Source organism: Camellia sinensis, chromosome 6, assembly GCF_055761805.1.
Source record: "Camellia sinensis isolate YWXY chromosome 6, ASM5576180v1, whole genome shotgun sequence".
NCBI lineage: Eukaryota > Viridiplantae > Streptophyta > Magnoliopsida > Ericales > Theaceae > Camellia > Camellia sinensis.
This window is the reverse complement of record NC_138966.1, coordinates 16,788,223-16,860,311: the sequence shown is the minus strand read 5'-3', so window position 1 is coordinate 16,860,311 and position 72,089 is coordinate 16,788,223.

The following is a 72,089-nucleotide window of genomic DNA, read 5'->3' as shown; positions in this document are numbered from 1 at the left end:
CGATTAGATTAGCGAATCTGTCCTTGCCCCAGCCAATGCTTGAACTAGGAGGCCGAATACAATTAGTTCATGGAGTGGCTGTGGTACATAAGTAGATCGCTCTAGGCTTAGATATTGGGCTGATTAGATTAGCGAATCTGCCCTTGCCCCAACCAATGCTTGAACTGGGAGGCCGAATACAATTAGTTCATGGAGTGGCTATGGCACATAAGTAGATCGGCTCCAGGCTTAGATATTGGGCCGATTAGATTAGCGAATTTGCCCTTGCCCCAGCCAATGCTTGAACGGCCGATTGGATCTCTGAGGCTTTTGAAGTCTAGCAGTAATGAGGTTGCCTCGAGGGTGCTGCACCCGTAAGGAATAAATGGGGTGAGTGTCTCGTTCGCTTAGGTTCCATCAGTATGCTTAAACTCAGTAACTCGAACTAGTTTGTTGAGGAAGGTTGGACAAGTGCGAATGTCAAGTAGACTATTCTTTAACATTAGAGGAGAATGAAGGACATTGGCTGAGCTGGATACTGAGATGAATCGAAGTGGCGAGCCCATGTGCACGGGAAGTAGGACCTCGAAAGAGTGGGAAAAATATCAGTCTCCACATCGTCGCAGTAGGTCTCCCCGAAGAGAAAAATAGCAACGAGGCAACTCCCCTCGACCACGATTGAGAGGTGAATCCGGTGAGACACTGCGCCCATTGAGTTTTGCGGTGTTTGTGGGGAATAAACCGATGACTGAGGCAGATTCAATTGTTCCCGACCCAAACGTGGCAGTCAACTTCGCTCAACAGATTTTTCCACCAAAAGTCTAGCAGTCGATGGTCGGTCGGCAGGACTTCGAAGTGTTTCGGGACGGCATCCACGAAGCAGTGAAAAGGGTGTATACCGCCTATGAAATTGGCATGCGTCTATGTGCCACACAGCGGGAGATAGAGCAGAAGAACGAACGAATTTGAAACTTAGAGGCTCGCGTAGAGAAAGCCGAGCGTGAGGTAAGGAAGGCCAAAACTGCCTAGCCGCGTGCTACCAGCCAATCTAACCCAGTCGTGAAGGAAACGGTGACCCAACGGCTGATAAGTCATGCGATTGCCGATCGAGATATGGCAAGCATGTTTGCAATAGAGACCGCGAGGTCTAGAGGTTATGAGATAGGCTTCCACGACGGCCGGAAGGTGGGGATAGATAAGACCAAGGAGAAACTCATCGTGGAAGTATGCTGATGCGAGAACCGGGGATTCAGGCACGGGTGGATTAAGGCTCTACAAGCCGTAGAGTCTCTCCGTGAAACAGGCGTTGAATCAGCATCGCCGTTATACCAACGTCAGCACTTTCCCTTTAGCGCTTTCGAAATCGAGAAAAGTGACGATGAGGGTGATGTCGAATAAAATTGAACATTTTGTAAACGCTCAAACACAGATTAGATGCAAATTATGTACTTATTGGTCAATTTAATAAAACATCCTATTTTAAATGTTTGTATGTTTATACATTCTGAGCCAATCGGTCAATGTAATGAAACATTTCATTTTAGCTTCATTTTTAATGCTTGCATGTTTCATCTTTTGTCAACAACGCGCGCTCTTTAATTGTAATATTCATGAGAAGTACGCCGAATTCAGATTACTATTCGGCCCAAGGGCTTCATGCGCGAATGGGCGCTCCGAATTCGGAGACTTAATCCCCCCAAAAGTCTTGCGCTGATAGGGCTTCGAGTTCGGAGACTTGAATCCTGGCTAATCGTGATATCCACGAGGGCGCTCTGAATCCGGAGGATTAATCGGCTGTAGACACCCCATTTTGACCGACCTTGAGACTCAGACGTCACCAGTTGAGCACTTGGTGATATTGCATAATGTGCTCGTTCGGAAGTTTCAGAGTCTTGGCTGCGAGCCCCGCCTTCGGATTTCCGAACCCTCTTCTGTGCCTTGTCTCGGTTTGCGAACCAGGCTCGGTTTTCTCTGTTTCTTTTCCTGAGGGGAGGGAGAGGTCCTGTAGACCATCTCTCAGTGGCCGTAGGCTACATTTGGTGGCCGTAGGCCATTTTGCCCATTTCGGAGTCCGGTTCCCGGTTTTCGGAGCCGTCAGGCCGTGTGCCTCGGTTCGGGACCGCTTAACCATCTCCTATTGCTCTAATTTTTGGCATACTTCCTATTTGCTCCCTTTTGAGGGACACTGGGGGCTGAGAAACCCACTTCGTGGCCGAATGCCACTTTCGGTGCTTAACAGCCCATTTTCGGGACCTCGAACTGCGCGTTTTGGTCCCCGAGCTTTCGTTTTGCAACGGTTTTCGTTCATTTTTGGCAGGTACCTCTGTTTTATCATCGGAGAGGTCACTGAAGGGTGGGAGGCCAACAATTGTTGCAGCAACCAGTTATACATCCTCCGACGCCCTCCGGCGCCCGTTTTTCGCACTTCCGGGCTAATGTTGAACATCTTGGGCCCATTTTCTCGAACTTTGAACCACATATTTGTGATGTACACACATGAGAGGACCCTAAAAGTTCATGGCCGGCCATTAATTCAACTTGACCCTTTTGACCCCCTCCTTCCGGGCTAATGTTGAACCCCTTGGACCTTTTTTCTCGAACTTTGAACCACATATTTGTGATGTACACACATGAGAGGACCCTAAAAGTTCATGACCGGCCAGTAATTCCACCTGACCCTTTTGAACCCCTCTTTCCGAGCTAATGTTGAACCCCTTGGACCCACTTTCTTGGAATTTTAACCACATGGTTGTGTTGTACACACATAGGAGAACACCATCAGTTGGTGGCCGGCCAGAAAATCTCATTGAACCTTTTGACCCCTAGCCGACCGGCTAGGGGGTGTGGCCGGCCGGCCACCTGCAACAAAAGTACCAGGCCGGCCGTATTCCTTGCACTGTTCCCTTTACAGCTGTGAGGCTTTATCCCCCAGAAAAGATCTTTATCTGGGGGATATTTCGTGGGGGAATATTACTCTCCTTTTCCCCCACCTTTACACCCCCTTGTTGGCCTATATAGCAAGCAAGCCTTGTAGTATTTTGGGGTTAGAAAAATTCTCCTTCAAGCCTCCATACACAACTCCATCTTCATCCTTCTCAATTCTTTGAAAAACCTTAAGTCCTTAAGCATCATTCCTTCTACACCACCAAGCTCTACCACCACCACCTCATTTCCAGCAACAAGGAAGGTTTCTCAAAGGTCAAAGAAGCTGCAAATTGATCCAAGAAGCAACAAAAGTTTGAGTCTTCAAGGGTGAGTAACCTTTTCTTCACTTTGACCCTTTTTCTTGATCTATTTGTAAGCCTCACTTTCTTTTTGTTTCAAGCTCCGGCCCAAACTGAAAAGGGCCCTCTTTTGAGCGCATCTTCACTTTTCATTAAGGGCTCAACCCTGTTTGAGCCCTCCATGACACACTTGCTTCATTGATCCTCTTGTATGTCATAGTTTTGCATGCTATTTTTGACCCATGAGCAATCTGTTTTCGAGCATGTTGTAAACTGATATTAGGCTTATTTTGAGCCCCTCTTCAACATTGAAGAAGGGCTCAACACCATTTGGGACTTCCATGTTGTACCTACCTTTATACTCCTCTTTTATTCCCCATTCTTGCATGTTTAGTTAGCCTACCATGCTTTTGTTTTTGGCCATTTTACAGTTCTGGAAAAGTGCTTATTTTGGTCCATTCTACATATTTTATTAAGGGTCTTTGGCTGTTTGGTGATTATTTTGCATACCTCATGTTATAGCTATTTTTGAGCCTTATTTTGCATCACATTTCTATCATGTTTGTATACTGATTTTGAAGCTGCCATAAACTGTAAATATTCATATTTTTGGTCCCTCTTCAGTGTTGTAGAAGGAAAATTTTCATTTTGGGTTTTGCTTATATCACTTACTTCATTACCCCTCTTTTGGCCCCTATTCTTGCATGCCATTTTTTCCATACCTATGCTTGCTGTTTGGCCATGTTTATAACTGTGAAAGTGCCTTTTTTGGGACTGTCTAGCTTCTGTCTTTGCATTGCATGTCCATGTTGTGCATGTTTGGCATAGCTATAGGTCATTTCGGGTGCCTAAATTCGCATTTCGGGATAATTCCATGCATTTCATGTCATTTCGCCTCATTTCGGGACTGTTTTCCCCCATATTTTACTGCTAAAATTCCATTAGAATGATTGCCATCATGTTCTCATGTCATTTCATCGCATTCTGTCATTGCCTCGGTTTGCGTGCCCGTGTGCACGCATTTCGAGGCACCCCTTTTTTATCCGCCGGCATCCTATGTGAGTGTGGCTGAGGCTCACTCATGTTGGTATAAGCCCATATCATGTTCTCATGTCATTTCATCGCATTCTGTCATTGCCTCGGTTTGCGTGCCCGTGTGCACGCATTTCGAGGCACCCCTTTTTTATCCGCCGGCATCCTATGTGAGTGTGGCTGAGGCTCACTCATGTTGGTATAAGCCCATATCTCATGTTGGTATAAGCCCATATCATGTTCTCATGTCATTTCATCGCATTCTGTCATTGCCTCGGTTTGCGTGCCCGTGTGCACGCATTTCGAGGCACCCTCTTTTTTTATCCGCCGGCATCCTATGTGAGTGTGGCTGAGGCTCACCTGTGTTGGTATAAGCCCATATCATGTTCTCATGTCATTTCATCGCATTCTGTCATTGCCTCGGTTTGCGTGCCCGTGTGGACGCATTTCGAGGCACCCCTTTTTTTATCCGCCGGCATCCTATGTGAGTGTGGCTGAGGCTCACCCATGTTGGTATAAGCCCATATCATGTTCTCATGTCATTTCATCGCATTCTGTCATTGCCTCGGTTTGCGTGCCCGTGTGCACGCATTTCGAGGCACCCATTTTTTATCCGCCGGCATCCTATGTGAGTGTGGCTGAGGCTCACTCATGTTGGTATAAGCCCATATCATGTTCTCATGTCATTTCATCGCATTCTGTCATTGCCTCGGTTTGCGTATCCGTGTGCACGCATTTCGAGGCACCCCTTTTTTATCCGCCGGCATCCTATGCGAGTGTGGCTGAGGCTCACTCATGTTGGTATAAGCCCATATCACGTTTTCATGTCATTGCATTGCGTTTACCCTTGCCTCGGTTTGCGTGCCCGTGCGCACGCATTTCGAGGCACCTCATTTTCATAGCATTTTACCACTGCCTCGGTTTGCGTGCCCGTGTGCACGCATTTCGAGGCATCTCATTTTCATTGCATTACGTTTGCCATCGCCTCGGTTTGCGTGCCCATGTGCACGCATTTCAAGGCGTCTCATTTTCATTGCATTCTGTCATTTTCTCGGTTTGCGTGCCCGTGTGCACGCATTTCGAGGCATCTCACTTTCCATAACATTGTATATGTTAGGATTGTATCTTAGTAGCATTTCATGCATATCATGCATATTGCGTCATGTCCGGAATAGGAGTTAGCCCGGGCACGGGAAACGAGGTACATTTCGTACTCCGAGTGACGGAACATGTCTCAATTCCCCAGTCACCGACACTCCGGATTATCCATGATGGAGTTAGGTTTTAGCTGTAGTTCCATGTGCATTTATCCCATATTGATTTGTACATTTCGACTCCTCGGCCATCATGCTTCGGTATGCGTGATTGGTGGCACGAGGATCGAGACATGCATATATCTGTGCAAATACATTGCTATGCCCCTTTCCTGCTCTCTGTTGCAGCAAAATCAGGAATCAGCAACGTTTTGGGGCTTGGCACGCATTTCAAGAACAGATGTAAACAGAGGCTAATCGGGGCATTCCAGTGGATTTCCGCGCAAGACAATCCGGACATGCATCATCCGTCAGAAGCAAGGCAGTCCCTGGCTTGCACGCCAGTTTTATTTGCTTTCTTAGTTAATTCATTAATCAATTAGGATTCTGTAATATTCGGGACTGTAATATTCTTTTATTCGGGACTGTAATATTTGGACTGTATTATTTATTCGGACCCTCTCTGCGAGGGCACAACTGTAATAAGTGTGCGTGAGTGTGTTGTATGTCTTCCAACCCCACGTCTTTCTCCCTTTTATTTATCCGCTTATGATGGTTAGATTAGGGCATATTTAAATTAGCATACAGTATGACAGCATGTTTGCATTCATTCATCTGTATTGCATGCACCGGGCTTGGCGCATCATACTAACTGCATTGTACTTTCAATTCCAAATTGAATACATGATAGCTGTAGCATTTCATATACCATCTTAGAATAGCCGAGCCTACTATAGTTGCATTTTGCATGTGTTGCATTAGGCATTTCTGTATACTTAGGATCATGCATGATTTCTAATGTAGTTTCTATTTTGGCTTGGAGTACTCGGTGAGTTTTATGCTTTAGCATCCTTACATGCGTGTGAGTGACTACCATGATAGCATGCTTACCATGAGGCTATATGCTTATATGATATAACTGCCTGAATGCCTGTGGGTGAAGGTTGGGTTGTTTGAATTGGAAAAAAATCATCAAATGTTTCAGACCTACCTGCGGGTAGCAAACCATTTTCAAAAACAAGCATGAAATGTTTTGTTCCAATTTGGGCGACCCGGTCTATACTTGTATGCTGTGATCATCACATAGTAAACTAGGCCAATAACCGGAATAAGAACATACAATGTTTTCAAAAATTGATATCATGGTTAGTAGAGGCCGGTCTATGACCGGGCGAGCGGGGGTGCTCACGAAGTGACCTTCCCTAATCGTACCCAAGTTCCCGAGCCGAGGCAACTTTGGTGATGACGGACACGTGGCCTTTTGGCACCGAGTCAGGGTTTCCTAAATTTCCCAAAATAAAATATTTAGGTGGCGACTCTGTATCTGGCAAAGCAGTCCATATTTGGCACTACTTTTTCAAAAAATCAGTTTCTCAAAACGATTTGCCGGATTTGGACTCTTTGGTTCAGATTAGGAACCGTGATATTTAAGAGTCCGAGCTGTAGTGACCCCAAATGAACAGAACGGGACTTAACCCTCCCGGGGCGCTCGGGGACGTCTACAGTTTCTGGCGACTCTGCTGGGGAGTTAGAGAACTTGACTCGAACTCATGATATCTGTTTTTGACTACACTTGTGTGTTTCTTTGCATTGCATTTGCATTGGTGCGCCTAGGACACCGTGTTTGCCATCTGCTATTCCTGAACGGTTTGCCGGAGGCTTGTCTTGTCAAGGCATGACCATAAGGCTGACCGGTTGTGGGCTCTGCCAGTATGGGAACATGAACCCCGGTTTTACCGGGGCACCCTCTTTGACCATTCGACCTAGTGCATATTCGGATCCATAGTGACCATTCCAAACTAGGACAGGTTGCTTACCCGTTTATAGGTTGTTTGAAACCGCTGCGTGCGTAGTGAAACCCTAGCTCCTTACAAAATAGGACAGGGAAACCCTACCCCTTCATAGGGGTGTTTTTGGCTCTCACTTATCTGTTATGTGCTTTAGAGTGCGTCTCTACAGGAATGCATGTATCAGTGTATGAGTTTGGGCATCAGGCCTGCGGGCACCAGTTTGCGAATTTTGGGCATCATGCCTGCGGGCATTACTATCAGTATTTGGGAGTCAGCTTTACCTGTGGGTATCAGACTCAATTTAGGGCAGAATTTTGGGGCAGAATTCAGTAGAGAGCACACTCATTCAAATAGGCTCATATCTATTCAGGTGGAATCAGGCTGAGATGCTGTCTGTTTTCTCTTTTGCAAGGTAGTCTGGGAACCATAGCTTCAGAAGGCTCCGATATCCCCCGAGGTTCATCGAACTTGTGCTGATAGACTTTGTTAGGTCAGAAATTCAATTCAAGGGCAACCAGTGTTCTTTCGCTGAGGCAAGGTAAAGAAAAGCCGGTCAGGGCTCATCTGTTCATCTAATCCGTCAGTCGCCAGTCACATCACCTTTGTTCAGACTCAGCAGGCCGTGATGGCACAAGGTTCGGAAGAGTTTGCGACCATGACAGCAGCGCTAAGTCAGGGAACTGCCATGCAGGCTGAGACCAGTATTGAAACGCAGCGCCTATCTGGGGCATCTACCCCACATCCAGCTTTGGGACCCCAGCCGAACTTTGACCCAATTCCACCAGTTGAAGATTTGAAGTGTCTGAATCCTCGAGAAGGGTCGACTTAAGCTCAGGTGCTCAGACCCCTGGTGCAGCCTAATGAGAAAACTCAACCCTTTCATGTTGATGAGTTCAATCTGACTGCAGTGAAAATTGCAAACCTTGAGAAGCAATTCAAAAAGGCACAGGGCCTTAATTCCATTCCTGGCATTGAGGATGGGCACACCGAGGCTTCCATCCGGCTCCCAGACAGATTCAAAATGCCATATATCGACCGTTTCGACGGGTCTGGAGATCCAATGGTACATATCCGACTTTTCTTAGATGTCCTGAAGCCGATGGGTCTGACTAAGCCACAGAAACTCTCTTTGTATGGAAGAACCCTGTCGGGTGTGGCAGCCACTTGGTATACCAAATTGGAGGATACAGTGAAGCAAAACTGGGAAGAACTGGCTGAGGCCTTTGTCGATCAGTATTCCTACAATACCCAAGTTGAAATGACCATCCAAGAGCTTGAAGCAACTCGCCAAAACCCAACAGAGCCTTTTGTGGAATTCATTGCAAGGTGGAGAGCAAAGGCAGCACAAATGACAGATCGTCGCCCTTCTGAGAAGGATCAAGTGCAGATGATGGTCCGAAACCTCGAGCATGATAGGTTACAAAAGTTGATAGTTGCTCCACTATTCACTTTCAAAAGTTTGCATGAACTGGGGGTTCAAGTCGAGAATGCGTTCAACAGCGGGATCATTCCTAGGACAAGGGTACTGACAAGGAAGGTGATTTCAGGGAGTACCAACGCTGGTAGTAGTGTTATTCCCAAACCCACCGAAATCAATACAGTCGCCACAGCCGACCCTTTTGCCAAACCAAGCCTACAAACAGCTGGCCCAGCCCGAGCTCAGGGTAGAACTTTCACCCCCCTCTATATGAGCCTGACTAGCACACTGAAAGCCTTGATGGAAAAAGGGCATCTCAAACCCCTCGATCCTCAACCTCTTCCCAACCGACTCCCAGCCAGACATAACCCCGCCAAGTACTGTGTGTACCATCAGCAGCGCGGTCATGGCACCGACCGTTGCTACCGCCTTCGTCATGAGATCCAAAATCTCATCGACAACCGGACGATAGCTCCACCTTCGGACCCCAATGACCAAACATCTCCTGCCTACCTCAATTACATCCACATACTGCCATCCGCCTTTGACCCCAGCATATACATCACCCCGGCCCATCTACCCAAGCCTGAGGTGTTTATCCCAGAAAGCATGGACTTATGCATGATGGGTACACCCGAACCTCAACCATTTCAAACCCGTGAACCCACTACTTCTGAGTTGATGGGAATGATTAAAGATCTTCAAAAAATCGTGACGGATCTGGCCTCCGGGACATTGGCTCCATCATCGACCACACCACATACCAGGAACTTCATGCCAAGAGACTCCCCGATGTTGGGACGGGCTGCATTTGAGGAAAGCCAATCCCTTGACAGAATGGAGGTGAGTGGGAGGAACAAGATAGGGGTGGACATGGATCCCAATGAACATCTTCTGTTGGCTGTTGAGGCTTTGAAAGCCGAGGGGCTGAACAAAGAGCAAGTCCTCGCAGTTGTTGCAAAAGCTGTGGATGACACTTTCGCTACTCGGGTTGGAGGCAGTCCGAGTCAGAAGGAACATCGGGGGAAGGGCTATCATACCAGAGACGATCCTGTTATCTCTAATCCTCCACTCGGAAGAGATCACCAAACTAGGCCAGCACCTGCTAATCCCCCTGCTGGTGCGTCCAGCAAAAATCCACAAACCTTGAAATACCAACCCCGAGGTCGGAGGGTCTTCCATGCCCTCTATATGCCTTTGTCCAAAGCTCTCCAAATCCTTGTTGGACAAGGCCATCTCAAACCCCTTGAGCCTCGGCCTCTCCCGAACCCTCTTCCGGCTACACATGATACTACCCAGTACTGCGCGTACCATCAACAAACTGGCCATACTACCAACGCCTGCTTCCGTCTTCGCCATGAAGTACAGGATCTATTTGACAATGGGGTCATCCCCGCACCAGGTCCTGCAAAGTCTATCGGCACTTGATTCAGTGAAGTTGTAGGGGATAATGTGATGTGATTGGAGGGATGAACCACCTGCGGGCAGCGCTCAGTTTACTCCAGATATGGTGTATGGCATGCACTATCTTGAGCATTGGCGAATGCCGGTTTCTGACTCGGGTATTGGGTCAGTCTTGTTGTTTTGTTTTGAGTCTGTCTTTTTGTTTTGAGTCAGTCTCTTTTTATTTTGGATCTGTCTTGTTGTATCGAGTCAGTCCTGTTGTACAGGAGTCGGGTGATTCCGGGGGGTGTTACCTCGGGCGTCACCATTTTGTTTTGTGTTTGTCTTTTCGTTTTGTTTTGAGTCTGTTTCTGCCAGGGAGCCAGTTGTACCAACAGATTTGAATGAAACAGCAGTAATTTTTGCACTTCTATGTTCACTTCTGCCGTGTGCTAGTTGTGACGGAATCTGAATGAAATGGCAGTACATTCCACCTGCTCTCTTCTGCACCCCAAAATCATTGCATTTGACCTAAGTTTTTCAAAACTTTTTGAACACTGCGGTGAAAACGAAGATGAAGGAATTCCTCGGGATTCGCAAAACTTTGATCATTTGAGAGAAAGAGAGGCATGCTAAGCCCTTAATGAATGAAATCATGCTTGTTAGCGTGAGTACTGAGAAGGACCCTGGCTTGATCCAGACTGGTTTCACACTACCTTCAGCGCGAGCGATTTGTCGCTTTCTTAAAAACTTTCAAAAACAAAATGTTTTGCGCGGTCTTGCGAAGACTTGTGTGGAATCGCTCTTGAGATTGTGCAGCCTAGGATCGCTCTCAGCCTCGAGACTCAACCCCTTCGCTTCCAAACCTTGAACTTGAAATCAGAATGTTCGACGGTCAACTACGATGTGAGGCCTGTGTGGCTAGATTTGAAGCAGCCCTCGAACAAGAGGCACCAAAGTCAGGTCAAGAAGATCAGATCTCATCAGAAGAAGCTTACAAAGCAAAGCAGCAGCCATTCTCCTGGATTCAGATGACTCCAGGATCTCAAAACCATTTGGCATGGACTTGTTATACTTTTACCCTTGAGAGGCTCGCTGGGCCGAAAACCCGGAAGGGCGACCCAGGCAAAAGTTAGAGCAAGAGAAAAATACAAAAAAAAAAGAAGAAGCAAAAAATATAGAAAAGAGAACAAAAAAAGAAATATGCAAAGAAAAGAAAATCAAAAAAAAAAAGGGGGGGAAAAGAAATGAAAAGAATTGAAAAGAAAAGAAGAACAAAGCTCGCAAGGTCGAAAACCCGCAACGGGCGCCTTGGCAAAAGTTAGAGCATAAAAAGGAGAGGTTAATACCCGAGCGTACCTTAACCCCGAACTACGTAAGGCTTGATTCCCATCATTGGGATACGTAGGCAACTTCATTCTGAAGTCCAGCCCTGAAACACTTCAAATTCGATCATGTCCATGTAATGGTTCCGATAATCTTTGCTTTCTCTGTATCCGAGAGTTCGGTTGCAATCATCACTTCGAGGACTGACTATAATGCGTTGCGGTGCCATTCAAACAAGGGGCAACTTTCAGTTGCCGTTCAACGCGCCGCGATGCCGTTCAAACAAGGGGCAACTTTCCGTTGCCATTCAATGCGCCGCGGCGCCTTTCAAACAAGGGGCAATTTGCCGTTGCCATGCAGTTCCCCTCAAGCAAGGGGCAATTTTCCTTTGGATCCGAGGTTGTGCATCTCGAGAGTAGGTTCCGTGCTCGTTGAGCAGTGATCGTTTGCAAAAATAGTTTTTGAGATTTTTTATTAGGGTTAACTAAATCTTCTCGAAAAGTATCCCATTTTCAAAACTGGACCACTTCTTGGACCCAAAAAAGGAAAACTCTCAGTGCTCATAGCCTAACTTGCTTGATTTTAAATCAGAAAATTGAACAAGCATGTTAATCTAACTCTCATTTTGGTCAAAATTTTTTTAGGAGAAAACTAAAACTAAAAAATGGCCAAAATGATGAACTACGGGCACAGTTGAGTCAGGCTTCCTGTCTTTTCCCCATTGCCAACATACTTGCCAGAAAGGCCACTCTACCCGCCAAAAAAGGGGGATGACCGAAGTTAACAACAAAGGGCTGAAAGCTCTCTCATCCTCCAAGCAGCGAGGTATCAAGCCGAGTGCGAAGCACGAATTGGAATGGATCAAGATGCTCCATTCCCTCATCCGGCGCATCGACAGATGTCACCGAAGGAAATAGCCGCGAGCTAATTATGTTGGGCGTGAGCCCGCAACTTCCTGTTCATCCATCAACCACCCAGGGGAGGGTTGAAAAACGAGAGATTGAAGAATAGAGAGATGTGCGATGAGAGGAAAAGTGAGAAGAGGATTTTTTCAGAAAAACAAAGCTTGAGGGCCAAGTGATGTGAGAACCACAAATAAAAAAGGGTGGGAAACACTACCCGGTGAAACAGGCTCCCTGAGCACGTCTGAGTGTCGTGTCTTTTTGTTTTATCTCGATTCTTGTTTTGAGTCGTTTTGAGTGTTACTCGATATGTTTAGGTTGTGTGCCTTTTATTTCCTTGTTGAGTTGTCTTGCTGTGTTCAGTCGTAGGCTCGATACCCGGTCAAGAGCCCATTTACCAATTCCAAAATAAAATTGTTTTGCGCTCCGAGTGCCGTGCCGTTCTCCACATCTGTGCAAAACAAGATTCATTCTTTCATAAAACCGCAGGGTTCAGCCCAAGTCAGTGTGAACGGTAAAACCAGGACCTATTTGAAGCTATATAAGTTCCGGACTACGAAGCAAAAGAAAATAGGGAAAATTTTGAGCATCTGAGTGTGTTTCACCTTCAGAAAATTCTGCGATTACATTCCATATGTACCTCTTCAGGCCTTGCCAGTGCCCTGAAAAATGAGTGTGCCTCTACTCCAAGCTTAAGCATGCTTCAAGTCAGAATGGCAATTAAAGCAGCAGCAGCAGATGTTACCTCTCGCCAATATGAACAGGGTGTGCCCCTTTGAGCTGAGTGTGTTGCAAAGTCCTCTAAGAGATAAATCAGAGGCACCAGGGTACATGTTTGATGCTCCTCTACTACATAGAATGTGCACTTTCCTATACACTTCTGTGACATGCCTGCCGCACATCGTTATGATTCATGCATAGAATATGCTTGCTTTCGATTCTGCATAGAATTTGCTTTCAATATTGCATAGAATATGCTCCTGTTTCTTGCATAGAAAATACTCATATCTTTTGCATAGAAAATGCACTCTTCCATACTTGCATAGAAAATGCACCTCATTTGCATAGAACATGCATTCACTCGCACTATCTTGTGCACTTACACTTTGTATCTCACTAGCACTGTCTTGTACATCTTGTGGTTGTATCTCACTCGCACTATTTTGTGCATTGCATTTCAATCGCGCTGTTTAGCGTATCGCACTGTCTAGTGCATTTCAAAATCAATCGCGCTGTTTAGCGTATTGCACTGTTTAGTGCATTTCAATCGCGCTGTGTAGCGTATCGCACTGTCTAGTGCATTTCAAAATCAATCGCGCTGTTTAGCGTATCGCACTGTTTAGTGCATTTCAATCGCACTGTTTAGCGTATCGCACTGTCTAGTGCATTTCAAAATCAATCGCGCTGTTTAGCGTATCGCACTGTTAGTGCATTTCAATCGCGCTGTTTAGCGTATCGCACTGTCTAGTGCATTTCAAAATCAATCGCGCCATTTTGGGCATCGCACTGTTTAGTGCATTTCAATCGCGCTGTTTAGCGTATCGCACTGTTTAGTGCATTTCAAAATCACTCGCGCTATTTTGCGCATCGCACTGTTTTGTGCAGTTTATCATTCGTGCTATTTTGCGCATTGCACTGTTTCGTGCAGTTTACATTTCGCACATCACTCGCACTGTTTAGTGCATTTCAAAATCACTCGCGCTTTCTTGCGCATTGCACTGTTTTGTGCACCTTACTTGCATTTTGCATGCATTCCATCGCGCTATCTTGCGCATCTCACCTGTACTTGTTAGTGCATTGTGTCGCGCTATTTTGCGCACCTTATCTGTATCGCACTGTTTTGTGCATTCACCTTGCTCGTACTGTTTTGTACACCTTTAGCATCGCACTATTTTGTGCATCTGTTTGGCACTGTTCTGTGCATTCACTCTGCATCTTTATTCGCACTGTCTTGTGCACTCCCCGGTCTAGGAGACCTTAAATCCTCTAAAGGTGCAATTCCTTTGGTGTTTGTCGTGCCCGAACGACTTCCGGTGGTCTGGTATAGCCACCTGCCTGTGTTCGCGGTGAGTTCCTAGGAGACCAACTGAGACGGTGGAAACTAGAGTTCGAATGGCTTATGCCTAGAACGCAAAGGTTCGGAATTTCCGAGACTAAAGTCTGGTTTAAATACCCAGAGGCGCGTCCTCGGCTTGAAATCTGTATGGAAGCCCCATAGGTTGAGGTAGCGTGTATGCACCTCAATTCTGGATACTGAACCAACCTAGTCTGTCACCCCGTTGGAGAATAGGGGAAGCTGCGACCATGGTCAGGGAGAAAAGTTGTACCTGCAGTTCAACCAAAAAGAAGCGGAAGATCCCCAGTAGCATGAGGTAAGTCATTGCCAATTGCCCCTGTAAGGTACCTTTACCTCTTAGCTATTACATTGCATTTTAGCCACTACGTTACAGTGCATTGCATGAATCCTCGACTTTCAAATCGGCTTCGCGTAGCGTATAAGTCCAACTTTCAAATCGGCTTCGCGTAGCGTATAAGTCCAACTTTCAAACACCGGCTTCGCGTAGCGTATAAGTCCAATCTTCAAAATCTTCTTGCATTATCATTTTGCATCTTGCCCCCCCTGCCTGCGGGCATGCCTGCGAGCACATCCCTTTTTATCTTGTATGTTTGTCTAAGTCTTCGGCCTTGTCAAAAATGGGTCGTCTCTGGGCTTTGACATTCACTCCCGTCACTTGTGACTTCCGAGTTCTGTCAAAGAGAGGCAATTGTAGACACCCCATTTTTGACCGACCTTGAGACTCAGACGTCACCAGTTGAGCACTTGGTGATATTGCATAATGTGCTCGTTCGGAAGTTTCAGAGTCTTGGCTGCGAGCCCCGCCTCCGGATTTCCGAACCCTCTTCTGTGCCTTGTCTCAGTTTGCGAACCAGGCTCGGTTTTCTCTGTTTCTTTTCCTGAGGGGAGGGAGAGGTCCTGTAGACCATCTCTCAGTGGCCGTAGGCTACATTTGGTGGCCGTAGGCCATTTTGCCCATTTCGGAGTCCGGTTCCCGGTTTTCGGAGCCGTCAGGCCGTGTGCCTCGGTTCGGGACCGCTTAACCATCTCCTATTGCTCTAATTTTTGGCATACTTCCTATTTGCTCCCTTTTGAGGGACACTGGGGGCTGAGAAACCCACTTCGTGGCCGAATGCCACTTTCGGTGCTTAACAGCCCATTTTCGGGACCTCGAACTGCGCGTTTTGGTCCCCGAGCTTTCGTTTTGCAACGGTTTTCGTTCATTTTTGGCAGGTACCTCTGTTTTATCACCGGAGAGGTCACTGAAGGGTGGGAGGCCAACAATTGTTGCAGCAACCAGTTATACATCCTCCGACGCCCTCCGGCGCCCGTTTTTCGCACTTCCGGGCTAATGTTGAACATCTTGGGCCCATTTTCTCGAACTTTGAACCACATATTTGTGATGTACACACATGAGAGGACCCTAAAAGTTCATGGCCGGCCATTAATTCAACTTGACCCTTTTGACCCCCTCCTTCCGGGCTAATGTTGAACCCCTTGGACCTTTTTTCTCGAACTTTGAACCACATATTTGTGATGTACACACATGAGAGGACCCTAAAAGTTCATGACCGGCCAGTAATTCCACCTGACCCTTTTGAACCCCTCTTTCCGAGCTAATGTTGAACCCCTTGGACCCACTTTCTTGGAATTTTAACCACATGGTTGTGTTGTACACACATAGGAGAACACCATCAGTTGGTGGCCGGCCAGAAAATCTCATTGAACCTTTTGACCCCTAGCCGGCCGGCTAGGGGGTGTGGCCGGCCGGCCACCTGCAACAAAAGTACCAGGCCGGCCGTATTCCTTGCACTGTTCCCTTTACAGCTGTGAGGCTTTATCCCCCAGAAAAGATCTTTATCTGGGGGATATTTCGTGGGGGAATATTACTCTCCTTTTCCCCCACCTTTACACCCCCTTGTTGGCCTATATAGCAAGCAAGCCTTGTAGTATTTTGGGGTTAGAAAAATTCTCCTTCAAGCCTCCATACACAACTCCATCTTCATCCTTCTCAATTCTTTGAAAAACCTTAAGTCCTTAAGCACCATTCCTTCTACACCACCAAGCTCTACCACCACCACCTCATTTCCAGCAACAAGGAAGGTTTCTCAAAGGTCAAAGAAGCTGCAAATTGATCCAAGAAGCAACAAAAGTTTGAGTCTTCAAGGGTGAGTAACCTTTTCTTCACTTTGACCCTTTTTCTTGATCTATTTGTAAGCCTCACTTGCTTTTTGTTTCAAGCTCCGGCCCAAACTGAAAAGGGCCCTCTTTTGAGCTCATCTTCACTTTTCATTAAGGGCTCAACCCTGTTTGAGCCCTCCATGACACACTTGCTTCATTGATCCTCTTGTATGTCATAGTTTTGCATGCTATTTTTGACCCATGAGCAATCTGTTTTCGAGCATGTTGTAAACTGATATTAGGCTTATTTTGAGCCCCTCTTCAACATTGAAGAAGGGCTCAACACCATTTGGGACTTCCAGGTTGTACCTACCTTTATACTCCTCTTTTATTCCCCATTCTTGCATGTTTAGTTAGCCTACCATGCTTTTGTTTTTGGCCATTTTACAGTTCTGGAAAAGTTCTTATTTTGGTCCATTCTACATATTTTATTAAGGGTCTTTGGCTGTTTGGTGATTATTTTGCATACCTCATGTTATAGCCATTTTTGAGCCTTATTTTGCATCACATTTCTATCATGTTTGTATACTGATTTTGAAGCTGCCATAAACTGTAAATATTCATATTTTTGGTCCCTCTTCAGTGTTGTAGAAGGAAAATTTTCAGTTTGGGTTTTTCTTATATCACTTACTTCATTACCCCTCTTTTGGCCCCTATTCTTGCATGCCATTTTTGCCATACCTATGCTTGCTGTTTGGCCATGTTTATAACTGTGAAAGTGCCTTTTTTGGGACTGTCTAGCTTCTGTCTTTGCATTGCATGTCCATGTTGTGCATGTTTGGCATAGCTATAGGTCATTTCGGGTGCCTAAATTCGCATTTCGGGATAATTCCATGCATTTCATGTCATTTCGCCTCATTTCGGGACTGTTTTCCCCCATATTTTACTGCTGAAATTCCATTAGAATGATTGCCATCATGTTCTCATGTCATTTCATCGCATTCTGTCATTGCCTCGATTTACGTGCCCGTGTGCATGCATTTCGAGGCACCCCTTTTTTATCCGCCGGCATCCTATGTGAGTGTGGCTGAGGCTCACTCATGTTGGTATAAGCCCATATCATGTTCTCATGTCATTTCATCGCATTCTGTCATTGCCTCGGTTTGCGTGCCCGTGTGCACGCATTTCGAGGCACCCCTTTTTTATCCGCCGGCATCCTATGTGAGTGTGGCTGAGGCTCACTCATGTTGGTATAAGCCCATATCTCATGTTGGTATAAGCCCATATCATGTTCTCATGTCATTTCATCGCATTCTGTCATTGCCTCGGTTTGCGTGCCCCGTGTGCACGCATTTCGAGGCACCCCTTTTTTTATCCGCCGGCATCCTATGTGAGTGTGGCTGAGGCTAATCGGGGCATTACGTTTGCCATCTCATTTTCATTGCATTACGTTTGCCATCGCCTCGGTTTGCGTGCCCGTGTGCACGCATTTCAAGGCGTCTCATTTTCATTGCATTCTGTCATTTTCTCGGTTTGCGTGCCCGTGTGCACGCATTTCGAGGCATCTCACTTTCCATAACATTGTATATGTTAGGATTGTATCTTAGTAGCATTTCATGCATATCATGCATATTGCGTCATGTACGGAATAGGAGTTAGCCCGGGCACGGGAAACGAGGTACATTTCGTACTCCGAGTGACGGAACGTGTCACAATTCCCCAGTCACCGACACTCCGGATTATCCATGATGGAGTTAGGTTTTAGCTGTAGTTCCATGTGCATTTATCCCATATTGAGTTGTGCATTTCGACTCCTCGGCCATCATGCTTCGGTATGCGTGATTGGTCGCACGAGGATCGAGACATGCATATATCTGTGCAAATACATTGCTATGCCCCTTTCCTGCTCTCTGTTGCAGCAAAATCAGGAATCAGCAACTTTTTGGGGCTTGGCACACATTTCAAGAACAGATGTAAACAGAGGCTAATCGGGGCATTTCGGTGGATTTCCGCGCAAGACAATCCGGACATGCATCATCCGTCAGAAGCAAGGCAGTCCCTGGCTTGCACGCCAGTTTTATTTGCTTTCTTAGTTAATTCATTAATCAATTAGGATTCTGTAATATTCGGGACTGTAATATTCTTTTATTCGGGACTGTAATATTTGGACTGTATTATTTATTCGGACCCTCTCTGCGAGGGCACAACTGTAATAAGTGTGCGTGAGTGTGTTGTATGTCTTCCAACCCCACGTCTTTCTCCCTTTTATTTATCCGCTTATGATGGTTAGATTAGGGCATATTTAAATTAGCATACAGTATGACAGCATGTTTGCATTCATTCATCTGTATTGCATGCACCGGGCTCGGCGCATCATACTAACTGCATTGTACTTTCAATTCCAAATTGAATACATGATAGCTGTAGCATTTCATATACCATCTTAGAATAGCCGAGCCTACTATAGTTGCATTTTGCATGTGTTGCATTAGGCATTTCTGTATACTTAGGATCATGCATGATTTCTAATGTAGTTTATATTTTGGCTTGGAGTACTCGGTGAGTTTTATGCTTTAGCATCCTTACATGCGTGTGAGTGACTACCATGATAGCATGCTTACCATGAGGCTATATGCTTATATGATATAACTGCCTGAATGCCTGTGGGTGAAGGTTGGGTTGTTTGAATTGGAAAAAAATCATCAAATGTTTCAGACCTACCTGCGGGTAGCAAACCATTTTCAAAAACAAGCATGAAATGTTTTGTTCCAATTTGGGCGACCCGGTCTATACTTGTATGCTGTGAGCATCACATAGTAAACTAGGCCAATAACCGGAATAAGAACATACAATGTTTTCAAAAATTGATATCATGGTTAGTAGAGGCCGGTCTATGACCGGGCGAGCGGGGGTGCTCACGAAGTGACCTTCCCTAATCGTACCCAAGTTCCCGAGCCGAGGCAACTTTGGTGATGACGGACACGTGGCCTTTTGGCACCGAGTCAGGGTTTCCTAAGTTTCCCAAAATAAAATATTTAGGTGGCGACTCTGTATCTGGCAAAGCAGTCCATATTTGGCACTACTTTTTCAAAAAATCAGTTTTTGAAAACGATTTGCCGGATTTGGACTCTTTGGTTCAGATTAGGAACCGTGACATTTAAGAGTCCGAGCTGTAATGACCCCAAATGAACAGAACGGGACTTAACCCTCCCGGGGCGCTCGTGGACGTCTACATCGGCCCAAAAGCGTCATTCACTAGTGGGGCTCTGAATTCGGAGACTTAAATCTTAGCCAATCGTGATATCCACGAAGGGCGCTCCGAATCTGGAGGCTTAATCGGCCCAAAAGTGTCATACACGAATGGGGCTCCGAATTCGGAGGCTTTTTTTGTCTTGGCCAATCGTGATATCCATGAACGGCGCTCCGAATCCGGAGGCTTAATCGGCTCAAAAGTGTCATGCACTGATGGGACTCCAAATTCGGAGACTTAAATCTTGGCCAATCATGATATCCACGAAGGGCGCTCTGAATCCGGAGGCTTAATCTGCCCAAAAGTGTCATGCACTAATGAGGCTCCGAATTCGGAGGCTTTTTTGTCTTGGCCAATGGTGATATCCACAAAGGGCGCTCCAAATCTGGAGGCTTAATCGGCACAAAAGTGTCATGCACTGATGGGGCTCCGAATTCGGAGACTTAAATCTTGGCCAATTGTGATATCCACGAAGGGCGCTCCGAATCTGGAGGCTTAATCAGAATACTTTTGAACTGAATTTCGCAATGAGAAAACACGAAACTTGGCATTGCAAGAGTGAAATATGCGTATGGTGAACCATTCAAAACAAGTATCATGCCCCACAAGTCGGGTTTAATGATATAATTTACGCAAGTGCATTGAATTCCAAGGCCGTGGCAGACTCCTTCAGTAATATCTTTGAGCCGATATGCCCCTACTCCCGCGATTGAGTCGATCTGATAGGGGCTGTTCTAGTTAGGACCCAATTTTCCATCAACCGGATTTCTGGCAGCTGAAAGTACTTTCTTGAGGACCAACTCTCCTGGTGTATAGCGGCACAGTTGGACACGTTGATTATACGACTTAGCAAGCTGCTGCTGGTACCGTGCCATGGATGCGAGGGCATGGTCTCTTCGTTCTTCAATCAGAATTAAATCCAAAGCCAGCATCATGTCATTTCGGCCCATATCAAAAACTTTTGATTTCAAAGTTGGGAGGCCAATCTCCAAGGGGATGATTGCCTGCGTTCCAAAGCACAAAGCGAATGACGTCTCCTCAGTGGATCGCCTCGGAGTAGTGTGATAAGCCCACAACACACTCGGCAATTCGTCGACCCATCTGCCTTTAGCTTTCTACAACCTCTTCTTGATGCCGTCCAAAATAGATTAATTTGAGGCTTCAGCTTGACCATTACTCTAAGGATAAGCCAGGGTGGAAAAATAGGGCCGAATGCCATACTTGCTGCACAGTTCTCGGTAGACACTGCAATCAAACTGGGTGCCATTGTCTGAAATAAGTGCTCTCGGAATGCCGAATCGTGTTATGATATTTCTCCATACAAAACGCTTCACATCAGTATCCCGAATGTGCGTTAGTGCCTTCGCTTCCACCCATTTTGGAAATAATCTGTTGTGACAATCAAAAATCGCTTGTTGCCTGGGGTGCGAGGCAATGGTCCGACGATGTTAAGTCCCCATTGGGCGAACGACTAGGGACTGGTTATAGAGCTTAACTCTTCAGCAGGTAGATGGGTTAAGGGAGAAAACTTTTGGCACTGTTCATATTTTTTCACATAACATTCGGCATCAGCTCTCATTGTCGGCCAATAATACCCCTATGTTACAGCTCGATGGGCCAAAGAGTGCCCGCCAGAATGGGCATCACAGCTACCTTCATGTATTTTGGTAAGGAGTTCCTTGACTTTATCCGGATGAACGCATTCTAGGTATGGGCCAGAAAGGGATTTTTTGTAAAGCTTTCCTTGCGGATCCCAGTAGTATCGCAGGGCTTTGTTTCGCAGTTTGTGTGCTTCTTTCTGATCCGACAGGAGCTGTTCGGAAGATAGGAATGTAGAATGGAGTCCATCCAACTCGGACCTGAGTCTATGACATTGATCTGGACTTCCTCTGAAGGGCCAATGCTCGGCTTAGGGATGAAGCGCACTTCAATTGTCCGTTTGATCTCTGAGTTAATGGCGGAGGCTAGGCACGCCAGGGCGCCTGCATGTGTGTTCTGATCATGGGTTATTTGGTTTAATTCATGATGATCAAATTTTGCCAGCAAGGAATTTTTCATTTTCATGTAAGCAGCCATACGGTCGTTTTTGGCCGCGTACTCCCCTTTTAGTTGATTGATCACAAGGTTTGAATCACAAAATATAAGCAAACGTCGAGCACCCAAAAAATGTGCATTCTGCAAGCCGGTTAGCAGTGCTTCGTATTTGGCCTCATTGTTCGATGCTTCGAAGCGGAGTTTGACAGCCTGCTCAATTATTGCTCCGTCGAGAGTCATGTTCACTACTCCAGCTCCGCTGCCTCGTTGATTGGACGATCCATCATAGTACAACTGCCAAATGTCCCCAACATAAATTCTCCAGTTCGGCTTAGGTTGAATTTGATTAGACTTTAAGTCGGCAAGACCCCCAGTGAATTCGGCCACAAAGTCGGCAAGCACTTGTCCCTTGATTGAGGTTCTAGGCAGGAACTGAATATCATATTGGCCAAGTTCAAGAGCCCACTTTTAAACGCGCCCTGACACTTCTGCACTGCGGAGTACTGCCCGGAGGGGGTAATCCGTTAGTACCCCGATGGAATGCCTCTGAAAGTAATGCATCAATTTTCTTACTACCAAGATGAGGGCTAGGATGAGTTTTTCCAATGGAAGGTAACGTGTTTCGGTGTCAACCATTGCCTTGCTCACATAATACATTGGCCGTTGCTTCCCAAGCTCTTCCTTTATCAGTACGGCGCTGACGACCCAGTCAGAGACTGCCAGATATAAAATCAGCGGGTCACCTGCCGAAGGTGTCGTCAAGAGTGGAACTGATCGGAGGTAGGTCTTCAGACCGTTGAAAGCGGCTTCGCACTCGGAGGTGCATTCAAAAGCCTTACCCTGCCGTAGGGTATGAAAGAATTGTCGGCAGCGATCTGTGGAATGACTAATGAACCTGTTGAGTGCGGCGACCATCCCCATCAACTTTTGAACCTCCTTTACTGATTGAGGGGGGCCGAGTTCCAAGATTGCTGTGATTTGCCTCAGGTTGGCTTCGATTCCTCGATGGTTGACAATATTGCCAAGGAATTTGCCGGATCCGATCCCAAATGCACACTTGGATGCGTTCAGCTTCGTTTTGTACTTTTGTAAAATGCCAAATGTCTCCTCTAGATCGGCTAGATGAGTTTGCTCTTTTTTCGACTTAACCACCATATCGTCAATGTACACTTCCATAGTATGGCCGAGTTGCTCCTTGAACATGGCGGTGACTAGCCTTTGGTAAGTTGCCCCTGTATTCTTCAGCCCAAAAGGCATAACCATATAGTAATAGGTTCCTCTTGGGGTGAGGAATGCAGTTTTGTCTTGGTCCTCCGGATGCATGGCGATTTGATGGTAGCCTCTGTAGGCATCGAGGAAGCTCATACGTTGATGACGCGCCGTGGCATCTACAAGTTGGTTTATTCTGGGGAGAGGAAAACAATCCTTGGGGCAAGCTTTATTTAAGTCTGTGAAATCCACGCAAACATGCCAAGTCCCATTTTTCTTCTTGACAACCACAGTGTTCGACAGCTATGTAGGGTAGGTGACTTCCTGGATTGCCTCGGCATCAAGCAACCTATCAACTTCCTCAACAACGGCAGCAGTGTGTTCTGCGGCTGACCGTCGGCTTTTCTAAATAACCGGCTTGCATTTAGGGTCAACGTTTAATCGGTGCTGCGAAACAGATGGATCTACACCCAGCATCTCATATGGTGTCCACGCAAATACATCAAGGTTGCCGAGCAAGAAGGAAATTAACTGCTGCCTGTCGACTTCATTCAGGGAGGCGCCGACCATGAAGAACCTGTCTGGATTCCCATCAATTTCAACTCAATCCAGGGCTTCCGTGGCCTTTTAACTTGGGAGCCACCCAATATCGTCGAGGCTCTCCTGATCCGGCACCTCAATAGAATTCACTTCTAACTTTTTTGGCGTTTTTGCAGCAAGGAGATAACATGCTTGTGCTGATTTCTAGGAACCACAGATTTGCTCAATGTTGCGTTCTGTCGGGAAGCGGAGCAGTTGATGATAGGTGCTTGGCACGACCTGCATGGTATGCAACCAAGTTCGCCCCATGATGAGATTATACAGCGAAGGCAGCTTGACGACCAAGAATTCCACACCCACTGTTCGGGAGCCCGCTCGAACTGGTAGTGTGATTTTGCCCAACGGGTACTCTGAATTAGCGTTGAAGCCAAATAATGGATAAGGAGCCGGAGACAAGTCTAACTCAGCGAACCCGAGTTTTATGAAGGTCTTGTAATACATAACCTCTGAAGTACTCCCCTGATCTATGAGAAGGCATTCAATGGTGAATCGGTTTACGCGTAGTTCAATGACCAATGGATCAATGTGGAGGAGTGTTATGCCGATCAAATCAGAATCGTTGAAGGTAATATTTGGAGCTTCATGGGGCCGTTTTGCTGGTGTGATTTTCTTTTGGAGGCCTGGATGGGACTGAATTGCATGCACGGTTAGGGCTGTTGGTAGGCTGTATATCATATAGACGACGTCGAGCGGAGGTGAATCCTGCCGTAGGGCAACTGTTTTGGTTGAGTTCTTTCAGACATGTTATTGGAGCCGACCATCTTGTACCAACTCCTTAAGGTTGTCTATCAAAGCATAGCAACTGTCGGTATCATGACCATGATCTTTGTGATAGTCGCACCGCCTATCCCGTCTCCTCGTGTCGGCATGTCCCACCATTTTTGATGGCCATTTGAAGAACGGAAGATGTTGAACCTTAGCCATAACCACACTGATTGGCTCCGATAGCTCCGTGTATTTCTTGTCGGCGCGCCTCGCGTGCCTGCTATCCACTTAAAGTTGCTCATTAGCTCGGTGTGGACACTGGTCGTTTGATCGGCGTGAATCCCATCTTCTATCTCGCTTAGCCCGATTCTGTAATTCAGGACTTCGTGGCGGTACAACGTTTATCGGCTGCATGACTTCAGGCGGGGTCGATTTAGCGGCTTTATGCCCGTCTTTGACCCGGAGGGCATCGTCTTCTACTTTGCAGTATTCCTTAACTTTTTTCATCAATGCCCTGACTGTTTTTGGGGGTCGTCTGGTCAAAGAGTTGCTGAGGGCACTCTCTGGATGCAACCCCATCTTGAAGGCGGTAATGGCCACGGAGTCATTGCAGGCATCGTCTACCAGATTAAAACATTCCCAATACCGCACCGAATACGCACGAAGGGTTTCCCTCGGTTGAATCTGCATTGCCCACAAAGAATCGGCTTGCTTCGGCTGGACCTCATTAGTGATGAACCTTGCTTTGAAGGATTTTTGGAGTTGGTGGAAGCTCTTGATCGAAGCGGCTCCAGTTTATAATACCACCTGATATCTAATGGTCCCAAACTGCTAGGAAATATTCGTCACATGAGGGCCTCGTCGTCTGCATGCAATGTCATGGCTTGCTTGTAGTGATGGATGTGATCGGTGGGGTCTGATTTTCTATCGTAGAGAGTGAACGACGGAGCTTTGAACTTTTTGGGCAGTACCGCCCTTGTGATCCGTCACACAAAGGGGTCATGTTGATCCTCTTCATCCGAGTCATCTTGTCTTCGTTTAATCCTTGCACGCGGACTCCCTTTGGAAGAACTGGAGACTGCTACTCGTCCCTTCTTTTGGAATCTAGAGATAACGAGTCAGAATCACTACTACTGGCTTGTTTTCGAATTAAGGATCGTCGACCATCCTTTCTTAGAGGCCGTCTCGAGTCTTGGCGCACAGCTTGTCAGGATTTTGCCACCTCCAAGGCCAAATCCTGTCGAAGGCGCTCGTTCTCAGCCAACATGTTTTCCAGCCTCTGTTCATTTTTCTTTGCTTGCTCCATAATCGCTTGCATTGCCTCATGTGCTGATGTCGAGGGTGAATTGAAGTTCAAGGCCCTTTTTGCGGTAATATTCTCTGGCCCAAGCATATTGCTTGGAATGGTTTTATCTTGCGGTGTAGGGTCGCCAGCGACTGCCAGAGGATCTTCCGTCACGCCCGCCAAGGATGTGCTTGAGTATTCCCACAGACAATGCCAATTGTGGGGGAGTGGCTCTGGAAATACTCTTTTGATCCAATGGGGCACTCGAGATCCTCAGCTAGTAACCTAAAAAAGAATGAACACTCCGGTCGGGGGTGCCAGAATTAGCACTCCGATGGATAAGTCAGTATATACTCTCTTGATTGCTTGTACCTTGAGTTAAGCATACTACTTCTTACATACCTCTTCTTTAGCTGTTGTTTGTTTATTTATACTTGCTGCCTAGGCCTCAGGGTTTGGCCCACTTAGATATCCACCTTGTGGATGTTTATTTGGCTTCTTGGTTAATTAGTTCTATGGCCGGTTGGTATATTCGGCTTCCAGATGAGGCAAGATGGGACCGAATAAGATGCTCGTATAATAAGCTTCCAAGTATCTATTCGGGTCCCCCTCTGCAATCGTAAATACTCGGCTCCCACAATAGGTATTAGTTAGTGGTGATAAATGTGAAGTTCACAGTCAATATGTTGAAATTTTGCAGTTTAATTTGAATGGTTCTTGAAAGCTGAAGATAATTGTGTTTTGTTTAAATTAATTATTACAACTGTTTCTGTTACTATAAGGAATTATTGTTAATTGAAGAAATTAAGATTTAAATAATTTGTTGGATGACTCTCACGTTCTCAATTTTGACTTCATGGGTTAATTGCTTCTTTTTTTGATTTTTTTTTTATAGTAGTGTGTCACTACTAGGTGAATCTTAATATGAAATTTATATATGACAGAAAGTACAAAATTAAAGTGGGTTGAGCTTATGAAAATAATAGGTCTCCCACCCCCAAATTCATTACTCTTCTTCCGCTTGATAGCCTCCTCGAGAAAGTTGAGAGTGGAGGGCTAGAAGAAAATGAAAAATAAAAAAGTTGGTTTAATGTCAAAGAATGTTCTATTAAAAGTTGAAAATGTAGGCTAACATCTATACTATATACTCAAGTAAAAGAGGAATTAACTTGGTGAGGATGTTGAGGAACTGAATATTTTGTTTGGGATTTTGTGTTTTGATTTCACAGTCTGACATCTCTGATTGGATGCTTAAACCACTGAGACATTTTAATATTATTGGTTGCCTGTACTGTCTCTGGCTCAACTGTCTCAATCTTTTCTCTTCTGTCTTCTATACGTAGTGTTGTTTGATTTTTTACTTTGAACCTAACCTTATAGTGAACTCAAATGCATTGAATAACCACTGTATATAAATTTTAAAAAGGTTTAAGGATTAACAAAGGAAAGAATAAGCACATGTAAAAAGTGTATCCAACTGGTTTGGCCAAGGAGTTGCATTACCTTAAGTAGCTATGATATTAAGTTACATGGAATTTGGCCGGTAGCTCAATTAGCAGCAGCTAAAGTTGTTGCACAACTCTGTGCAAGGGGTCTGCACTTGTTGGTGGGCTGTATGCACCAAGTTTGATGATTGGTGCTATTATGGGTGCTGTATTTTGTGGTTCTATTGCTAAACTAATCAATCCAGCCATTCTAGGAAATGTTGTTATTTCCCAACAGCAGGCATATGCACTGGTAAGTGGCCAATGCATTCTACGTAAAATCAGCTCATGGACATAATAATTTGTTTGTATCTTCTTCTTGATTGATTGAAATTTTTAGTTCTTGGTGTGTGTTCATAACATTTTTATGTTTTTCAGAAAATATTTTCCACCCAATCACACGAAGCGTAAACGTGCTGATCTTTTTTTTAATTGGTGTCAAATCTTTTTATTAACAATACAGTTGGTATTGGACCAAGAGATTCAAAAGTATCACATAAAGTTCTTGCTTACATATTTTGCTATATTTGATGCCATTCTTAATATATCCCCATCTATAGTTAGCTAAAAATAAGGATTTTTGGGTGATAATTCTTTATTAGAATCATAAACAAATATGATTATGATGTTCTTCTTAAACTGGTGCATCATTTTGGTTTTGTACTTGTGTTCATTCTTCATTTTTTGATACTTGCACTATTCCTTGCACACACACACACACACACACATATATATATATATATAATTTCTCATAATGACCAGTGAAGCTCAGAATGGTAGAAGTGGTGCATGGAAAGTGTTGACTGCTGCCCCTACCTTTATCACTTCTTTATCTGATTGAAGTTAGATTTGATTCAAGTGTCAAAAAAATTTAGTGCTAATGGTGCTAATGGGCTGAAAATTGTTTAGATTGGATTCAAGTTGGACTGGAGGCACTTTGTCTTTCTAGGTGGTACAAGCACTTCAACTCCTATTCCAGCAAGTGGTTCTCAAAGGTCACTCCAGTAGTATTGAAAAACTATTAGACTTCTGCTTCAGCTTTATATGAATCGAGTTTGAGAGTTAGAGCAGAAAATGCCTTGAACTTAGTTGAAAAAAGGCTTTCGGGTGGTGAAAATGCAAAACAGCCCTCAAACCACTGTATGAATGTTACGGGCAGCATCCTTGTGACAAATAGCACCTATGGCCACAGATGACATGTAATTCGCACGCGTAGTTTGAGAGTTATAGCCGAAAATGCCTTAAACTTAGTCAAAAATGGGGTTTTGGGGGGCGAAAATGCAAAATAGCCCCCAAACCAATGTATAGATGTTACGGGCAGCATTCTCATGACAAATAGGACCTGTGGCCACAGACGACATGTAATTCGCACACGCAGTTTGAGAGTTAGAGCCAAAAACACCTTAAACTTGGATTTCATTGGAAGAATTTATTTCTTTAATCACTGCAAAGTAGCAACTCCATTAATAAAGTAGCAACTTTAAATATCGTTTGATAGAATAAAGTAACAACTCCATTAAGAATTTATTTACATCTTCCAATGATATATCTTGTTTGAAGAATTTGTTTCTTTAATCACTACTGCTTTGAACACTTTAAATATTGTTAGTAGCTCTTTAATGCATTAAATACTCATACATTGTCATATAGAAACAAAATCTACATTAAGTTAGAAGTTTAAACATAAGATGTTCATCTCTAAAGTTGATGATTAATTGAAAAATTTTCAGCAAAAAATTATTCCTAGATCTCTAGCAATCTAGCAATGTAGTTGAGAAGATTTGACACAGACAATTTTATTCATTCTGTCTTACAGTGTTTCATTACATCGACACACACTAGTGTTCATGTAGTGGGGAGAAAGATCCCATATCATCAAATATTTAACCTACTATTGCATTTGCTACCATTATGTTTTGGTGGCTTTAAATATTATCCTTTATCCATCTAAGACTTGGAGAGATTAATATCTTTTTCATGCATCTTGCTATAGCTGATTTTTCATAAAAAAGTTCTTAGATTCTCTAAAGAACATTTTTTTTGGGGTCAATTTCTCAAGAGAACATATCTTCTTTTTTCAAATTTTTATTCATAATGATGAAAACCTGTAACGACATACAAATTCTTATTCAACAGTGACAACTGTAATACATCCATTGTCAATTTCCACATAACCTGCCAAAATCCTGATTGTTCATATGATCTGTGTCTCAATTGTTGTCGAGAACTCAGAAAAGGTTATCAGTCACTAGATATTGATTTTTCTCAGGGATGTTTGTTGTTCTTTCCCGTCGGATCTGCAGGAGGTGATGGGAATGATTTTGGAGTAAGGTAGGTGTAACAGTCATGATAATTTTCTTTACTGCCTAAATGCTGATCACATGGAAGATAGTGAGTTTGAGCATTTTCAAATGCACTGGATAAGAGGCAAACCTGTCATAGTTAGAAATGTACTTGCAAAGACTTCTGGTCTTAGTTGTTTTCGTAAGCTTTCTCATAGCCTTGACTTGTTTTCCTATTTGTCTTGATCTTTTCCTTGGCAAGTTGTAGTGCCTTTAGTTTGTACTCATGGTAAACCTGTCCTCATTTTCTTCATTTTTCTCAATACTTGAATGTTTATATAAAATTAATTATATGAATTTGAGACTCTACTCTTGGTTGTCAAACATTATTTGGAAATTACTAAAAAAAATTGTGGACAAATTACTTTGGCCATCAAGGTTTGAGTCTATTTGCATTTGTAGTGCTTAGAGTTGATAAAATGACACTTTCTAGCTTATAAAACTCTATGCTTTTATCAATGGTTCAACATTGCACGTAGAGGAAAAATATGCATATGATCCTCACATCATGTATGTTTACTTAATTGATCATTTCAATTGTTATAGATGTAGTGATCAAACCTGTCTCAAGTCAGATTGTAGATGTAGAATTAAGAAAATTTATGGGAGTGTGATAGTCTTAGGTCAATGATGAGGTTGGTGAAGAGATAGGCAGTTGGCGTGCCTTAAACTAAAAAAAAAAAAAAAAACATAGGACCTGTGGCAAAACACCTTAATTAGTATGCCTTAAACTTACCTGGAAAAGGGCGATAAGGGGGCGAAAATGGAAAACAACCCCCGAACCACCGTACAGACATCACGGGCACCTTCCCCATGAAAAATAGGACCTGTCACAATAGCCAAAATGTCATTAACATACGTAGTTTCGAAGTTAGAGCCAAAAACGCATTAAACTTAACCGAAAAAGGGAGATAAGGGGGCGAAAATGCGAAACAGCCCCTAAACCACCGTATGGATATCACGACCACCTTCTTTGTGACAAATAGGACCTGTCACAACAAGGGGAATGTCATTAGCACATGTAGTTTGGGAGTTAGAACCGAAAACGCCATAAGCTTAACCAAAAAAGGGCGTTATGGGGGCAAAAATGCGAAACAGCAACCAAACCATCGTACAAATGTCGCAGCCACCTTCCCCATCACAAATAGGACCTGTGACAACAGACAAAATGTAATTAGCACATAGTTTGGGAGTTAGAGCCGAAAATGCATTAAACTTAACTGAAAAAGGGCATTAAGGGGGCGAAAAAGGAAATCAGCCCCCGATCCACAGTACGGATGTCACGACCACCTTCCCTGTGATGAATAGGACCTGTGACAACAGACATAATGTAATTAGCATGTGTTGGTTGGGAGTTAGAGCGGACAATTACTTAAACTTAACCGAAAAAAGGCATTAAGGTGGCGAAAACACGAAACAGCCCCCAAACGACCTTACAGATGTCACAGCTACCTTCACCATCACAAATAGGACCTGTGAGAATAGACAGAATGTAATTAGCACACGTAGTTTGGGAGTTAGAGCCAAAAATGCATTAAACTTAATCGAAAAAGGGCGTTAAGGGGGTGAAAATGCGAATCAACCCCCAAACCATCATACGAATGTCACGGCCACCTTTCTTGTGATGAATAGGATCTATGACAATAGGTAGAATGCAATTAGCATGTGTTGGTTGGGAGCTAGAGTCGAAAGCACCTTAAATTTAACTGAAAAAGGGCGTTAAAGGGGCGAAAATGCGAATCAGCCCCCGAACCACCGTACAGATGTAACAGCCACCTTTCTTGTGATGAATAGGATTTGTGACAATAGATAGAATGTAATTAGCATGTGTTGGTTGGGAGTTAGAGCCGAAAATGCCTTAAACCTAACCGAAAAAGGGCGATAAGGGGGCGAAAATGCGAAACTGCCCCTGTACTGTATCAGACCGATGTCCATTGTATCAGACCGAGATCTGAAGTTTGTTTCTATATTTTGCCAGAGTTTACAAAGGGCCTTGGGAACCGAGTTGAAGTTTAGCACAACTTTTCACCCTCAGACCGATGGACAAACAGAAAGAACGATTCAGACACTCGAAGATATGCTCAGACTATGTGTGTTGGATTTCAAAGGAAGTTGGGAAGTGCATCTACCATTAGTAGAATTCGCTTACAACAACAGTTATCAAGCTAGCATTTGCATGGCGCCGTACGAAGCTTTGTATGGGAGGAAGTGCAGATCGCCAATATGTTAGACTGAAGTAGGAGATAAAGCTTTGATTGGTCCCGAGCTAATTCAAGTTACAACCGAGAAGATTAAGCTCATTTGACAAGGGATCAAAACTGCTCAGAGTCGATAGAAGAGCTATGCCGACCAGAGAAGAAGAGAGTTGGAATTTGAAGTTGGGGATCCTGTATTCTTGAAGGTTTCGCCGATGAAAGGAGTTTCAAGATTTGGGAAGAAAGGTAAGTTAGCACCTCGTTACATCGGGCCATTTGAAATTCTTGAGAGTTTAACCCAGCTGCCTATAGACTTGCTTTGCCACCAGAACTAAGTCAAGTTAACAATGTGTTCCATATTTCGATGTTGAGGAAATATATTCGGGATCCAATGCATGTGATTGATCATTTCGGGATTGTGATTAATGAAGATTAGGGTTACGAAGAGAAGTCGGTACGGATTCTTGATAGGCAAGTGAAGCAGTTGAGGAACAAGTCAATACCGATGGTGAAAGTTGAATGGAAAGAGCATTATGGCAAGGATGCTACATGGGAAATGGAAAAATAAATGAAGATCCGTTATCTGGAGTTGTTTTCGGGGCAAGGTAACTTAAGTTTGGGGACCAAACTTCTTTAAGGGGGGTAGGATGTAACAACCCTCACCTTGTCTTAGTCATGCTTGCATGATTTGCATGATCTTTTTCTTGATTAAGCTTGCTTATTTGCAGACTTTGATTTGTTTTATCTAAGTGTTGTTTGCATACTTTGTTCTGTGCTTGCGTGTGTTAGGCCGAGGTCATCTTAAGCCTAGGTCGCACCTTTGAGCCTTTTACACCAGGACCATCTTGGAACCACTTTGGTTGACCTCCACCTTCGTTCTGGCATATTGGCCGAGATGCCGTCATCTTGGCTGAGGTGTGCATCACCTAGGCCGAGATGTGTATCATCTAGGCCGAGATGTTATCATTTAGACATCCTAAATCTTTGATCCCTGCACCTAGTGATCTTGTCCCTAGACTGGTACAACCTAGACCGAGGTGTGGCACATCTAGGCCAAGGTGTGGCACAGCTAGACTAATTGTTGTCCTTCCTAGCTGAGATCATTGAGACCCTACTTGCTGAAGCTTTGTCCTAGTCGAGATCATTACCTGCCGAAGAGCCAATGTCATCTTACTTGTTGCTTACACTTTGTCATGCTCTTGTCTTATCAACCTATCACCTTTTTGAGGAGATCCAACCAGCCGTTGCCACATGTCCCAGCAGAGGGTTAAGTCAGCCGGCAGAGTTAGAAATATATCATTTTGTGTTATATCTCTTGCATGGTAGAGAGAGAAGCTCTAGGAGGAGGAGAGGAAGTTGGAGTGAGAGAGCTAGATCCCAAGCTTGATCCTTAGAGTTTGACCCATTTAATCCGTGTTTTGAGGTTAGAATCTTTATTTACCCTTGTTATTCTTTATGTTGATCCAATTGCATTGCATGATCTAGCATGATTCATGAACCATGCATTGATTTAAAGCTTGCTTTAGAAAGAGAAAATGATGTTCTTATGTTCTTGAGATAAAACCATGTTTTGATCCGAAAGTTTGTAACAAGTCCCATGTTTTTGTGTTTGTTCCATGAAATCTTCAAGTATGGGTACCCAGGTCCATGTTTTCAAACTCATCTAATGAAAACTCAGATTTCGAATAAAGAGGTTATGAATTTAGCATTCATGCTCTTCATGTTCTTCAAGAGGGAAACCCAAATTTTCTCAGACTTCATTTCCTTGAATGTGGTCATCGGGAACACACCTCGGCCAAGGGGTGTGGGACCTCGGCCTAGACCTGGTTAGTACCCAGCATGCTTTCTCGAGATGAAAAGGCAGTGTTGTAACTCCCAGCATGTTTTGCTTTGTTTTGACTTGATTTTGAAAGAAATGCCGAGATCCTTTCCTATCATGTAAAGCTTGTTTTAAGGATGCATTTCATATTCATCTTTGAGCATCTCATCTTGTCTAATTGAAACGCATTCAATGGGATTTATTATGTACTTGTAGGCCTTGGATCCTTGCTTGTAATTCCTACACCCAAAGAACTATGTGAGCGGTATTTTTAATAAAGCTATGTTATAATGTTTTGATGAAAGCTTTGCTTCACTTTGTTTTGGAAAAGTCTTTGATCAAGCATGAATGATTGTTCCTAGTTTTGTGTCTAGTATTATAATCGTTTTGATGACATTCTGGGAAAGTCCTTAGTGCCAGGGGATTATAATGCAACTGCACCCTTGTTTTGAAAGTCCTTAGTGCCAGGGGACTATAATGCAACTGCACCCATGTTTTGCCACTGACGGTTTTCTGCGTGGGTTTGTTTGTTCGGAATGTCATCCCTTGTATTATATTGATGCTAGTAAGCATCCCTTGAAGATTTGAAAGACTTGATTGATGGACTTGGTTCATCCCTTGATTTTGTATAAGTTATGCTATGTATTGTTTAGAAAAGAGATCTTGAATATCACTCATGCAAAACCTTTATTACTGGTATCATTCACTGAGTATCCAAGCTCACCCTCTCTATATATATGTAGGTGACGAGCAGGAAGGCGGTGACGCCTAGATGATTGCTTGCAAGATGTTTTTGGATTCATGTTTTGTAGCATCTTGAAGATTATGCTTCTTGGCTTGTAGTTATCTCTTTTGTACATGTCGACTTGAGAAGCCTTTTGATCAAGATGTAATATGTATTCATTTTACTCACACTCAAGTTGTAAGACCATGTTATGTATGACATTTCATTTGATCTATGCACAGCTCTTGTGGACTATTTAGATTTAAATTTATTACTTCCGCACATGTAAGCCCCATATGTGTACTCTGATTGTGTGTGAATCTTTGTAAGTTGGCCTTTGGTAATCTCGGATTACTAGCCATCACGGCATCATTCCACTAGGGGCGGAATGGGGTCATGACAAATTGGTATCAGAGCACCGGTTGCTTATAGTACGTTATTCACACACTTTGAGTCCTAAAGAGCATAGGATGTCCCTTAGAATGATGTTAGGATTGCATCATATTGCTTGCTACTTGACAAGGTGTGCATCATCTCGGCATAACTATTTGTTACTTGCATACATGTTTATTTGCTCATATTGTTTTAAAGTCATATTTTGCATACTCCTAGCATCATGAGAAGGGGTAGACCTCCCGTTGGCCGAGATCATTCTGAGGACAGATTGGACAGATTGGAAAGGTTGGTCGAAGGTTTGGTCCGTGAGTTGAGACAACCTAGGCCACAGGACACTGGTACTACTTCTACTCAGGCCGAACAGACAAACGGCTGACATGCAGCTCCACCTCCTCCAGTGCTACAAGTGCCTCCACAGCAAGCTTTGTATGGGGACGGTACGATAACCTTGATCAATGAGTTCAAGAAGATGAACCCGCCGAGGTTCCAAGGGGGCATAGAGCCGATGAAAGCCTAAGCATGGGTTTTGGAAATGGAGAAGTTGTTCGAGATTTTTCCCAGCACTGACGCTCAGAAGGTGTCATTAGAAGCATTCACGTTGGACGACGATGCTCGAAGATGGTGGATGATGATTCGAGAAGGTAACCCAAGTTTGACTTGGGCTAGATTTTTGGAGTTGTTTTACAACAAGCATTTTTCCCTTAGTGTCCGAGACCGCAAGGCCACAGAGTTCCAGACTCTGACACAAGGCAACAAGACAGTGGCGGAATACGACCGCGTTTTTACCGAGTTGGCAAGATATGCACCTCACATGGTTGACGACGAATACCGAAAGGCTAGGAAGTTCGAAAGTGGGTTGCGTGGACCGATACAGGATCGAGTGAATATGCTCAACATGTCGACTCACGCCGGAGTGTTAGACAAGGCCATCCTGGCAGAAGCTAACTTGAACCGATATCAGAGTTCCGGAGAGAGCCAGAGGAAGAGGCAGAATTATGATAATCACCGAGTTCTGTTTAACGCCAAGAAGAAGACGAATGTGGGCAGCTCCAGTAACTTGAATCGAGAGGGTGATACTAAGCCGATGTGTTTAGATTATGGGAAGCCACATTTCGGGGTCTGTCGTTGGGCGTCAGGGGTTTGCTTCGAATGTGGTGAGATGGGTCACCGAGTGAAAGACTGTCCGAAGGCAAAGGCTGATGATGGTAAGAAGAATGGGAACACCTCGGGTCCAGCGCAGAAAGGCAACGTCGGGAAAGGACAGATGAGGCCGGGAAGAGTTTTTGCATTGGTGCCAGGAGACACTCAGAATGCCGCGATAGTAGTGTCAGGTATACTTCCCATTTGCTCTCAAGATGCATACATATTGATTGATTCGGGTTCTACGCATTCATTTTTATCTACTAAGTTTGCCGAGAAGTTGAATAGGAAACTAGAACCCCTTGGTTATGTGTTATCTGTATCTGCTCCATCTGGGAGAACTATGATTGTTGCATCCATTTACAGGGCGTGTGATGTTGTGATAGAGGACGTAGAATTGTTAGTTGATTTGATGCGGTTAAGCCTGACTCATTTTGATGTTATATTGGGGATGGATTGGTTAGTAGCGAATCATGCATCCATAAATTCTGTTTCCAAAAGTGTCATGTTGAAACCCTCGAACCAAACCAAGGTTACATTTCAGGGAAAAGGGGTAGTATCTCCACCTTACTTGATCTCATCCATGAGAGCTTATAAGTTGATCAAAAAAGGGTGTCAAGGTTATCTGTGTAGTATACTAAGTGATTCGAATGGAAGCGTTGAGTTAGCCGACATTCCGATTGTTAGAGAGTTTCCCGATGTCTTTCCAAATGATTTGCTTGGTCACTTGGTCGATAGGGAAATAGAATTTACTGTTGACGTTATGTCGGGAACCCAGCTTATCTCTAAAAGACCCTATAGAATGGCCCCGACCGAACTTAGGGAGTTGAAGGTGCAATTACAAGAGTTGTTAGACAAGGGTTTTATTAGGCCGAGCACTTCACCCTGGGGAGCCCCAGTTCTATTTGTTAAGAAAAAGGATGGTACACTTCGCCTTTGTATTGACTACCGAGAATTGAACAAGGTAACCATTAAGAACAAGTACCCATTGCCGAGGATCGATGATATACTTGATCAACTACAGGGAGCACGAGTCTTTTCTAAGATCGATCTCAGGTCGGGCTACCACCCGTTCAAGGTTAAAGCCGAGGATGTTGAGAAGACTGCTTTTCGGACAAGGTATGGCCACTACGAATTTTTGGTTATGCCCTTCGGAGTAACTAATGCTCCTGCAGCATTCATGGACTTGATGAACAGAGTCTTTAAGCCTTACCTAGACGAGTTTGTGGTTGTTTTCATCGACGATATATTAATTTATTCCAAGAGTGAAGTTGAGCATGAGAAGCATCTGAGACTTGCCTTGCAGATTTTGTGAGACAGGAAGTTGCATGCCAAGCTTAGCAAGTGTGAGTTTTGGCTTTCCAGCATTTCATTTTTGGGACATGTGATTAATGACGAAGGTATTTCCGTCGATCCTAGTAAGATTGAAGCCGTTGTGAATTGGCCGACACCGACAAATGTGTTCGAGGTTCGTAGTTTTCTGGGTTTGGCCGGTTATTACAGAAAGTTTGTGAAGTACTTTTCAAAGATTGCAATACCATTGACACACCTAACCCAGAAAGGGGTGGCATATGAATGGACCGAGGATAGGGAATCAGCCTTCCAGGAGCTAAAGACGAGGTTAGTCACAGCACCAGTTCTTGTACTGCCGACATGTAATGAGGAATTCTAGATTTATAGTGATGCTTCTTATAAGGGTTTGGGATGTGTGTTAATGCAAGGGGGTAAAGTTATAGCATATGCATTGCGTCAATTGAAACCTCATGAAAAGAATTATCCTACCCATGATTTAGAACTAGCAACCGTAGTGTTTGCTTTGAAGATTTGGCGTCATTACTTATATGGAGGCTCTTGCCAAGTTTTTACAGACCACAAGAGTTTGAAGTACTTGTTCACCCAGAAGGAATTAAATATGAGGCAGAGAAGATGGCTCGAATTATTGAAAGATTACGACATACAGATCTAGTATCATCCAGGTAAAGCGAACTCGATAGCCGACGCGTTGAGCAGGAAGATAGATGGGAATTTCGCATGTCTAGCGATGGTTTCAGTGGAGCCGACTATTATTGAGGAAGTGAAGACCAGGCAGGTGGAGGATGAATTCTTCAAGAAAGTGATCGACGAGTTTGTCACCAAGCCGAGGTCAGGGTACACCATTGAGAATCAGGTACTTATGTTTGAAGGAAGGTTGTGTGTGGCCGACGTCCCGGAGTTAAAAAGGAGAATTTTGCAGGAATCCTATGGTTCCAGATTTGCAGTACATCTAGGGAACACCAAGATGTATCAAGATGTGAAATAGACTTTTTGGTGGCCAAATATGAAGAGAGAAATAGCAGAGTTTGTATCTCAATGTCTATATTGTCAACAAGTGAAAGCAGAGCATCAGAGACCAGCAGGACTTCTTCAACCTTTGTTAGTTCCTGAATGGAAATGGGAACATGTCTCCATGGATTTTGTGGTTAGTTTGCCGAAGACGCAGAAAGGTACGGACTCGATTTGGGTCATCATTGACAGATTAACTAAATTAGCACACTTCTTGCCTGTTCAGACTACTTTGAATGCTGACCGACTTGCTGTACTGTATATGAATGAGATTGTTAGACTTCATGGAGTGCCGATGTCCATTGTATCAGACCGAAATCCGAAGTTCTTTTCTAGATTTTGGAAGAGTTTACAAAGGGCCTTGGGAACCGAGTTGAAGTTTAGCATAGCTTTTCACCCCCAGACCGATGGACAGACAGAAAGAACGATTCAGACACTCGAAGATATGCTCAGACTATGTGTGTTGGATTTCAAAGGAAGTTAGGAAGTGCATCTACCATTAGTAGAATTCGCTTACAACAACAGTTATCAAGCTAGCATTGGCATGGCGTCGTACAAAGCTTTGTATGAGAGGAAGTGCAGATCGCCAATATGTTGGAATGAAGTAGGAGATAAAGCTTTGATTGGTCCCGAGCTAATTCAAGTTACAACCGAAAAGATTAAGCTCATTCGACAAAGGATCAAAACTGCTCAGAGTCGACAGAAGAGCTATGCCGACCAGAGAAGAAGAGAGTTGGAATTTGAAGTTGGGGATCCTGTATTCCTGAAGGTTTCGCCGATGAAAGGAGTTTCAAGATTTGGGAAGAAAGGTAAGTTAGCAACTCGTTACATCGGGCCATTTGAAATTCTTGAGAGGGTTAACCCAGCTGCCTATAGACTTGCTTTGCCACCCGAACTAAGTCAAGTTCCCAATGCGTTCCATATTTCGATGTTGAGGAAATATATTCGGGATCCATTGCATGTGATTGATCATTTCGGGATTGTGATTAATGAAGATTTGGGTTACGAAGAGAAGCCGGTACGGATTCTTGATAGGCAAGTGAAGCAGTTGAGGAACAAGTCAATACCGATGGTGAAAGTTGAATGGAAAGAGCATTATGGCAAGGATGTTACATGGGAAATGAAAGAAGAAATGAAGATCCGTTATCCGGAGTTGTTTTCGGGGCAAGGTAACTTAAGTTTGGGACCAAACTTCTTTAAGGGGGGTAGGATGTAACAACCCTCACCTTGTCTTAGTCATGCTTGCATGATTTGCATGATCCTTGTCTTGATTAAGCTTGCCTATTTGCAGACTTAGATTTGTTTGATCTAAGTGTTGTTTGCATACTTTGTTCCTTCCTTGCATGTGTTAGGCCGAGGTCATCTTAAGCCTAGGTCGCACCTTTGAACCTTTTACACCAGGACCATCTTGGAACCACTTTGGTTGACCTCCACCTTCGTTCTGGCATATTGGCCGAGATGTCGTCATCTTGGCTGAGGTGTGCATCACCTAGGCTGAGATGTGTATCATCTAGGACGAGATGTTATCATTTAGACATCCTAAATCTTTGATCCCTGCACCTAGTGATCTTGTCCTTGGACTGGTACGACCTAGACCGAGGTGTGGCACATCTAGGCCAAGGTGTGGCACAGCTAGGCCAAGTGTTGTCCTTCCTAGCCGAGATCATTAAGACCCTACTTGCCGAAGCTTTGTCCTAGTCGAGATCCTTACCCACCGAAGTGCCCTTGTCACCTTACTTGTTGCCTACACTTTGTCATGCTCTTGTCTTATCAACCTATCACCTTTTTGAGGAGATCCAACCAGCCATTGCCACGTGTCCTAGCAGAGGGTTGAGTCAGTCGGCAGAGTTAGAAATATATCATTTTGTGTTATATCTCTTGCATGGTAAAGAGAGAAGCTCTAGGAGGAGGAGAGGAAGTTGGAGTGAGAGAGCTAGATCCCAAGCTTGATCCTTAGAGTTTGACCCATTTAATCCGTGTTTTGAGGTTAGAATCTTGATTTACCCTTGTTATTCTTTATGTTGATCCGATTACATTGCATGATCTAGCATGATTCATGAACCATGCATTGATTTAAAGCTTGCTTTAGAAAGAGAAAATGATGTTCTTATGTTCTTGAGATAAAACCATGTTTTGATCCGAAAGTTTGTAACAAGTCCCATGTTTTTGTGTTTGTTCCATGAAATCTTCAAGTATGGGTACCCAGGTCCATGTTTTCAAACTCATCTCATGAAAACTCAGATTTCGAATAAAGAAGTTATGAATTTAGCATTCATGCTCTTCATGTTCTTCAAGTGGGAAACCCAGATTTTCTCAGACTTCATTTCCTTGAATGTGGTCGTTGGGAACACACCTTGGCCAAGAGGTGTGGGACCTCGGCCTAGACCTGGTTAGTACCCAGCATGCTTTCCCGAGATGAAAAGGCAGTGTTGTAAATCCCAGCATGTTTTGCTTTGTTTTGTCTTGATTTTGAAAGAAATGCCGAGATCCTTTCCTGTCATGTAAAGCTTGTTTTAAGGATGCATTTCATATTCATCTTTGAGCATCTCACCTTGTCTTATTGAAACGCATTCAATGGGATTTATTATGTACTTGTAGGCCTTGGATTCTTGCTTGTAATTCCTACACCCGAAGAACTATGTGAGTGGTATTTTTAATAAAGCTATGTTATAATGTTTTGATGAAAGCTTTGCTTTACTTTGTTTTGGAAAAGTATTTGATCAAGTATGAATGATTGTTCATAGTTTTGTATCTAGTATTATAATCGTTTTGATGACATTCTGGGAAAGTCCTTAGTGCCAGGGGACTACAATACAACTGCACCCTTGTTTTGAAAGTCCTTAGTGCCAGGGGACTATAATGCAACTGCACCCATGTTTTGCCATTGACGGTTTTCTGCGTGGGTTTGTTTGTTCAGAATGTCATCCCTTGTATTGTATTGATGCTAGTAAGCATCCCTTGAAGATTTGAAAGACTTGATTGATGGACTTGGTTCATCCCTTGATTTTGTATAAGTTATGCTATGTATTGTTTAGAAAAGAGATCTTGAATATCATTCATGCAAAACCTTTATTACTGGTATCATTCACTGAGTATCCAAGCTCACCTTCTCTATATATATGTAGGTGACGAGCAGGAAGGCGGTGACGCCTAGATGATTGCTTGCAAGATGTTTTTGGATTCATGTTTTGTAGCATCTTGAAGATTATGCTTCTTGGCTTGTAGTTATCTCTTTTGTACAAGTCGGCTTGAGAAGCCTTTTGATCAAGATGTAATATGTATTTATTTTACTTGTACTCAAGTTGTAAAACCACGTTATGTATGACATTTCATTTGATCTATGCACAGCTCTTGTGGACTATTTAGATTTAAATTTATTACTTCCACACATGTAAGCCCCATATATATACTCTGATTGTGTGTGAATCTTTGTAAGTTGGCCTTTGGTAATCTCGAATTACTGGCCATCACAGTATCATTCCACTAGGGGCGGAATGGAGTCGTGACAGTACAGATGCCACAGCCACCTTCCTTGTGATGAATAGGACTTATGACAACAAACAAAATGTAATTAGCATATGTTGGTTGGGAGTTAGAGCCGAAATTTCCTTAAACTTAGCTGAAAAAGGGCATTAAGGGGGGTGAAAATGCAAAACAGGCCCCGGACCACCGTACGGATGTCACGGGCACTTTCCCCATCACAAAGAGGACTTGTGACAACAAACAGAATGTAATTAGCACACGTTGTTTGGGAGTTAGAGCCAAAAATGCATGAAACTTAACCGAAAACGGGCGTTAAGGGGGCGAAAGTGCGAATCAACCCCCGAACCACCGTACGGATGCCACGATTAATACTAGGTAAAGGAAAATTTCCAAGGCTTAGTGCCAATACCAGTAAAGGCAAATCCAGCCAATCAGCTAAGGATACTCTCCTTAAGCCTGAAGAACAGTATACTCCTAACAGTATTACAGAGGAGACAATCCTCTATATTGAACCAGCAGATGAAAAATGGATGTCAGATCCATGGGAAATTAAGCGTCGGTGCCTTACTACGCAATAATTTCCTCCCCATTTTGACCAGTATAGATATGTTTACGAACAGATCTTATTTGAAACAGGATCTGCGAAGATCAAGCATACTTTACATGATCCCTCCAAAACAGCAAGTCCTATCCAATACAGCAAGATTACTATCAGAAATATTATGCCCATTTCCACATGGGACATTCATCCACATACTACTTGTCAATTAGACATTTGCAACAGGGAAACCCGCTACAATTATTGGGATTACATAGATGCATTTACTTATGCCTTCTATTACTAGAATCCTATTAACAACCATTCTTTTTTTTTTTTATCAGAATTGCCCCTGATGTCCTTAAAAATGATTTACCCAATTGGTTCCTCGTTTGGTGGGATAAATTTGGGCTTCATATGGAAATTTTACGAGTATCAGTGAGAGAAGCATATAACGATTGGCATACTGCTTACTCTCATTTACCAGCAAACAAAAACATTTCTATCAGTAAATCTTTGACCCATTTTACTATTTGGTTTGGTATACCATGGATATGGAAATGGAACTTTGAATGTGATTTCCAGAATAAGATCCCATGTCTTAAAAGAGTATTCTTTGTAATATGGTGGGATAAGGGTATGAACCCTACTTTAACATAAACTGTCCAGAAAATTAAAGCTCACACACAAGCTTGTTGGGATGCTATTCCTAAAGCTCTTCCCAGCCAACCAGTTAATCCCAATCCTTTTGTTCAAATTCTAACAGAATTAAGGTAGAAATTTCCAAATCTGTCAGAAACAGAATTGATTACTAAAAGCATGGATTTCATGAAAGAGCAATTCCTTCAAACTGTATCAAAAGATGACTCTTCTATGAAATCTGTCACTAGTAGCCATGAATAGGAAGATTCCGAAAAAGAAGAAGCCAATGAATTTTCTGTATTAGCTGGTGAATCACAGCCAGAAGAAGATGAACCAAATTTCGGTGATTTTTGGGATTCTCTAACCAGCATGTTTGCAGAAAAGATCGATAAAGAAAAAGACAAAAAAGGAAAAGGCAAAGAATGATGCCTTGTCTTCCATCAGAATTAATTCACCAGCATGTTGGTATAAAATGACAAACACCTTTCGGTGAAAGCAGATACCCTATTTTCGGTGAAAGCAGATACCCTATCCAGAAAAGAGAAATAAAATATCTCATATCCGTCCAAAGAAGATAAGGATACTAAGTCAAAAGCAGATTCCTACTCAGCCAAAGGATAAGGATGATTGACTTCACACCATCCAGGACACACCACCTATCCTTACCTTAACTTTTCTTTTCATTTCTCATTTCTATAAAAGGGAAGGACCTCACCCTTGTTGAGGCAGAGTATTTTTTTTTATCTGTAATATTTTCTATTCTCAACTCCTGCAAAGCTCTCTCTGTGTAATAAAAATTCCTAAATATAAATTGTGTGTTGAAGATTTATGCTATTATGAAGATATTAATGATTGTAAGTATTTCTTTAATATATGCCCTCTGTAAATCTACTTGTTGATCTTATACATGTTTTAGGTTTTTATATCACAAGTCGTAATTAGTATTTACATTTTTTATCTATATTTTCAAACCCCTAGGTCATACAATAGTTAGAATTCTGTAATCAACAAATTGATCGAATTCAACAGCAAATACAAGAACATATTATTGTGTGGGCAGCCTCTGTTAGGCCTCCACCTCAATAGTAAATCATGAGACCATATATGTTATAATTTGTTTATTATATATTTGTATTATGTTCATTTATATTCCTGGGTTTGTGCTAATTAAGGGTAGAACTGTGTGTTAGGTTAAGTGGGACGACAGGAAAGTATACATTTAATCATGCTATATATACATTTAATCAAAGTATCCCAATTTCAGTGAATAGCCTTCATCCACAAGCATTCAAGCAGTTTAACAATTAAGCATTTAGCTTCATGGTAGTATGTTTGATACGACAGTAATCACACTTATGCAATATGCTAAAGCATAAAAACTTACCTCGTACTCCAAGCCAAAAAAGGAACTAGTTAGAAAAATGCATGATCCAACTATGTAATATGGCTAATGCAACACATACAATATGCAATTAATAAGCTCGCCTACTAGAATGGCATGCGAGTCAATTCAAGGCATGTGATAGCACACGTATTCAAGTAAAGAGTTTGAATTTGACATTTGAATAATATGACGAGCCGAACTTTTATGCATGCAATACAAATGGATGCAAACATGAGTATGCTAAATTAAACATGATGTCCTTAAACTAACCATCATAAGTTGGTAAATAAAAGGGAGAAAGACGTGGGGTTGGAAGACATACACATTATTACATATTTGTCCTCGCGAAGGAGGATCCGAATGTTCAAGTGTCCGAATAAATAAATATTACAAATCCGAGTGAATAATAATGAAAAGGGGCTGTCTAATTTATTACAACAAATAATATGTAATGATCACGCGATGCTCCTCAGGAATTACTCTATCTGCCTTGTTGAGATTTGTTCTGTTTCACCTTATCATTGCTTTCGACCAAAAGTGTATATTTATTGGAGCCTTGCTGACTCAAAACAAGACTTAGTCGAGCCCCAAATAAATCCAAGCATACCTAGTTTTCTTTGCAGAAATCAAATTTTTTTTTTTTGCCTGAGGTGAAACAGTGCAAACATGCAGACAGGGTATTCCTGGCCATATTTGTCTCTTATACTCTTTTCTATCATGGAAAATACTCAAGAGAGGAGCGAACTTGGTTCCCAAACCATCTAGGGTTGCAAGTTGGTTTGCACGATAATTTTGGACACGATAGGACAAAGATCAATAAATGTAATGCATAATGACCACCCCTCCCTCCTATCATGAAGCAAATTCAAGACGGAAAGTAGAGACGCTTAAAGATTCATCAAAACATTATGGACTAATGTAAGACAAGCCTTGACACAATAAACTCGGTATAACATCCAACCGATTTCAATCAATCATATTGGTTCTTTATGTTGGTTGATTCATTTTAAGCTCAATTTTATTAGCCTCTTTTATATTACGTTTCCTTTTTTTTTTAATCCATTAAGTCCACGGTGATATTTACATCCACTAAGTCCGAAATGCAATAAAGGAAAATAAGTGTCGACTTAACTCGAGGAAATAAACCTTATTTTATTCGGGGAAATTACAAAGGAAGAGTCAAACTCATTTACAAGCGATAAGGGATTTCAAGTCAAACTCAAGATGTGCAACAAGGACTAGCCAAACTCAAAAGAGTGATAATGACTTAGAAAAATCCACCGTGAGTGATAATGACTTGAAATCCAAACTTGATAATAAGTGATAATGACACTTTCCTTGGTGATTTTCCAGGGTCAATTAATTCCTTAAAACTAAACACACTGATGATAAATTCTTCGGGGGAAATTACAAAAGAAGAGTCAAACTCATTTACAAGCGATAAGGGGTTTCAAGTCAAACTCACGATGCGCAATAAGGACTAGTCAAACTCAAAAGAGTAATAATGACTTAGAAAAACCCACAGTGAGTGATAATGACTTGAAATCCAAACTTGATAATAAGTGATAATGACACTTTCCTTAGTGATTTCCAAGGGCCAATTAATCCCTTAAAAGTAAACACACTGATGATAAAGGGAACTGAAAAATAAATGATTGTGCTTTAGTATAAGAAAGTTTTTATGCCATTGATAGTGAACCTCCGAAGAGATTAAACCATTAAGCATGAGAAAAATTTCTTTCTTGTACTTGAACCACAATTTTAATTTTTCACAACTCTTTAATCAAAATAATCAAAGAATGGAGGGAGGTTGCAGACATAATTATGCAAAATTGATTAATTGGTTAATATAATACAACATAATATTTAAAACAAAATTATTGAAATAAATTAAACAACCCCCCTAAATAGCATAAAATAGTGCTAAAATTAAGCTAACAAAAGTGAACAACTATGAATAGATTAAAGCTAGTGAACAAGTTTAAGGAAGGGTGGCTAATCCCTTCACTTTTGAGACTTCTAAACCATATTTTAGCTTTTGAAAATAGTCCAAAAACAGTCCCAAAACAGTGTATAAAACAAGAAAAAGAGAGGACAAGAGTAAGAGAAAATTGTACCTTTGAAAGAGAGGTAAGCACTTAATTAACAAACTTGATTACAACACCCTCAAGCTTCTTCGAAGGAAATGATGAACTCCTTAGTTTACAAACTCCCTCTTGATCACCCTCAAATGTAGGAAGTGTGTTCTCAAATCCTTAGTAGCTATGGAAGTTTGGAATTATTTTGGCTCAAAATTGAAATGTAAACAAAATTAATCTCCTTTCTCTCTAACTCACTTGAATCCTCTCCTATCATCCAAAAATAAAACCTCTCATATCATCAAACAACCCTCCCTCGTGATTACCACCTTCCCCTCTTTATATAGCCAAAAATATAGAATATAATAATATATAATAAAATATATTAATATATGCTAAATATATAATACTATTATAATATATAATAATATATCTTATATAATATATATATATATATATATATAATAACATATATAATCCTGAGGTTTGATGTCGGCAGTCGAGGGCTGACCGACATCAAACAATTTTTTTATTATTTTATTTTATAATATATATAATATAATATAATATATATAAAATATAAAATTTATACCAATTTATATAACAACACCAAACAATATATGAACAAACGCATAAAATTATGCAAAATTTCAAAATACTAAACTAAAGAAATATTTAGTAATTAAAACAATTTGGCCATAATAGTAAAGGTTAGGATTCAAGTTCAAATTTTATCTCTCTTACTGAGGATTCTGTGAGAAACACATTCTAATTGTCATCATTGGGTAATAAAAAAAAAGCGCCCAAGTCTTAGGGCCGGTCAAAATGGAGTGTCTATAGTTGCCCCTCTTTGACAGAACTCGGAGTCATAAAATGACGTGAGTGAATGTCAAAGCCCGAAGACGACCCATTTGACGAGGTCGTAAGACTTGGGCAAACAAACAAATGTGCAAACCCGAGGGTTGCCTACGTATGCTTTTACAAGGAATCAAACCTGTGTAGTTCAGGGGCAGAATGCAAGTGACATGCACTTGAAAGTTAGACACACACGCTTCGCAAAGCCGGCTATTTGAAAACTTATAATCCTGTAATAAAGATGCAAAGTAATAACAGATGCAACATATGAATGAGCAGCTTCAAGCTTAAAATCAATATATCTAGAACATATTCTAAACACCCCAAAACACGGGACAAGGAAAGAAAACACCGCATAGGATTGCGTTTCATGCATCCAAAGAAATCAAGAAATGAAAACCACTCGAGGTTGCGCTCACGCATACTGAGATAGAGGCAAAACAGGCCCAGGCTCGCGGTTCACACGTCCTGAGATATTCTAATCACACTGAAATCGTAAGAAGAGGAGAAAAACTGCTTGGGCTCGCACTTCATGCGTCCCGAGATGAAATACGCCCAGGCTCACGATTCACGCATCTTGAGATACTCTAATCACTCTAAAATCGTTAGAAGAGAAGAAAAACTGCTCGGGCTCGTGCTTCACGCGTCCCGAGATGAAAGACGCCCAGGCTCGCGATTCACACGTCCTGAGAGACAAGAAAAATCGCTCGAGCTCGTGTTTCACACGTCCCGAGGTACAACCCGCCCAAGGTCGCGCTTCACGCATCCTAAGATACAAGAAAAACTGCTCGGGCTCATGTTTCACACGTCCCGAGATACAACCCGCCTAGGGTCGCGCTTCACGCATCCCGAGATATAAGAAAAATTACTTGGGCTCGTGTTTCACACGTCTCGAGATACAACCCGCCCAGGGCCACGCTTCACACGTCCTGAGATACAAGAAAAAATGCTCGGGCCCGTGTTTCACACGTCCCGAGATACAACTGCCCAGGGCCGCGCTTCACGCATCCTAAGATACAAGAAAAACTGCTCGGGCTCGTGTTTCACACGTCCCAAGATACAACCCGCCCAGGGTCGCGGTTCACGCGTCCTCAGATACAAGAAAACCCACTCGGGTTCGTGTTTCACACGTCCCAAGATACAACCCGCCCAGGGCCGCGGTTCACGCGTCCTGAGATACAAAAAATCGCTTGGGCTCGTGTTTCACACGTCCCGAGATACAACCCACCCAGGGCCGTGCTTTATACGTCCTGAGATACAAGAGAAAAGTATGAAACTGTACCACAATTGTAATGAAAGTGTGCACTAGATGCACAAAGTGAATGAGTGCGACAGATGCACAAAATGAATGAGGAAAGATGGTGTAACACCAGGCGCACCTGATGTTTTTTAAACCGAGTGAATCAACAACCGAACATGTCGCACACGAAAGGAGAAAAGATGGGGTGATGTGAACAACAGGCGCATCTACTGTTTTTAACCGAGGAAACAATCCTAACACGTCTTATTCGATAGGAGAAAATGTGGACTTGAGATCCAAATGCGTCTCACGCGAGAGGAGGAATAGTAAACTGGAGGTCCAAATGCGTCTCACACGAGAGGAGGAATAGTGAACGAATCCAAACGCGTCTCACGCAAGAGGAGGAATAGTAAATAAATCCAAACGCGTCTCATGCGAGAGGAGAAATAGTAGTGTAACCAACAGACGTGCCCAACCGTATCTCATGCGGAAGGGAGGGTTGTAACCGGGGTAAATGTTACATCCTAACACGTTTCACGTGAAAGGAGCAGAGGTGGATTCGAAGTCCAAACGCGTCTCACGCAAGTGGAAGAAGGTATGATAGAATGATTTTTTTGCTGACAAGGGGTAATCTCTACATGTAGAAGCCACTGATGCTGCTTTTCTTCTAGATCATATTCATAACTTTCCCTATTCGCCAATGGGGTGACAGACTAGGTTGGTTCCGTATCCAAAATTGAGGCGCATACAAGCTACCTCAACCTATGTGGCTGCCATACAGATTTCAAGCCGAGGATACACCTCTGGGTATTTAAACCAGACTTTAATCTCGAAAATTCCAAACCTTTGTGTTCTAGGCATCGCCATTCGAACTCTAGTTTCCATCGTCATAGTTGGTCTCCTAGGAACTCATTACGAACACAGCCAGGGTAATACACACAAATATTTACATATAAATACGTACAGATATGTACATATGGTATACAAATATGCATATATAGACAAAATACAGACATATATATACGGATATATACACAGACATATACAGTACATATAGAGGTATATATGACACAGACATATATAGACCTATACAAAAACATATACGGACAGATGGAGAATATTCCGCTTGCGGCCGTCAGCAGGAAGATGCCGTTACAGAGAAGGCATATTCTGTTTGTTGACGTCAGTACACGTACGCAAAACACGCAAAAAAAAGAAAGGGGTTTCGACCCTTTGATCTCAAACTTGGCCTCTGAGTCCTCAACCACTGAGCCACGCCACTCTTGTAACAAGATATGCAAACAAATATATATATACTTATACGAGACATATATACACAAAATCGAAACAAAACAAAGAAACACTTGATGTGGGGTTCGAACCCCTAGCCTTAGGCTCAGCCTCTCACTCTTCAACCACTGGGCCAAACCACTGAACCCAAGCCACTCTCGTGAAAAAAACAATTCAAAAAAAAATATATATATATATAGATATACAAGACATATATACATAAAACCAAAACAAAAACAAAACAAAGAAACACTCGATGTGGGGTTCGAACCCCTGACCTCGGGCACAGCCTTTCAATCCTTAACCACTGAGCCAAACCACTGAACCCAAGCCACTCTTGTGACCCAAATGTTCAAACAAATATATATATTACATAGCTATACAATAAATATACATATATGCGTACACATACATTCCTGTGTCTCTCCCTCTCTTTTTTTTTTTTTTCGTAGTTTAAACACTAGCTTCAAATAGATTCATGGTCGGGGTTGGACCCATCAGTTTATGAAAGATTTTTTTTTTTTTTTGGATGATGTCCTTTTATAATGTGTGATGAATAGCATGTGATGAATAATAGCATCGTACACGACTTCAAACTGTGAATACCTGCTCTTGCATTCGTTCTTGAATCGGATAACGACCCACAACCGAACAAATATGTAAATTACAACTCGATAACAGGAAAACGAAAAAGAAAACAACTCGAAAATACTGAACGACACTTGGTACAAACGAAACAGTACTTAAAACATAACCGCGATATGCTAGAACAAAGGGCCAACCTTTTCTGCATCTGCACTGGTCTGGGCCACCACCTAGACCCAGACGGGCCTCAAAAAGAGGTCGGTCAGTGCTGTCTAGCTGTCATGCACTGCTCCTTCTAAAACTCAATAAATGGTGTTCCCATGCTGGTTATATTTTGCTCTCAAGATGGAGATGTCGCTCATCAATAGGCTCCGAGACTGGATAGCTACTTTGGATGGCTCAAAAAAGATGAATTTTTGCAGTTTCGGCCTTAACGCCCTTTTTCCTTTCCATTCCTCCATGCCACAGTTCGATATTGGAACCCGGTCACGCATGTATTTCAATTTGAATCACAAGAGATGTGTCCAACACTCAAAGAAGTTCAAGCACTGATGGAATCCCTGTGTGGCAAAGCAATCATGCCTCAACCCCATTTTGGCAATGCCCAAGATTTGGGATGAAAGTGTAGATTATCAGTGCAGGAGGCTCGGTCTTTGGCATGTGATGGGGAGCTAGACATCCCAGGTTTAGTTCATCGTTTTCCGCTATTGGAGATAGGAGTGACCTTCTTTGGCTCAGCTACTGACCACATGCTCTTTGCTTATGCCTACTTGCGCAATTCCCAACTGCCCCTAGTTATGGCGGAGCCAGTATTCATTTGATCGAAGTGGCCCAATGCTTGAAAGAAGGTAAGAGTTGTATTGGTTTGGCATTGGCCAAAACCTTGATGGGCCTGGATGCTATTCATCGGCGGAAACCACCAGGTTTGCAGGGAGTCCGCTATTTCTCCATGTATGATTTCCCACCCTTCTGATTTATGATTCTAAAATCACTCAACACTTAAACTCTGTTTTTCTCTCAAAACCCCCTCTTTACTTTTCTCTCAATGTACATCTCTCTATTCTTTAATCTCTCTTAATTTTTATCCTGTTTCAGGTATGGTTAATGGACAAACTGAAAGTAGTAGACCATTGCCCTGAGTACTCGGCTCGAGCTTACTCCTTTTGCCAATAGCTAGTGGATTTCCCGAACGAGGGATGGTGGTACCATTGGATGTGCCACAGATCTACTGTTGACATTGCTTGGCGTTGCCCCTGGTTTGATCTTCCCGAGGTGAGCTACAGTATGACTCGGCAACCTGGCATTCGGCTGATTGGATTGACACACTGTGTGTTCTACTTTTTGTTCCGATTCAGGTGTTAGTTTGGACATGACCAGACTTGCCCAAAAGAAGGGGTAGAGTACCTAGTTTCATTTCCAATCCGAGGTTCACAATTGGCTAGATATCCCACTGTGTGGAAGATGTGAGAACTTCTGGCTGTTGCCCCTAGTTTCATCTGTGCCCTTTTCTGGCGAGTGCCTGACTTGGCTCGAAAATGAGGCACAAATAGGGCCCACTTTAGCATCAGAGGCTTCCACAAGCACAAGCAGGGGACGCAGGAACACCTGACTCATCTATGCCCCTAGTTTATTTGCTTTGATCTTTACTGTTCAAGTTTTCTTTTGCATGTAATAAAAGCAACTTTGATTTGTATTGAGAGTTGGAGAACTTTGTATTGAAATCACTGAAATTAGAGTTGTGAACACTGAAAATTTTCCTTTTGGTCCAAAAATGGTCTAAGTTGTAAAAAGATTAATTTGAATGTAATCAACTTTTATCAAAACTTTTCAAAACTATTTTCGATAAGGATCAAAACTTGAAACATGTGGAATCTATCTTCGAGATGTACAACCCTGAATCCAAAGATGGAAAATTGCCCCTTGATTGAATAACTCTGCTAAGCACTATAACCAGTTCTTCTCTTAGAGTAAGGATCACAACCGAACTTTTAGATAAAGAATAGATGAAGATGACCTGATCAACATATGGACAGGACAGTTGAGTTGGAGGTGTTTACGGCCGGACTTCAGAATGAAGTTGCCTATGTATCCCAAAAATGGGAATCAGACCTTACGTAGTTCGGTTCGGGTTCACTTGAGTATTGATTCTCTCCTTTTATGCTCTAACGTTTGCCAAAGTTACCTTTTAGGGTTTTTAACCTTGCGAGCTCAATTTTTCATAATGTCTAATTTTTTTCATGCTCTAACTTTTGCCTAGGTCGCCCTTTCGAGTTTTCAGCCTAGCGAGCCTCTCAAGGGTAATATTTCTTCAACTTGTCCATGTTGATTGGTTGTGAAAATTCTAGGTCATCTAGATCCATGAGAATGACTGCTCCTCCTGACCAGATAGACTTGATGATGTAAGGACCAGTCCAATTGGGTCTGAACTTGCCCTTAGGGTCATGGATGGGAGCTCAGTTGTCTTTGAGCACCAGATCTCCTTCCTTGAGATTCCTAGACTTAACCTTCTTGTTAAAAGCCTTAGCAATTCTGCGTTGGTAGCCCTGGACATGATACAATGCCTTTAGCCTTCTCTCATCAAACAACATTAACTCCTCAAATCTACTCTGTTGCCAGCCGGCCTCCACTATCTGACACTCAGCCATAACCCGCAGTGATGGTACGTCAATTTTAATTGGCAGAATAGCTTCCATGCCATAAACAAGAGAATAAGGAGTTGCCCCTGTAGACGTCCGGATTGAAGTTCTATGGCCCCAGAGTGCGAATGGCAATTTATCTGGCCAGTCCCTATAGGTTCCTACCATCTTCTGCAAAATTTTCTTGATGTTCTTGTTCGTAGCCTCAATAGCTTTATTAGTCTGCGGCCTATAAGTTGATGACTTGTGAAAAGCTATGTTATACTTTTCGAGCAGATCTATCACCTCTTTCTTGAAATGTGAGCCGTTATATGATCTCATTCAGAACCCCGTACCGGCAAATGATATTGTTTCTGATGAACTTAGCCATATGCGATGCTTTCAATACTGCATTGGACTGGGCTTCCACCCACTTTGTAAAGTAGTCGATCGCTACCAGAATGTATTCATGCCCATTCGACCCTTTTGGTGTGACTGCGCCGATAACATCAATTCCCCAAACCAAGAAAGGCCATGGAGAAGTCATGTTGTACAGTTTTGACGGTGGGATATTCAAGCGATTAGTGTGAATTTGGCATTTGTGGCATCGCCGAACAAAACCAATACAATCCTCCTCCATAGTAGACCAGTGGTAACCTTGCCTGAGAATCTTTCGGGCTAACATCACCCCGTTCATGTGCGTTCCACACTCTCCTCCATGGATGGCGTCCATCAGGCGCTTTGATTCCTCTTCTGCGACACACAACTTATGTATTCCCAGATGACCTCTTTTATACAGTTTACCTCCGTAGATGATAAATTGGACGGCTATTCACCATATTCCTCTTTTATCCTTGGCATTTGCCCCTAGTGGATAAACCTCATTTTCCAAGAAGTTCCAGATATCGTAGTACCAAGTGTTCTTGTCTTGCACTTCATCTATTGCGGCGATAGTTTCATAGGCCGGCGTATACTTCTGTTCAATGATAATCGGACGGATCCGAACTCCAAGTGGAATATCTACCATAGAAGATAGAGTTGCTAAAGCATCAGCAAACCTATTGTTCTCTCTTAGAAGATCCGTGAAAGTCAGTTTTTCAAACCTAGGAATTAGAACGTCCAGGGTCTGATGATAAACCTTCATCTTTTCTTCTTTGACTTTCTAGTCTTCATTTGCTTGAGACACAACTAGGTTCGAGTCCCCGATAACATCCAACCTTTTTGCCCCTAGTTCTAGGGCAGCTTCTAAACCAGCGATACATGCTTCATATTCTGCTTCATTATTAGACATCTTGAATCGGAGTTTGAAGGCTAAAGGTATATGGGCACCGTCAGGTGCTATCAGCAACACACCTATCCCATAGCCATATTAATTGGACACTCCGTCAAAGTACATCGTCCAAATCTCCTCTTCAACATGCAGAATGGCCTCATCCGGGAACAAGTATTCTACTGCATCATCTTCTTCTACCAGTTGGTCAGCTAGGAATTCCGCTACAGCTCTTCCCTTGACCGACTTGCGGGTGACATGTTTGAGATCAAATTCAGAGAGAAGAAGCAACCAACGGGCTAGCTTACTCGTAAGCGCCAGTTTCTCAAAGAGATATTTGATGGGTTCTAATCTTGAAACCAGGATTACAGAGTGAGCTAACAAGTAGTGTCTTAACTTGCGGGTAGCCCATACCAAGGCTAGACAAGCTTTCTCCAACGGAGTATAGTGGGTCTCATACTCCAGCATCTTCTTGCTCAAGTAGTAGATGGCCTTCTCCACCCTATCTTCAGATTCCTGAGCAAGTATGCATCCAATAGTTGTGTCTGTTACTGACAGATACAGAATCAAAGGCTTTCCTGGCTCTAGCGGCGATAGCACAGGCGGATTCTGGAGGTACTGCTTGACCTGCTCAAAGGCAAATTGACATCTATCGTCCCATCGAAATTTCTTTCCTTTCTTTAGGAGACCAAATAGTGGTTCACAAGTCAAGGTTAATTTAGAAATAAACCGTCTTATGAATTGCACTTTACCCAGAAAGCCTCGCACCTCCTTTTCAGTCCTCGGTGGTGGCATTTCCAAGATGGCCTTGATCTTGGATGGATCAACTTCGATTCCCCTCTGTGTGATCAGAAAGCCCAACATTTTTTCGGTCGTTACGTCGAAGGTGGATTTCTGCAGGTTTAACCTCAATCTGTATTCCCTGATCCAGTGAAAGAATTTTTCCAGAGCGGTGTAGTGACCCTTTCGGTCTTTGGACTTGACTATCATGTCGTCCGCATACACTTCGACCTCTTTGTGGATCATATCATGCAGAATGGTGGTTGCAGCCCTCTGATATGTAGCCCTAGCATTTTTCAATCCAAACGGTATCACCTTGTAGCAGTAAGTTCCCCACGGTGTAACAAATGCAGTTTTCTCTTTATCCTCGGGAGCCATCAGAATCTGGTTATACCCGGAAAACCCATCCATGAAGGAAAGCAATGCATGGCCCGCGGTGAAGTCTGCCAACTCATCAATATGCGGTAGAGGAAAGTCATCCTTTAGACTGGCTTTGTTTAAGTCCCGGAAGTCTACACACACCCGGATTCTACCATCCTTTTTCGGCACTGGGACGATGTTGGCCAACCAAGTCGGATACTCAGATACTAGCAAGAACCCTGCATTAATCTGCTTGGTGACCTCTTCCTTAATCTTCAAAGCCCAATCCGAATAGATTCTACGCAACTTCTACTTGATGGGTCGGGCCTCGGGGTCAAGAGGGATCCGATGTTGTACAATCTCAAGGTTGATTCCAGGCATGTCTTCATAGGACCACGCGAAAACATCTTTGAAATCTTTTAATAAAGCGACTAAGCGCTCGCGTTCCTCTGAAGACAACGTGGACCCAATCTGGACCATGCGTGCATCCTTCTCAGTACCCACATTAATGGCAATGATTTCATCAATATAGGGTTTAATATGCCTCTCCTCCTCTCGATTAATCAAGTTTTTCAAATCTAGAGGAATTTCTTCCTCTTTGTTTTCATTAAAAGTTTGAAAGTCTTGGTCAATGCAATAAACAAGTGGCACGGAGAAGTACGCAGAAACGACAGAGTTCTTGTTCATAAGGTCCAGCTCTTCAGTTACAACAGACTCAAAAGCAAAAGAAAATGAAGACCTAGACAGGACTTTGGCATTCGGGTTACCACCCCCGGGAATGCCAGACTTAGACTTCTCAAACTGATTGGAATCTGATCCCTACCCCACAGACTCTGTGGAATCAGATTCTAGCTCATTATCCGATTCAGAAATGGAAAAGTAGCCTTTCTCCAGTTGCCAGGTAAGAGTTCGTGCCCTTGATGCATCCAATATGCCACTGGTTGGGTTTACACCTGGATTTTCCCCGATCACGGAGACAGTAAGGTCATCCCTCAAGTTTTCTAGGTCGATCGTAGGATCTGTTAGGAGACATGCCAGTGTTGCCCCTATTCCATGCTCGCTGTTGTTCGAGTCATTTTCCATGCTTTTGTTAGCTTCAGTACTTGGTTCAGTCTTTTCCTCTGCACCACTGTCTTGCAATTGCAGGTCAAAGAAGATTTCGAAACTGGGAACACGCTGATTAGTGGAATTCACCCAGGGCTAGGGAAAGCCGTAAAAAGAGAAATATTCTCCCCCCCGAACAAAACGGCCATTCAGTGTCCCCTGAATCGGCCTATGGACAAGCTCATAGTGTTTCCCGGCCTGCTTGGCCCTGGCTCTACCTCTGACTTCTTCTCTTTTCCTGATCCAGTCCTCTTTGGTGGGCACATAGCCCAAACCAAAGGCATGTGGATTATGCGGCACATCGGCCAATGCTGTAACGCCCTTTTGGCCATTTCTTCCAAGTCCTATTCCTGGCACATACTGGAGTTTATTCATGACATAGATTGATTGGGCATTGACATACATGCCCTCGTCAGCGGCCAAGATATTCTGCACAACCCGGGCCTCAGCCAAAGTGAACCCCGAGAGGAATAGATCCTCCTCGCCATGAACAATCTCCAACACTGGTGTAGTTATTTCTGGAGGGGGATAGATAGACGAATTCCCGAAGACAATCGCCACCCCTTTCCCCTGAGGGTATTTCAGCATTTGATGGAGGGTAGAAGAGACTGCTTTTACCAGGTGCAACTAGGGTCTTCCTAGCAGTAAATTGAAAGTGGCCGGGACGTCCAGAACATGGAACTCGACGTCCTGTTGAGTTGGGCCCCCTTGAACTCTGATCTATACCGTGTCCATAACTTCCCTGCTTGTATTGTCATATGCCCAAATTACCTGGGTAGTAGGCGTAAAGTTGGCCTATTTAAGATCGATGGCATAAGCTGTACGGGAAGGACAAACATTGATCGCTGAACCAGTGTCTATCAACACCACTGGCACCCATTTCCCTCTGCACTCAACAGATATGTACAAGGGTTTGTTGTGTGCTGAGCCTTCTGGTGGTAGTTCCTTGTCAGAGAAGGTTAAGGTTGGGCTAGCACCACCTGGGAAAACCAATCCCACAAGCTGTTCAGGGGTAGTGTCAATAGACAACTTGGCCTTGTCCATTGCTGATAGTACTGCCTGTCGATGCACCCGGGAGGCCATAAGCAGACCCCAAATAGAAATATCGGCTTGCATCTTCTTCAACTGCTTTAGCACAGCCTCTTCTTCCGATTGCTTATGTTTTTGCTTCTCAATCTCTTTATCCTTCCCAGATGCCACAGCCTGATCTAAGTGCGGCAGCTTGAAATACCGCCCGCTCCTTGTCATGTGGTCGATCTCTTCCACGTACCAGGTATTGTCGGGAAGGTCCTTACCCCAATCTTCATCGGTGTGAGCCAAATGTAAGTCGTTGTCATCCCACCAGACTCCTTCGGCAATCGACAAACAGTTGTTCGGCTCTGTTTGGATTACCCTTACATCACTAACATCCCCCCTGGGGTTTTGAGTCATTACGGTTTTTAGGTTGTCTTCATTTCCTTCTTGTGCAAACTGCTTCGATGTAGCTTCCTGTTCTATGTCCACAATACTTACAATGCCCAGTTCTGAAGTTTCCACACTGGTGTTTGCCGGTAATTTCCCCTTTTCATTGACTATTCTGGCCACCACAGTAGTTCTTGCTTCCTTTTCCTTTGGTTTTGTTTTGGTTTCCTCTTCCTTGTCTGGCTCACTAAGCCATCCAGAATTGTCCATTAATCCATGCATGTCACGACCCAAACCCGTCCCTGTAGGTTTAGCACCGTAACCGGCCAATAATCCGTGGATTGCCAAAGGCCTCTGAACAGATTAGCAAATAATAAGGGGCTGCGAAAGCAATAATACAAAATAGACAAGGTCCAATGAGCTGTGACAACGTACATGGGACAGAACATTTCAAAACGTATTTATATATACGTAAACATGCCAGTCCAGATACACAATATTCACAAGGTAAATACAGAAAGTACTTCCCAAGACCTGACTTTACAGGGTATACACAAAGACTAGCATGATTACGAAAAAACAGCCATGGCTTTAGGCTTCGTTCGGAACCTCCTCGGGAGGCACAACAGTTGGCTGACAAAACAATAACAGAAGGCCGTCAACTCTGGCCCTGGTCACATGCCGTCTCACCTACATATATAATATAAACTGTGAGCGAAGCCCGGTGAATAATAATAGAGTGAAGGGTTTTCAATGAATGAGTTCGTACAGATTCAGAAATCGTAATTCAGTTCATATCAAAATCATAGTTTATCCAAATCATATACAGACAGAAATCATAAGTCATGACTAAGCTTACGTGATACATCCATTAGCATTAATAGAACAGAACAAAAGAGAATGTATACACGTGAGGTTACGAATAACCAGTTCCATAAAGGAACCTCTAGATCCAGGTAACAGAACAGAACAGAAGTTGGGCCCCCGTGACAGGGCCTCTGGTACGGGTAACAGAGTGCAGACAGAAATAAGTTTCATAGAGGAACCTCCGATACCGGGTAACAGCTAGCAGATATCACATGATGCTAAGGATGTCACGAATACATATCGAAAATTGAACAATCATTCATTGTACAGAACATATCATTTCAGAAAACAGATCTTGTTTTGTCACACAGAAAGTAGATACAGTTTGATCATAACTTTACTAAATTATTACTCACAGTTGGCCTTGAAATAGATAGACGGAGTAGATTGATCAGACGACACGCGGTTCTAATTGCACAAAACTTACGTCGTTGGTTCTTAGTGTGTTTCTAACCTTAAATCCTCACTAAAGAGTCTTAAACATGGCCTAGGAATGCCTAGGATGGAATGAGGATGCAAAGATGTCTTGGAAAACATTTTTCAAAACTTGCTGAAAACAGGGGTCTCGCTCGAGCGTAGCTTTCTTCGCTCGAGCGAGCTTGTCAAAACAGAGGGGTCGCTCGAGCGTAGACTTCTTCGCTCGAGCAGTCTGTGAAAATGCAAAAGTACTGGTTGTTGAAATTTTACGTTCGATGCCCGCTCGATGCTCGCTCGAGCGTGAGACACAGCCCTTCGCTTGAGCGTAGGTCTCATCGCTCGAGCGTGCGTCTGCATGCACCAAAAACCTGAGAGCTTGCAATTTACGCTCGAGCCACCATACCTTCGCTCGAGCGGAGCTCTGAACAAACGATGGTCGCTCAAGCGTGGAATCCTTTGTTCAAGCGAGGAAGCCAAATTCTGGAATTTCCAGATTTGCCTCCCAAACTCAAACTAAGCATTAAACACCTCAAAACTCGACCTCTTGGGCCCATTTTCTGGAAAACACTTGTAAACTCATAGTATAAGATGTTTCAAAGATCAATTTGTAAAATCAAAGCCCAAGGGTGAGTCAATTGAACACAATTTCAAATAAAACTTCAAGAACAAAACAAGAGCTTAACATGCCAGTGTTCAATTTAAATCCAATGCTCTAAACACATGACCAAATGTAAGATTGAGCTCAAAATCATGATGAATTCATGAACTAAGGCTAGAATATGGGCTTGCATGCAAGAACTACCATGAAAACACTTCAAAATGCTAAGATATGAACATGCATGCATGATTTAAGCCTCAATTCAACATTTTCAACCAATTCTTAACTTCAAACTCTAATCTTCCATGAACCATGTAAGAATTAAACTTAAATGCACAATTGAAAGGAGAATCTCCTACCTTAAGTCTTGAATTCCAAGCCTAGAAGCTCAAATTCGCAAACTACTCTTCAATTCTCCTAAGCTCCAAGCCAATCCTTGATGAATTCTATTTTCTCCTAATTCTCCCTCTCTCTAGTCGGTTTTGGGCTTAGGAAGATGAATGAAAATGATATCAACACATAACATGGAGAGTAATGGCCTAGGATTGTCCACTAAGTGGCAAAATGGTAATTAACTTGAACTAATGTAATTTAGCCTATTTAATCCAATTTAATCATACCAAATCAAATTTCAACTAAATTTACCATAAAATCACATTAATTCTAATTAACACAAAACACTAATCAGTTTCGGATTCGGTTGCCGATAAGGCCTTCAATTTGCAGTTTAAAACATAAAACATGTACAGATCATTTTATGGCAAACAGATAAAAACACAAAAACACTGCAATACATATGCAATTTAATTCCAGAGTCCCTCTAAATTACTATTAGGCATAATTAATCATGGTTTAGCATTAATCGGAGGTCGGGGCTATTACAATGCAAATCAAACCAGGCAATCCGCACATCTTTTTGATCTTGTTCATCAAAGAACTGCAGGTTGTCTAAATCCTTCTCTAACTCTGCCAAATCATCCAAATCTTCATTTGGGCCATCCGCTCTAACCACATTTACCTCCACTACCATTGGCAATACTAATTCTGGTTTGATTTGAACAATCGGCACGATATAGCAGCTTGGATCATACATTCCCCTCGGACAAGTCCTCAGAACTCTCCGATTGCAAACTCGTACCTTCTTCCAAGGTCGGCTTCCTGTCTACTGTAAGTGTCACCGCAAGTTTAGGTTGGTGGTTGGATGGATGGTTGGACGTGTCCATCATGTACAAATCTGTGCTTTCTAGAATGAACAACGTTGGCTTTGGTAGATAGGAGGGGGTAATATATACGCTGGGGTCATATGGGACGGCTAGTGTATGGATTAGATTTAGATTTCGAGGTGGAGGGACTTGATTATGAGTTGGCAGTGGGTTGGTAATTGTATTTAGTTTCTTGGGTGGTGCGATCACCTTGTTGTCAATCAGGTCTTGAATCTCATGACGTAGTTGAAAACATTGGTCAGTATCATGACCATATTGTTGGTGAAATGCACAATATTTGGCTGGGTTGTGTTTGGGTGGAAGAGGATCAGGCAGTGGGAGAGACTCTAATGGTTTGAGGTGCCCCTTTTTGATCAGCACCTTCATGGCTTAAGATAGGGTCATGTAAAGTTGGGTGAATGTCCTGTAGGATCGGACAGGGTTGGCTGACGGTTGTGGAATTGTATTAGCAAAGGGATCGACTCTTGACCTGCGAACAAAAGGCCTCTTGACCTGCTCTCTCTCATTTGTAAGCAACCCCTTTTTCGTAGGATCTTTAATTTGAACCCCTGTTTCATGGAGTTCTGAAAATGTAGATATCAGGATGACAATCATCTTTTGTAACAGCTTGCCTTGGAGATTACGGACTACCATCCTTATCTGGTCTTTGTTTGAAGGCCTTGTGGTCATCATTGAAGCCTTAGCCCTCCACTTCATCACAAAGTCTGAGAAGGCTTCTTTTGGCTCTTGGCGCGTTGCCTCAAGGTCACGAGTTGTGATCTCGATTTGTGTGTTGTATGAGTATTGTACGATGAAGGTTTCGGCCATTTCCTCCCAATTCGGTTTAACAGAATCCTCCAACTTTGCATACCAGATGGCTGCTATTCCCGACAATGTCCGGCCGAAGAGAGATAACTTTTGAAGCCTGGTCAGGCCCATTGGCCTCAAGATGTCTGAGAATAGACACAAATGAACCATGGGATCTCTGGAGCCATTGAATCGATCAATATGTGGCATCTTGAACCGATCTGGCAAGGTTACTACTGAGGCGGTATACCCATCTTTGATGTCAGGTATTGAGGTAACACCCTGCGCTTTCTTAAAATGCTTCTCTAGCTTGTTGATTTTAAGCATAGTAGAGTCAACTTCAAATTCAAACGGAGCCTTGGTTTGGTACATAGGTGCCTTGGAGGCTTGTGGTGGGATTGGGTCTACTGGAATGCCCTGATTCTCAGCCTGGACATTAGCAGTATGGACTGGGGCTGGAGGTATTGGGATGCCCACAGGAGATGCATGAGATGCAGAAGCCGCTGCCGGCTGTGTTTGTTGTAGTTGCAGCTGGTTTATCACTTCAGCTTGGTGGGTTGCAACTTCAGCTTGGTGGGCAGCATCTTGCTGCATGGTTTCAATTCTTTGTTGGAGATGACGGATCATGTCCTCCATACTGACTGTAGAGTACTGAGTCATCTGAATAGGCGGGTGATTTCTTGCTGGCCTAGATGTAGAAGACTATCCCTAACAGGATACAGGTGAGATAAGGGGTGACTGCTGAACAAATCGAACCGGTGAACTCTGCTTGACTCTTTTTTGTCTTGTAACCGGTGGGAGTGAAACAAACACTGGTTGTCCCCTAACAAGATCTTTGGCTTTGTAAAGCCTTCTGACACGGGTCCAGAATACTTGAGGGATATCCGAACTTTCTAAAGCTATGGTGTTAAACTACCTAGCAAAAGGAATAAAGCAAAAAAAAAAAAAAAAAAAGGAAAGTAGTAATCAGAAATCGCACAGCACCTCAGCTCAGATGTTATCAACACAGATGTAATCAAAGCTATAGGACTGTACTCAACATTGAATTCTGCCACCCAAAACAGAGACCAAACTTGCAACTGATACGCACATTCTTGTACAGTTTCACTATAAAGCACATGCCAGTTAAGTGAGAGCCAAACACCCCTATGAGGGGATAGGGTTACCCTGTCCTAATTTCGTCAGGAACTAGGTTTCACTATTTCAAACAAAGTAGTTTCATACAATCCAGAATTTCGGGTAAGCATCCTGTCCTAGTTTGGAAAAGTCACTATAGCTTCACTATATGCAACAAGGTCGAATGGTCACAAAGGGTACCTCAGCAAGACTACCTAATATACCTCTCACACCTAACACCGAGAAGTGAAAAGAGGATCAAACGGTATAGCGGTAGTCCAGATCCAAGAGTTGTGTTCCCAACTTGATAGAGCCCATGACCAGTCAGCCTTTTGGCAAGCTTTGTAGGCAAGCCTCCGGCAAACCGTCCAGGAATAACAGATGGCTAACACAGGGACTTAGGCGCACCAATGCAAATGCAATGCAAAGAACATATAAATGTAGATAAAAATTCACATCATAAATTTCAAGTCAAGTTCTCTAAATCCCCAGCAGAGTCGCCAGAAACTGTAGCTTGGCTTTTCGTGCTCCCTTTCGGAAGAATGAAATAGCCCCTACAGTTCGGATTCCACTTGTGTTGATTTTGAATCTGATTTCACAAGTGCAATGTGAAACAGTGGAAACAAAAAAAGAGTCCAAATCCGACAATTGCTTTTGAAAAATCGATGTTTTGAATCAAATGCCAAAAATGGACTGCTTTGCCAGATATCAGAGTCGCCACCTAAATATTTATTTTGAGAAATTTAGGAAACCCATGACTCGTGCCAAAGGCCATCAGTCCTTCATCACCAAAGTGACTTGGTTTGGGAACTTAGGTATGAGAGGGGAAGGTCAATAATGAGCACCCCACTCACCCGATAAAAAATCGGCCTCTACTAATTATGATGTGACTCTTATGTACAGTATACGTTCTTATTTTATTTTTAACATACAAGTATAGACTAATTTCACTAGAAGTTGGAACGTTTGATTTCATGTTTGTTTTGAAAAAGTGTTATGAATATGTACCACTTGAAAAAGTGATCTCATATATATACATTTAATCAAAGTATCCCAATTTCAGTGAATAGCCTTCATCCACAGGCATTCAAGCAGTTTAACAATTAAGTATTTAGCCTCATGGTAATATGTTTGATACGACAGCAATCATACTTATGCAATATGCTAAAGCATAAAAACTTGCCTCGTACTCCAAGCCAAAAAAGGAACTAGTTAGAAAAATGCATGATCCAACTATGTAATATGGCTAATGCAACACATACAATATGCAATTAATAAGCTCGGCTACTAGAATGGCATGCGAGTCAATTCAAGGCATGTGATAGCGCACGTATTCAAGTAAAGAGTTTGAATTTGACATTTGAATAATATGATGAGCCGAACTTTTATGCATGCAATACAAATGGATGCAAACATGAGTATGCTAAATTAAACATGATGTCCTTCAACTAACCATCATAATCTGGTAAATAAAATGGAGAAAGACATGGGGTTGGAAGACATACACATTATTACATATTTGTCCTCGCGAAGGAGGGTCTGAATGTCCAAGTGTCCGAATAAATAAATATTACAAATCCAAATGAATAATAATGAAAAGGGGATGTCTAATTTCTTACAACAAATAATATGTAATGATCGCACGATGCTCCTTAGGAATTACTGTGTCTGCCTTGTTAAGATTTGTTCTGTTTCACCTTATCATTGCTTTCGACCAAAAGTGTATATTTATTAGAGCCTTGCCGACTCAAAACAAGACTTAGTCAAGCCCCAAATAAATCCAAGCATACCTTGTTTTCTTTGCAGAAATCTTTTTTTTTTTTTTTTGTGCTTGAGGTGAAACAGTGCAAACTTGCAGACAGGGTATTCCTGGCCATATTTGTCTCTTCTACTCTTCTCTATCATGGAAAATACTCAAGAGAGGAGCAAACTCGGTTCCCAAACCATCTATGGTTGCAAGATGATTTTGGACACGATAGGACAAAGATCAATAAATGTAACGCATAATGACCACCCCTCCCTCCTATCATGAAGCAAATTCAAGAACGGAAGTAGAGACGCTTAAAGATTCATCAAAACATTATGGACTAATGTAAGACAAGCCTTGACACAATAAACTCGGTATAACGTCCAACCGAATTCAATCAATCATATTGGTTCTTTATGTTGGTTGATTCATTTTAAGCTCAATTTTATTAGCCTCTTTTATATTACCTTTCTTTTTCTTTAATCCATTAAGTCCACAGTGATATTTACATCTACTAAGTCCGAAATGCAATAAAGGAAAATAAGTGTCGACTTAACCCGAGGAAATAAACCTTATTTTATTCAGGGAAATTACAAAGGAAGAGTCAAACTCATTTACAAGCGATAAGGGATTTCAAGTCAAACTCAAGATGCGCAACAAGGACTAGCCAAACTCAAAAGAGTGATAATGACTTAGAAAAACCCACCGTGAGTGATAATGACTTGAAATCCAAACTTGATAATAAGTGATAATGACACTTTCCTTGGTGATTTTCAAGGGTCAATTAATCCCTTAAAACTAAACACACTGATGATAAATTCTTCGGGGGAAATTACAAAAGAAGAGTCAAACTCATTTACAAGCGATAAGGGGTTTCAAGTCAAACTCACGATGCGCAACAAGGACTAGTCAAACTCAAAAGAGTAATAATGACTTAGAAAAACCCACAGTGAGTGATAATGACTTGAAATCCAAACTTGATAATAAGTGATAATGACGCTTTCCTTAGTGATTTTCAAGGGTTAATTAATCCCTTAAAAGTAAACACACTGATGATAAAGAGAACTGAAAAATAAATGATTGTGCTTTAGTATAAGAAAGTTTTTATGCCATTGATAGTGAACCTCCGATGAGACTAAACCATTAAGCATGAGAAAAATTTCTTTCTTGTACTTGAACCACAATCTTAATTTTTCACAACTCTTTAATCAAAATAATCAAAGAATGGAGGGAGGTTGTAGACATAATTATGCAAAATTGATTAATTGGTTAATATAACACAACATAATATTTAAAACAATATTATTGAAATAAATTAAACAACCCCCCTAAATAGCATAAAATAGTGCTAAAATTAAGCTAACAAAAGTGAACAACTATGAATAGATTAAAGCTAGTGAACAAGTTTAAGGAAGGATGGCTAACCCCTCTACTTTTGGAACTTCTAAACCATATTTTAGCCTCTGAAAATAGTCCAAAAACAGTCCCAAAACAGTGTATAAAACAAGAAAAAGAGAGGACAAGAGTAAGAGAAAATTGTACCTTTGAAAGAGAGGTAAGCTCTTAATTAACAAACTTGATTCCAACACCCTCAAGCTTCTTCGAAGGAAATGATGAACTCCTTAGTTTACAAACTCCCTCTTGATCACCCTCAAGTGTAGGAAGTGTGTTCTCAAATCCTTAGTAGCTATGGAAGTTTGGAAGTATTTTGGCTCAAAATTGAAATGTAAACAAAATTAATCTCCTTTCTCTCTAACTCACTTGAATCCTCTCCTATCATCCAAAAATAAAACCTCTCATATCATCAAACAACCCTCCCTCGTGATTACCACCTTCCCCTCTTTATATAGCCAAAAATATAGAATATAATAATATATAATAGAATATATTAATATATGCTAAATATATAATACTATTATAATATATAATAATATATCTTATATAATATATATATATATATATAATAACATATATAATCCTGAGGTTTGATGTCGGCAGCCGACGGCTGACCGACATCAAACAATTTTTTTATTATTTTATTTTATAATATATATAATATAATATAATATATATAAAATATAAAATTTATACCAATTTATATAAAAACACCAAAAAATATATGAACAAACGCATAAAATTATGCAAAATTTCAAAATACTAAACTAAAGAAATATTTAGTAGTTTAAAACAGTTTGGCTATAATGGTAAAGGTTGGGATTCAAGTTCAAATTTTATCTCTCTTACTGAGGATTCTGTGGGAAACACATTCTAATTGTCATCATTGGGTAATAAAAAAAAAGCGCCCAAGTCTTAGGGCCGGTCAAAATGGGGTGTCTACAGGTAGCAGTTCTATTCACATGTTATCTGCTTCCAGACAACATGATTTATCCGAAGAATATAGTGAAGAAATCACGCCTGCTTCAATTCACGAATTACAATATAATTTTCAGGACATCAAAACTGTAAACAAGATTGCCATACCAAAAAATAACCAGCCAGTTTCTACTCGATATTATTATCCTAGACCTACTCCCCAGGATCTTTTTTATGAAGAAGGTTATTGGAACGATCAGAAATCTTACCATGGTAAAACCATTTATGAGTGGAATATTGATGGTGAATCCGATTATTGAATTTGGGAAACTATTCAGCAAATGATTATATATGCCACTGTATGTAAACAATACAGTAATACTGACCACCAGATAATTAAATTTATTATTAATGGGTTTACTGGAATTCTCAAAGGTTGGTGGGATAATATTCTCACTACCACCAAACAGAATGAAATTGTTACAGCCACCAAAACAGAATTTGATCCATCTACCAATATAAATGTCCAAAAAGAGGATGCTGTTTATACTCTTGTTCAGAGTATCATCCTCCATTTTATTGGACCCAGTTCTGGTATTAATGATCGTAGCCGAGAGCTTTTATAGAATTTAAGATGTCCATCTTTAACCCATTTTCGGTGGTATAAAGATGTTTTCCTCTTAAAAGTCGTTCAACAACCTGATGCTAACAGTGACCATTGGAAAGCCAAATTTATTGATGGCCTCCCTACTCTTTTTGCTGAAAAAGTACGGAAAAAGCTTAGGGATCGCCATCATCAAATGTCCATACCTTATAACGAGTACACTTATGGCCAGCTTATTGCTATTGTCATTGAAGAAGGTCTTGCACTTTGTAATGACCTAAAATTATAGTATCAGCTTAAAAAACAGGGAATAAAGAGTTAGGTGAATTTCGTGAACAATTTGCCAATGATACAAAAATCCAATACCCTAAAACCAAAAAATCTTATCCAAAGAAATTTTCCAAAAAATATTCCCAACAGAATAAGAAATCTAGATCAATTTACTAGAAATAGTTTTCTCCTCAAACTCAAAAAGATAAGTCCACAAAACGATGTCCTAAAAAGGATGTTAAATGTTATAAGTGTGGAGCAACAGGACATTATGCAAACAGATGTAGATCTAAATTAAAAACTAAAATTAATGAATTAGCATTAGATCCTCAAACTACTCAACAGATACTTCAAGCTCTTGAAGAAGAAAAAGAATTAGAAACCGATTCTGAATCAGATGGTATTGCAGAACTTTGTTCTCCATTAACCTCTGATGAAGAAGTTGAAGAGCTAGCATTAAATTGCTCATGTTCTACAAACCTGAATCAGATTTCTGAAAGCAATTATTGGAAATCTATTGTTGAAATGATTGGCTTAGACCTTGGAGGTCCTAGTATTCATGTTCTAATAGATGATCAGAAATCAATGCTTGATTTGGCTGACCAAATCAAAAATCCAGATATGAAAATTAAATTTTTGGAAATATGTTATCAAAACGTAGAACCTCCAATCGTACCAGTAGAATCTTATAGTATGAAAGATGTCTTAAATAGACTCCAAACATCAACCACTCTAGATAAACCAGTTACTATTCAGGATTTAAAAATGGAAATTAATATTCTCAAATCTGAAGTAAAACATTTACAAACAGCTAATCAGTCAATATTTAATGATATTAGAAGAATTGACAGACAGATGAACGATAAAGCAACCTCATCTTCATGTACTACAAAATCTAATGACAAGAAAATAGAAAACCAATATTTGATGCTTATGAATCAAATAACTTTTAAGAAATGGTACATTCGAATTACTTTCATTATAAAACTAGACTTTATTATCAAAGATGCTATTGCATTGGTTGATAGTGGAGCTGATATGAATTGTATACATGAAGGATTAATTCCCACATAGTATTTTCATAAACCCACTCAATCTTTAACTAGTGCTAGTGGAACTTCTATGAAAATCAGATACAAAATTCCAAAAGCTTTAATTTGCAATCAAGGAATATATTTATCAACAGCTTTTGTTCTTATCAGAAATATGTCTCAGAATATTATTCTAGGGACACCTTTTTTATGCTTACATATGTCTATCACTAAGATAGATTCCATAGGTATTCATACCAACATCAGTCATCAACCCATCATTTTGAATTTATAACCGAACCATATACTAAAGAATTAGACCAGATCCGAGATATGGTTAGTTTTAAAGAAAAACAAATCAATTTCTTTCAAACAGAAATCCATTTTCTCACCACTGAGCAAAGGATACAACAGCCAGCTTTCCAGAACAAAATTAAATTAATTGAAAAAGAATTTCAAATAGAAATATGTGGTGATACTCCAAATGCTTTTTAGGAAAGAAAACGTCATATGGTCACCCTTCCTTATGAACCAAATTTTGATGAAAAATTCATCCCAACCAGAGCTCGTCCTAGTCAAATGAAAAAGAATATTTAGAAATGTGTAAAATAGAAATTCAAAATCTTCTGCAAAAGAAATTAATCTAACCAAGTCACTCCCCTTGGAGTTGTACAACATTTTTTGTTAATAAAAATGCAGAAATTGGGAGAGGTGTACCAAGATTGGTAATTAATTATAAACCTCTTAATGATGTTTTAAGATGGATCAGATACCCTATTCCTAACAAAAAAAGATCTTTTAGATCGATTATAGGATGCAGTCATATTTTCCAAATTTGACTTGAAATCAGGATATTGGCAAGTTTAAATTGCCGAATAAGATAAAACCGCTTTTACAGTAGCTTTTGTGCATTATTAATGGAATGTTATGCCATTTGGCTTAAAAAATGCTCCATCAGAATTCCAACATATTATGAATGATATTTTTAATCCTTATACAGAATTTACAATTTGTTATATTGATGATGTTTTAATTTATTCATCATTTATTGACCAGCATATTAAACATCTTAATATATTTAAGAATGTTATTATCAGAAATGGTTTAGTTATATCTGCACCCAAGATGAAACTTTTCCAAACAATAGTACGTTTTCTTGGTCATAATATTCATAATGGAAACATTATCCCAATAAACAGAAGTATTGAGTTTTCTTCCAAATTTCCTGATGAAATAAAAGATAAAACTCAACTATAGAGATTTCTCGGTAGTCTCAATTATATCAGGGATTATTATCACTGGTTAGATAAGGATGCCTCCATTCTTTATACCCGTCTTCATGAGAATCCTCCTCCGTGGTCTGAAGAACATACAACAGCTGTTCAGAAGATTAAGGCTAGGGTTAAACAATTACCTTGTCTTCAACTTCCTAATCCTTAATGGAAAAAGATTGTTGAAACAGACGCCTCTAATCAGGGATTTGGTGGGATTTTAAAACAATTCAATCCTAATACCTCTACAGAAGAACTATTACGTTTTCATTCCAGTAGTTGGCGAGGACCAACTTTAAACTATCCAACCATTAAACATGAATGTTTAGCTATTGTTAAATGGGTTTTAAAATTCCAGGATGATTTGTTTAATTAACATTTTATTATAAGAGTTGATTGTTTTGCAGCCAAACAGATATTTAAAAAAGATGCTTTAAATTTAGCATCTAAACAGATATTTGCAACATGGCAAAATGCTTTATCAGTATTTGATTTTGATACTGAATATATCAAAGGTGAGAATAATTCACTTCCCAATTTTCTAACTCGTGAATATTTGCAGGGCCAAAACAATATTTCCGAATGACCAGCAAAGGCCAAAGAGGTCATGGTAGGGTTTCTAATCCTTATCATACAAAATTTCCCCAAAAATGGACGTTAAGGGGGGCAAAAATGCAAATCAGCCCCCGAACCATCGTACGGATGTCACAGCCACCTTCCCTGTGACAAATAGGACATGTGGCAATAGAAGGAATGTAATTAGCACGTATAGGTTGGGAGTTAGAGTAAAAAACGCCTTAAGCTTAACTGAAAAGGGTGTTAAGGGAGCAAAAAAGCGAAACAGCCCCGGAACCTCTGTAGGGATGTCATGGCCAGCTTCCCCGTGACATATAGGACTTGTGATAACAGACGGAATGTCATTAGAAAACGTAGTTTGGGAGTTAGAGTTGTAAACGACTTAAACTTATTTGAAAAAGAGATAGTTTGACATCTAATAAATGTTCAACATTTTCTTCATAAATGATGCCATTGTTTCATCATACACGGTGGTCATTTGGGTGGTAAACGTATTAAGAAAGCATGATACGGTTATGGAAATGACCCCGTAGATTACTCAATCATTTTACTTTGACTAGGAAAATGAGAATGAAGAAGAGTTAAAATAAATTTACCACCAAAACATTCTATTCATAAAAATTTATTTTATGAAGAGGTATGCTCCTAAAAATTGTATTATTTGTAAATTGAAATCAAGTTTGGAATAAATCTTTCATGATACATACATATGATTGTATTTCGTAAAAAGGTTTTTATAGATTGTTCTATCTTAAATGTATGTTATTACAACCTTTTTCCTATGTCTGAATGAATTGATATTTGTAATGGGTGCAATTGTTTTTTTATTTTTTGTAGATGGCTTTTGGAGTGGACTTGTGGATAGTCTACATTTTTGTTTATGGAGGGCACTTGACACTTTTGTATAATCCTGCTAACTATGTCTTCCTCTGCTTTCATGAATATTAATATTACTGATACATATAACTTTTGTAATCCAACTGATAGTTGTTGACGTGGCATATAGATCACCTTTTGTCGTGGTACAGATTACGATGGTAAGTTATACCACACCAAGTGGCCATATTGCATGGTAGTAAATATATTTTTTGTATATGGCGGGTTGGATTTTTGTATGGAAATATAATTTTAGTTTGGACAATAGTTGGTTTGTATGGAATATATACATTTAAAGTCATTCATTTTTGGATGGTTAGAAGTAATATGGACTGTGGCATGATTGATACTTTTACGTTGTGAAATGATGGATAGTATATGTATTGTTTTGTTTTTATACGTATTACAGGTTGCTTGAAATATAGACAGGTTGTGAATAAATTAGAATTTTGCGATGGAACATAAGAGCATGTTTTTGACGACTAAATTGTTAGTAGCAAAAAAAAAAAATTCGAAAAATAGTTTTGGCTACTAAGAGTTTAGTAGTCAAAAGAAACAATCAAACATTTGGCGACTAAAATATTTTGTAGCAAAAAAAATCAAACATATGGTGACTAAAATATGTCGTAGCTAAAAAAATAAGCTAAAGAAATAAAAAAAACTTTTGGCGACTAAAACTTTCATAGCAAAAAAATGTGAGACTTTAGGCAACCAAATGTTTAGTAGCCAAAACACAAAATGTTTGCCAACTAAAATCTTAGTAGCTAAAAACATAAGACTT